We start from the raw sequence: 69,477 nt of genomic DNA, 5'->3' as shown, positions 1-69,477 counted from the left end.
TACTTATTACCGAAGGGTATAATTTAGAGAATGAATGTATTTCATATAATTCATCAGAGCCCAACATTTCCACTGACCTTGATGATAAGGAGTAATTTACTATAGAATACACGGTATTCACCAACCACTTTTAAAGTAGAAGAATTAAGCAATAATAACATTAAACCACACTAATATTTAGCATGCTGATACAATTGAATCGATAATGAACAGTTAGAGCAGCGAGAGCTCACCGTTTCTTGTGGCGCTTTGACCGGAAATGCTCCTCCCTAACATCGTCGTTCGCAAAATATCGGCTGATACACCAAAAGGAACCCATCAAAATCAAAACTTTCCAAATCAAATCACCAAATTGAATCATCCCGATTTCAAAACCCCATAAAACTCAAAAACTTTTCGAATCAAGTCGCCTCAATTTCAAATCTTACTCGCAGTGGGCGCAATAGAACTGCCCCATCCCTGGAAGGTCCTCATCATGCGGCAGCGGCTTCGGCCCTTCCCCCTCCGCCATCTTCAGTATCTCGCTATACACCGCATCATCGCGTGATCGATCACCCCCAAATCGATTCGAGTTAAAGAAGAAACAAAAAGAAGAGATCCCGATGGATCAATCAATCGAAATAAGAAGCGAGATTAGAGGAAAAAAAAAAGGATATCTTTGACGAGGAATTTGGATCGCCGAGCGCTCTTGTGGGATAACCTCCGCTTCTTCACCTTCCTGTGCGGACACTTCCCTCCCATCTCTCTCTCTCTCTCTCTCTCTCTCTCTCTCTCTCTCTCAGCCTCTCGGCGTAGCTTCGAGCGGCGGAGAACCGTAGAGGTTTCAAAATCGGGGTTTTGGAAAACCCTAGAGCAGAGTTAACGGACGAAGCTCGGCACCGGAGAGCATGTATAGACGTCTCTATGTGGGAGACTTAATCGACCGTCCGTCCTACCGACAAGAGAGATCGTCACCGTTCGTCCTTTTCTATGCGGGAGACTTAATCGACCGTCCGTTCTACCGACCAGAGATCGTGGCCGTTCGTCCGTGTATGCGGAAGCCCCAACGTGGTTTTAGGTTCGACCCAGTTTTGAGTCTTTTGACTCGAAACGACCTCTATGTATCCCTTGAAATTACGAAAAGATTGTATTAAGTCGTATGGAGATTGGAAATTTATCTCAAAATCAAAGTGTTCATTTGGTTATCACTTCGGAAGTGATTACTTATTATCGACAAATTGCTCACCCGAGGTATTTCCGTTGACCAACAATGTATTTTCTGCGCCATTTTAACAGAAAGCCGTGATCATCTTTTCTGTCTCTGCGTCTATGTCCGATACCTATTCCTCAACGTGGAGGGATTGGACACACCTGGTGATACCTCTGGCGACGTCCAAAGTCTTTGGACCGGACTAGTTGCAAATCCTGTCGAATCACTGAGAACACAAAGCTTAACCCTATTGGTTGCGATCTGATGGGTGGTCTGAAGGGATAGAAACAACTCTGTTTTTCAAACAATTCCAGCCAATGCTACCCAGTCACTAGAACGTGTTATTCTTCTACTCAGCAATTGGACCATGCTGACTTGAAACGATATTAATCTTAATCTTAATCTTTCCCTCTTCCTCTCCCTCTCCCCCCTACTTGGCTCTTTGGCCTTTTTGTTAATTTTTTTGTTTCTCCGGGAGGTCCAAGCTGCTTCCATCTTTATACGCTCAGCTCATTCCTCTTAATAAATAAAATAGGTAGCTTGCTGTCTATTTTCTAAAAAAAAAAAAAAATTGTATTAAGTACGATAAAAAATTAAAATAAAAAATTTATTTATTTTTATACGTAATATTACGTTCCGCATATCACAATCCTATCGAAAAACATAAAAACATATTTCTATATACTTGTACTACAATTTTATATTATCTAATAATGTCTGATAGACCTCAGTATCAAACTAAGTCTATAATCTCAATTGATTTGCAACTAAAATCAATGGCGACCACCAAGCCTTAGTACGCAATATGGTCAAAATAGAAGATTTTAAAAAATAAAAAAATGTACCACTTTAAACAAGCTATGCAATCACCGACCGAGCCCGCGTAACCGGATATAAACTTGGCCTAATCTGCCACATACAAAAATTATGATTTTCTGTTATACTTAAATTTAAGAACAAATAATCAGGAAAATGCTTGCGGAGAAACAAATAATACAAAAAGTATAAATGAAAACTCAGAAGAGTTTAAATGATAGCTCAGATTAAAACACTCATCCTAGCTCATCTACTTTAATTTCGTATTCTTCTCTCGTGGATAGAATTTTTACGCGAACCATTCCCCGCCGCCATTCGGAGTTCCCCACCAAGATAAGCCTGCTCGCATTGATCCGCTCCGCATGCTTAAACACCCTGATGAATAAACCGATAGTTTAGAAGAGTAAGAGATAATATGAAAATGAAAACAAAGCGCTTATTCGGCATGATTTGCATTTTCTTTTCGTAATTTTACTGCACCCACTTTTTTTTTTTGTTTCAAAATAAATGTGTTTGCTTGTTAAGCTTGAGCAACAGTAACAACAATACTTACAAAAACATAAATGAAACAGAGCATGCGCTAAGCAACTGGCTATTTCATGCAGAATGTGTAGTGTTGTTAACTAATAATTTTAAGCAATGAAAAGTGATGATCAGAGGCATACCACTTCAGTCGCTTATCTTCTACAAGGTCCACGCTCCGTCCTCTCTTTCTAAGAGAGGAAGCAATACTGGACGCGGGCCCTTCAAGCTCCTCATCTAATGGGAAAACAATGTCGTCTGCTTGGCGCGCTAGATCAGGCACAAGCCCCTTTTCCCTTAGCAACTAGCATAAGACGAGTACACCAAGATGATGTTACTCAAAATCTCATAAAATATTAAGTCTCTGAAAATAGTATGTGCATATTCTTTCCAAACAACATGCCTCTGATTCGAGTCAATTTGATAGCTAGCAAAATTTGTGTAGTGGTGAAGCTGAGATTGCTTTATTGATCGAACAAATAAACTCTACATGATTACTGCTAAAAATATCTCATGGGAAAAGCCATGTTGAGCTTTTATTCTTAACTCTTCGGGAAGAAAATAAATAGCAAGTGAAAAAAGCGACTAAATTTCTGCTTACTTCCACTATGACAGCATCCCCAAATCCAAAGCCGCAAGCAGGGATGTCATCACTACCAAAAGTGGAGAGTAATTTGTCATATCTTCCTCCACCACAAATTGCTCGCAACTTCCCTTCTCTATCAAATGCCTATGAACAGCAAAAATAGAACAGTCAGTACACTGAAGGGAAAGATTATACCAGAAGAATACATGTGTTGCTCTAGTTCACTAGAATCAATTCGTATGAAGCATCATGCGCAAGGTAGTCAGTAAAATAAGGATAATAATTAGAAATGGTAGGTAAGTATCTCAAAATATGCGTAGTATAGAATGTTGCTCCAGTAAAGTAGTTAAAGGTTAATTTTATTAGCTCTATACAACTATATAAAGGTATGAAAATGCATAATAGGTTAAGCACCTGGGTGCGAAGTACATGCAATTGTATTAGCTTGAATTGGTTGAGGTGTCGAAGAATGGTGGGTTAAGTCAGAAAGATCCGCGGCATGTGGACCAATGGCAGAGTGCTTGCACTGTATATAGGTTTGTTTTGTAATGAAAAACAAACACATAATAGTACCTTTTTTCGCTTTCTTATTTCTAACTAAGAGAACTCAAAGTCTCTTGCCTTCCATTTCTATTTTAACATCATGCAGTAGAATAGATCTTGTAAATCCATAAATTTTTTTACAAAAATGCTAAAATTGAAACCAACCTCAAAGACTATTCCAGTGTAGTAGGCCAGACCACGGACAACAGATGCATCAAAACTAATCCAGTTAGAGTAGCCATAGTGTTCAGCAAGTAAAAACAGCTTCTTTAAATCAGCAACAGCTTCATTATCAGATCCCAGCACCTCTGCATAAGCAAGATCCAAGATGTATAATGGGAAACAACTTCCACCAGTTCGATTACACCAAATAATCATGAACTGATCAGAAATACCTATTATGATTTTAATAGAAGGGAACTTATCGATACCATACTATTTTCAACTTAATCCATTGAATCAAAAAGTTTGTATCTACATCGGGAACAAACTGTCAATTGGTTCAGAGGAGGATTGAGAAGTATCATTTGCACGAAAACATACTTCTAAGATAGCTCAAAAAGTATAGAGCTTGAGTAACTTAAATGTATTCCCATGCTGAGAAAGAAACCTCTGAGTATATAAACAATTGTAGGCAAACCTTCAAGTTTAGACAATGACTTAAGGGACAGAACTTCAATTATTCCCTTCACAGCTTCAGATGATACCCCAGTGGAAATCAATTCCTTCTCCATCTCTTCCCGAGTAATTTTGCCCATCTGCATAATATTAAATCAGAAAAACAATTAAAAAAGGCGAATGTGAAAATTTTCATATTCAAAAGAACACACATAAAGCGGATAGAATGAATCCAACTACAACGTGTGGATTGTCAAAGTTGAATATAAACTTACTTTGTCAACAATGACACAAACTTCGGTAAACAAATGGTCAGGTATAGCATACATTTGCAGAACTGCCTGGAGGACCTGTAAGGAGAAACAAATCTCAGCTACACGACACACTACATAACAGCAAAGTACTACATGAAAAGACAAAAGGAAAAGGAAAAGAACAGCTGAAAGGACACCCTCCCTAAAAAGTATAGTATGAATAAATAGAGCATGATTTTCTAATAAAGAACCAAAGCTACGAGTGCACCTTTCGGCTAGACACTCTGATTCCGACATCCAATGATGAGATCCCGAGTCGTTCAAACAACATGACAATTGCTTGAATAAGTTCAGCCTCAGCCTATATACCAAATTTACAAGGTCACATCAAGAATAGGTCTGATTATATGTTAATAACATATATGGAATAGGACATGTTAACATGATATACATTGTTGAGCACTAATTTGCATTTGAAAAGGACAACAGTTAATTATGAAGCTTACATTAGACATACCCGGACTCTAGAAACCCCAATTATATCCATGTTCCACTGATAATGTTCTCGCCGCCTTCCTCTTGTCATCCGCTCATATCGCCAACACTGTCCTATAGTAAACCATTTCAATGGAAGGGAGGCAGATTTTCTACACAGGGAAAAAAAAAGAGAAAAACAAACAAAATTAAACTTTGGCAAGTGATATTAGTCCACTATCATATTAAACAGGTTCATTACTATAGCGGGCTATGGTTCTATGGCTTTTCTAAGGTAAATATGAAACAGTTAGAAAGAAAAGGTGAAATGCATAAATACCCCTGCTTTATCACAAGTCGTGCCAGCGAAGGAGTGATTTCGGGTCTAAGAACAACGCGGCGCCCCCCTTTATCCTCGAAATTATACAGCTAGAAATTGAAAGAACAGCAAAAGTCACATAACAGGTATTTGCCAATGATTTCATCAGATAAATTCTAGGTTCTCAGCTGCGTAAACAAGCTAATATGGGCAGAAGAAAGATGAGCAAAAAACTCGACTTTAGTTTTGCAATAGAATAAGATACCTCCAAACAATGTGCCACGTAAGAACTCAATCTTTATAAGCAACAAGACAAGAAGAGCAGGGCAACCACTTACTTGCTGTGTGATCTCCTCTCCAGCTTTCCGAATAAAGAGAGCCTCCGACTCGAGAACTGGGAAGTCGACCTCCTCGAACGATAGGATCCGCGCGACCTTAGCTTAGGAAAAACCAACTAGGAATAAGACGAAACACCTGATGAGCACACTAGATTCCGCAGGTTAGCCTCCACAACCACATTCCTACCTCTCTGAAGTTGTCGAAGAGCCAATTCCGAAGCCTCATCTCCTCCGGCGGGAAGTCCCTCGTGCCCCGCGGCGGGTTGACGTCGATGACCGACGACTCCCTCCCCGCCGCCGACGACGGCGCCGCCGGAGGCTCCGGCGATCCTCCGGCATCATCGGCGTATTCTGGAGAAGGGAAGAGGATGAATACGAGGTAGGAATCGGTAGGGTTAGGGGATAAAGCGGGGGAGGGGAGCTTACCTTGGGTTAGGGCGGAGGGAACGGGGTGGGAGGAGGAGGAGAAGGAGGAGGAGGAGAGGGATCGGGATGAGGCGGAGGAGGAAGACAAGGACGAGGAGATGCGGAGGGGGTGGGGGTAGGGTTTCGGGAGGCGAGGGCGGAGGAGGAGGAGGTGGCGGAGCGTCGGAAACGTGGACCACGACATTGGAGTACGTTTCGAAGAATGGGGATAAGAGGAGGGAGCGTGGTTTTGGGGTCGAAGGAGGTGCTGCGGTAGCTTCGAGCGTGTAAATGTTGAATCGTCACTAAAGGCCCATTTATGGCCTGTTAAGGGCCCGTTTAAATGTTGATGCAAATTTGTGGCCTGCTTAGAGATGGGTCGTAGTCTTGGGCCTACTTTGAGCATAACACGGAGTTATTGTGTATATATTAATATTAATAAACAAACATAACATAAACTTACTGAGTAATTCTCAAAATTAATACAAGACGAAGAATCGATTTTACGTAGTCGTATTGAAACATTACTCTTCTAGTCCCCTTCCTGCATTTGAACTGCACGTAGAAAGCAAAAGTTTGAACCCACAGCAACACAGTCGTCTCAAAAGCCTGCAATTCACGCATTTTGATTTCTTATCAGCAGGGGATTCGAAGTCGAGAATATTGTGCAACTATTGAGCGCACTTTGTTCACAATTGCGCGTCGAAAAGAGCCCCAATGCCAATGCCCATCTAATGCAAACCAAAAGAACAAAGTTGATCTGCTCCTTCTTCTTAGTAAGAGAATGGCCTGTACATAGGCCCAGATCTACTCTTTCTCTGCTTAGAATAAAGGCAAAATATACAGAACCAAAACTACCCAGGTGGCTTTTGCCTCTTATTACTGTGATAACCTACTGTCATAATAACGTACGAAAAAATCGTTTTTTAGCCAAAACAAACGAAAGTGAGAAGATGCCTTGGCTCTGATTATTATAACAATATATCATAATCATGCAGGGAATAAATCAGAGACCTTCATTGGAATAGAAAGCTGTCACATTGTTTAGCAGCACTTGACCATTCTCTGATAGAAAAAAGAAAATGACAAAGAGAACTATGAAAAATATAAATATAACCAACCGTCTCTAGAGCAGGTGCCAAAGAACTTGGTGGTTGGTATTTGAGACCCAAGTTCGAATTCTAGTTGATTCACATTTCCAGCTAAGTTTATTTCTAAATGAAATAAACGAAGCGGGTAACGTGCTACCTATCTCTCTCTCAAAAAAAGAAGAAAATCTAAATATATACATATGTTGATTCTTTAATAACAATTATCATGACTTGCGGCTAAATTAATCATCATGTGCGAAAAAAATTTCAAAAAGTTCTTGTGCATAGTTTTTTTTTTTTTTTTTGTCATTCGTTAGCTTGTATAATTCCTCTGCGTACCGAGGGCACCAAATGAGCACACCATTTTAAAAAACTAATAGAAATTCTGTTACCAATTTACATATTCCATTGAGAATTCAAATTTACGTAATTCATCACGAGAATTTTGAAAAAGCACATAATATAAATCTGTTTATGAAACCATCCTGCCTCATATTCTACATTGAGATAGATCTCAACCATCGAATATCGATGGCTAAGATCGACATGCAGCGAAATTTTCATGTACACAGAGAAATACTGTACACGAGAATATGGAAAAATCATAATAGAGTCCCATTGAGACATCCAACGCGTATAACCACCACACAACAAGACATCCTTTCTTAAATATTTTACAGTGAAATAATTCAAACTTAAATAAATATACAAACCCGTAATAATTAACACAAGGTAAAGATGAATTATCTTCATTGCAAGCGTGGTGTCGCATGATGTAATGTCACAAATACGCTTGTCACCTTACGTGGTCAATAATCAAAAGAAGCGTCTGAGCGGGGGTATTCCCGTCATTTTGTCCACCAATCAGCCACTTCAAACGTGCGGGACGGTACGTTGCTTATGATACGCCACGTGTTAAACCTCTGCTACGGCGGCCTCCCTCGACGAGGAGCTCTCCTCCCAAAATACGACTTAAAAAAAAAAAAAAAAAAAAAAAAAAAAAAAAAAANCGAAATCTCTCCGCGGCACTCCTCAAGCTTGTCCCCTGCTTCAGTCGCACGAGAAAGAGAGAGAAACGAGAGACTTAATTAGTGAAGTGCATGCACACCCTCCTTAATTAAACAGATATGCATGCAATGGGAGGGGGTGTACGTGCAAGTTGCTAAGCACATGCATGTTGATAAGCATGCATGGGCACACGTGGCTCCAAGCCACCATAATTAGTATGCAACCCACTAAAAAAAAAAAAAAAAAAAAAAAAACCTACAATGTAACACTTTGTTACGCTGTCGCCGAATGAAAATTCGACACGTGGATTGTGCCATCGGGGGCCCACTTGTCAGTGCGTAAGGAGGATTCTTACACAGCGTTATACACTGAGGAGTACGGAGTACTCGAGGCCACGTTCTTTCTTTGCCTGGCCCCACCGTACGGTGGGCCCCGCCACCACCTCTCATCCGAAGCTTCATGGCCTGATGATGGTGATGATCATTCATGGGATCCCACTTGCCCATGGATGATGGTGATGATGATGATGCCATGATACAATGACTCATGCAAAGCATCATCATCCTCCATCCACTGCTCACTCCCTGGCACTCCTATTTATCGCTCATCCCACACTAAACTCTCCCCCCTCTCTCGCCTCTCCACTTCCTCAACACACAGAGAGAGAGGGAGAGAGAGAGAGAGAGAGGAGAGAGAGAGGCGATCATGGGAAAGGTGGGTGATCGTGCTATATATCCAATGTATTATCCAATTTTTTTCCCGATCTAATGCGCATCATCGTTTGTTTCCACGCAGAAGAAGGGAAGAGGAGGAGGCGGAGGTGGAGGAGGAGGGGGAGGAGCAGAGAACGCCGCGGCGGCGGCCGTGGCTCCAGAGGTGGTGGCGGCGGGGTCGCCGGAGCCGAAGCAGGCCGACGGCGCCGCCGCCACCACGGCCGTGTTGAAGGTCGACATGCATTGCGAGGGTTGCGCGAAGAAGATCCGCAAATCCATCAAGGGTTTCGAAGGTACGTCTCCATTCGATCCGCTAGGGTTTTAGATTTCGACTTCGGTCTCGAGGGTTTAATCGATCGATGACTCGTTTTGGGGTGTTGAAGGGGTGGAGGGGGTGAAGGTGGATGTGGGGAGCGGGAGACTCACCGTGGTGGGGAGGATGGACCCGCGGAAGCTTCGGGAGCGGGTGGAGACGAAGACGAAGAAGAAGGTGGAGCTCGTTTCCCCCTCGAATCCCCCGAAGAAGGAGAACAACGAAGCCTCTTCCGCTCCCAACGCTAACAAACCCTCCATCAACAGCAACAACCGCTGCAGCCCAAAGCCCGATCCCAAAAGCGCTTCCGAAAAGCCCGGCGATAAGAACACCGCCAAGGACAAACTCGTAATTCAACCCCGCATTTTTCCATTTTTTCAATTAAAACCATAAAATTTAAATTTCAATATTTTTTTTAATTTTATTTATTTTTCCAAAGCCGGTGGTGGGGACGGTGGTGATGAAGATTCCGCTCCACTGCGACGGCTGCGTCCACCGCATCCGAAAAACCATTTTAAAAATTAAAGGTAAATTATTTTATTTTATTTTTTTTTAACGGGAATAAAGTACGGCCGTTGGAGTTTTAGCCGTTCTGTCCTGGCCGTCCGATCAGAACCAACGTGGGCCTTAGCAGTTTTTTGTAATTTATTTCCTGATTTGCCCCTGCTGTTTCGTGTTTTGGTAAAAATATTGGACCCCAAATTACATTTTCTTTTATGAACATACACCTTCTCGGCAGGTGTGGAGCAAGTGTTGATCAACAGAGAGAAAGATCATGTGACCGTGAAGGGTACGATGGACGTAAAGGCGCTGCCGGAGGCAGCGAAAGCGAAGCTGAAGCGGCCGGTGGAGGTGGTGGCACCGAAGAAGGATGAAGCAGCGGCGAGGGAGAAAAGCGAGAAAAAGGATGAGAGGAAAGAGGAAAAGGCGGCGGTCGCGACGGCGGAGGCAATCGCTGCCATGATGGCGGAGGCTAACGGAATGGATCGTTGCCGGGGGTGCGGGTATACTGTCGAGTTGGTCTACGCCCCGCAGCTATTTAGTGATGAGAATCCTAACGCGTGCTCTCTTATGTGAATTGGCGTGATCTTCTCTTTTTGCTACTTCAAAATGCCAGCACTATATATCTAGCCCTTTTTTTGTTGGCATGAATCAGATTATAGAAGATAGAAAACGGCCTACTAGAACAGAGAGAAAATAGTTAGAGAATGCATGTAAATCTTTTTATTAGTTTCATTTAGCTTCTCTTTTCTTTTTTTTTTTAATCTCAGCTTAATTAGTAAGTTGTAAATCCTACTTAATTGTTGCCGTCATGCTTTTCCATGTCTCAACGTTTAAACTGGTAGGGCGACCTTAGTTGAAACTGGACAGAAAAATCAATTTTGAATGGACACGATGTTAAGTATGAGAGGTGGTGTTCAAAATTCAATTTCATATATAGACCCAATCTACATAGTGCGATCTATGTATGCATGCAGTAACCTGCCACCTTGTGGGCTATTTATTTGTCAAGAAAGCCTGAACAAGTAGGGACTAGGGAGTGGAAGGCTTTTTACTGTTGTAACTGCAGGTTCAAGAGGAGAATTACTGCTCGGGCATGATGCGCCACATTAGCCGTACTGTCTAGCACCAATCCATCTGCTTCCTTTTGACCCATACCATCAACCTAATTATTCGAAATCAAATACACCATCTAGTATCTGCCAAAGTGTACTTATCTGTTTTAAGCGAGTGAAAGTTTAATAGCTAGAACACATTCCATCCCCAACAGATTTAACATACAAACATAGAGATTGTCCCTATTAATTTTTTGTTAAACATAGAATTAAGGTGATAAAAGCACAAAAAAAAACATACCACGGCACATAATATTATCTACTATAACTATAACAATGCGCACATAATAATAATAGTAATCATTAATTAATCTTATTAATCTGATTGTGGACGCGTGGGTGCCAAAGTATTAAGAGGAGATGATGAAGTGCAGGGTCACGAATGTTCGGACCCCAGATAACGAGTTTAATGCGTTTCAGGAGTAAAACATATTGTTGCCTCTTCATTTATTGGATGCCAGGCGCGGGACCCACAGTTTGTCCAATAGGCGCCCTGGGAAATGGAATGGGAAGCATACATGCATGAGGTCTCATGCATCGTGTTATGTACATGGAATGGATGATGATGGGCCATGGCCCAAGCGTTTGCGCCTTGATGTAGTGGGCCCGTTAATGGGCCGAACTGGGTCAAATTCGTTTTGGATGCGCAAAAATGGGTTGGTTTTAAGAGCACGATAGTGATATTCCGGCCCAAACTCACGCATTTGGGCTCACGGAGTCGCGTTCGAAGTAATTTGCACTTTAGTCCTTTTACTTTTTAAATTTTCGTTCAGTCCTCCGAGGCCTCCATGTTTTCCACGTGTTATAGAGACTTAACCATGGCGGCCACGAGGCCACCTTTGACCTGTATTATCCCACATAATAATGATCATTATACAAACTCACTCTTAATGATTCCTAAATTACTATACCTTATAGTAATTCATATGCAGATATTCGTATAGCATTATATGATTCCTAAATTACTATGCCTTATAGTAATTCATATGCAGATATTCGTATAGCATTATCTATAATAACATCACACCTGTCTGTATGTCAAATTTTAAAAAGCTCCTCATGGTATAGCTTATTTACACTTTACATTTTATTAAAATAATAATATTTTTTGCAATGACCTATGTTATACAAGATAAAAAAAAAAAAAAAATTGTATTCCAACTATATTACCCTATTTTATTTTACCCTTTAAAAAAAAACGAAAAAACTGTATTACCCTATTTAACAATAGTTATAATTCGGACGGACAATGTGCATTGGAGATGAAATTCAGACGGACGCTTTACAGTAAAGTCAACCTATTCTGGGCTGTGCGATGAGGGTACGAGGGACGCCTGTGCTAGTAATATTTGGAGGATTCGTATACCATTAAAAGTGAAAGTGTTTTGTTGGCTCGTTCTTAGGAAGAGGCACATTACTGCAAACAACCTATTTAAGAGATGATGGATTGGTAACACGTTCTGTGCGTTGTGTGGGATGGAAGAGGAAACAGTGGACCACCTATTCGCTCGGTGCGTGTTTTCCAAATTTCTTATGGTCGTAGCATTGGAGAATGTACAGGCAAGGAACTTGGGTGATGACGTGACTATCGTTTGGGATAGATGGATAAGTAGAAGGGACTCGCCATCCCCACTTTCGGGACCAACCGGTTTAATAGCTTGATGGTGGATTATCTGGGAAGTTAGGAACGGTACGATCTTCAGATCGGTCAATCCAGATCCATTGCTGTGTATGCATAAGATTAAACTGTTGACGGACCAATGGAAGTACTATCTGTCATTAAATTTGCACCACTGTAATCGCTAGGATTCTTTCTTTTTTTCTTTTTTCTTTTTTTTTTCTATTTTTTTTTTAACTCTTTCGAGGCCCGTGTTGCCTCACCTCTGTAGCTTAGTTCACTTTTTCAATGAATGAAGCAGGTAGCGAGCTACCTATTGCTTAAAAAAAAAAAAAACAATAGTTATAATTGGAGCTACAAATAACTGCATCTGTGAATATGTTATGCTGTAGGGGGTATTTTGAAGTTTTCCAATAAATAAAATAATAATTAAAAAACGGAGGAGAACTCTTGTAGTATAAATATAGACCATGCTCCTCTTTGCCAAACCCTCGAACCCTTCGATCGCAAGGGTATAGTTTTCCTCTCTCGGCGGAGAAAGGAAATTACCGTAAAATACTTATTTATTTATTTTTTTGAATTTTTGAATAAATAAAAAAAAATTCGGACAACCCTAATTCCAACAGAGAACGCCTCGAAACCCTAGCTCGCCTCCAAACCCTCGCCGCCGAATCCCTTTCGCGCATCTCGTCCCCAGTTTCGTAAGCGTTTTTCCCCCTTCTTTTGCTTAGATCTAGGGTTTACTTCTCGTCGTCTCGTTTTTTTGGGATCGATCGTGCGTTTTTTGGATCTGCTTTGAGTTTCTTTTTAAGGGTTTTTTTTTTTGTGTGTGTTGTTGTTGGGATCAGGAGAATGGTTTCGGACGCGAGCAAGAAGAAGGCCGCGGCGAAGAAGGCGGCGGCGGCGGCGAAGAGGGGGGGGAAGTCGTCGGCGGCGGCGTCGTCGTCGTCGTCGAGGGCCGCCGCGGAGGCGCAGAATGGGGCGGCGGAGAAGCTCGCCGACGGTGTCGGATCGCTCCACCTATCGGATCGGACGTGCACCGGAGTTCTCGCATCTCATCCCCTCTCCAGAGATATCCATGTATGCGCTATTTAGCTTCTGATTGCGTTTTCTTAATGCCATGGTATATCCCATGTTCTTTTTCTCGCAATTAAATGAATGATCTGAATTTTGCGGTATGAGTTGTGCTGCGATTGTATGTAAATTTTGTGGAAATTGTCAAGAAAAAGGCGCTTTTCAGAGGAAATTTGTGAGATTTGGACCTATTCTTTTGGATTAGTAAGCAATTTCTTTTGTTATTTTGGTACGAAATCACTTTCTTGTCCCTTTCCACTGCTGTTATTCATACGGCCTCTCCCTTCTCTTACAGATGCACTATTGTCTTCTGTAGATGTGATATGTGTTTTATTATTGTTATTATTATTATTTTCTTTTCGTGTAATCAATTGATCTAGGATACTTAACCTTTATTCAGAAATGCTTCTTTAATTGCGATAAAATTTTATGGAGTGAATCAAATTGCTGGTGTATTACTATCGATATTAAATTGCACAAGAATGTATGGCATTGCTTCTGTACTAGACACCAATGAAATCTGAGTTATTTCTTACTCTCGAGATTTCTCCACAAAACTGTTGTCCAAAACAGATGCTCGTCGGTTTCTTATTTTTAGGTAGTTGCAAATCCAAAACTGAGCTCTTTTGGTTAAGAGTGTACTACCGACTTTTGTAATATTGAGTAATACTTATCTTGTTTGCATGTACGCAAATAGTGAACTGCAAGAAGTGGCACTTCTATCTTTTATTTGCTTGAGGTATATGGTGCTTTGTAACAGTTTCAGTTAACCCTGCCTCGTCTGATTATGTGTTACGGCATATGATACTTGTTCTTTTGATTAAGATGCTCTGGACTAGTGTTCGACTTGCTAGATCAGATTGATACTAAAAGGAATTCATTTCCGTTAGTGCAGAACTGCAAACTTTAATGTTAAAGTATTGATTACCCCTTTTGCATGGTAAAGTTGCGTATTGAATTTGTAGGCTTTCTTTTTATTGCTTTAATTCAAGTTGATGCTCCCCCTTTTTTTTCTTTGACGATCCTTTGCATGATCTCTCAACATGTGTATACCACAATCTCTTTCATCATTGCTTCTATATTGTTAACAGTTTAAACTCACTCATGTTCTGCGTATATTGCAGATAGAGTCTTTATCATTAACTTTTCACGGGCATGACCTTATAGTAGATTCTGAACTGGAGCTCAACTATGGAAGGTACAGCAATGTTTGTTCGCACATAAACCTCCTAATGGAGTAACGGTCATAGTTTAATTGTTGATGTGATTGATGTAACTGATGAGTGCAATTTTTTGCTTTCAGACGATATGGTCTTCTTGGCTTGAATGGCTGTGGGAAGTCTACACTTCTTACAGCAATAGGATGTAGAGAGCTCCCGATCCCTGAACATATGGATATTTATCACCTCACCCGAGAGATTGAAGCTTCAGACATGACGGCTCTAGAAGCAGTCATCAATTGTGATGAAGAAAGGATGAAGCTAGAGAAAGAAGCTGAGATTTTGGCCGCTGAGGTCAGCTTAGTTTCATATTCCCTTTAAAGTTTTATTAACTTTCCTATGATTTTGCAACTATGGCCCATTTTTCTCATTTTTAGCAACCTTTTTCACCTTTGGCAACACCTTGTGATGAGTAAGCGCATTAGGATTCTAGTCAGGGGCATCTTTAGTCTGCGCAAGTAATAATTTACATAGAAATTATACTAATGGAGATGGCCAAAGTTACAAAATGCAAAAACCAGGGTGGAGTTGGAGTTTGTGTGCAAACTGAACTCCATTTTTTCCTGTATTTAGACCATGAAGCCTCTTCATTCTCTTTTTTCTGTTACAAGTGGATTAGTCATGTTCTTGTGTAATGCTAAAAGTGTAATTTTTCTCCAGGACGGTGGCGGTGGAGAAACTTTGGAACGAATTTATGAGCGGTTGGAGGCAATTGACGCAGCAACTGCTGAGAAGCGTGCAGCTGAAATCTTGTACGGATTAGGTTTTAATAAACAGATGCAAGCAAAGAAAACTCGAGACTTCTCTGGTGGTTGGCGGATGAGGATTGCTTTAGCTAGAGCTCTATTTATGAACCCTACTATCCTTTTGCTCGATGAGCCTACAAACCATCTTGGTAAAGTTTCAAGTCCTTTTATGTGAATATCTCCTAAAAAAGAAGCATATTATACTTTTCTTATATTCTTATGGTATAAAATGCATCTAATTTTTCCTGTTCATGAAGAGTATTTTTCAATGCCAAAGATCCTTTGTCTTCCTTCTGTGTCTATGTATTGGAACCAAAAAAAAGTTACAGTAGTTGGAATAACTACTCCTAGACTAAACTAATATTTATTCCTCACTGTACTGCAGATCTTGAAGCATGTGTTTGGCTGGAGGAGATGCTAAAGAAGTTTGACCGCATCCTTGTGGTAATCTCGCACTCACAGGACTTTCTCAATGGCGTGTGCACGAACATCATCCACATGCAGAACAAGAAGCTCAAGCTCTACACTGGCAACTACGACCAGTATGTCCAGACCCGATCTGAACTCGAAGAGAACCAAATGAAGCAGTACAAGTGGGAGCAGGAGCAGATATCCTCCATGAAGGAGTACATAGCCCGCTTTGGCCATGGGTCTGCCAAGCTGGCACGCCAGGCCCAGAGCAAGGAGAAGACCCTTGCCAAGATGGAGCGCGGTGGACTCACTGAAAGGGTCGTAAAAGACAAGGTATTAGTCTTCCGCTTCACTGATGTAGGGAAACTTCCCCCGCCTGTTCTCCAGTTCGTCGAAGTTACCTTTGGGTACACACCAGATAATCTCATATACAAGAACCTTGACTTCGGGGTCGATCTCGATTCAAGGATCGCATTGGTGGGCCCTAATGGGGCAGGAAAAAGCACTTTGCTAAAGCTTATGACTGGCGACCTGGTTCCCTTGGATGGTATGGTCCGACGGCATAATCACCTTAGGATCGCGCAGTTCCATCAACACTTGGCGGAGAAGCTCGATCTCGAAATGTCAGCTCTGTTGTACATGATGAGGGAATACCCTGGAAATGAAGAGGAGAGGATGCGGGCTGCGATTGGGAAGTTTGGGCTTTCAGGAAAAGCCCAAATTATGCCGATGAAGAACTTATCGGACGGGCAGAGGAGTCGGGTTATTTTTGCGTGGCTCGCGTGGAGGCAGCCGCACCTACTGCTGCTTGACGAGCCGACGAACCATCTTGATATTGAGACGATCGATTCGCTCGCGGAAGCATTGAACGAGTGGGATGGTGGTCTGGTGTTGGTGAGCCACGATTTCAGGTTGATCAATCAGGTGGCGCAGGAGATTTGGGTGTGCGAGAATCAAGCTGTGACAAGGTGGGAGGGAGATATCATGGAATTCAAGGAGCATCTGAGGAGCAAGGCTGGGTTGTCTGAATGAGTTTCTTTTAAATTTTTTTTTAACATATAGTTTTAGCCTGAATCGAAGTAGAATGGCCTTGAGTTATCTTGAGAAAGACATATTGCTACCACTGTTTATGTTGCTTTTGACAGTATTTGTTACACCTTGCTTTCTATTACCGACAGGAGAGGAGGGCTCACATTTATCAAGGCCTCCTGCGTCTTGGTTGATACTCTGTACTCTTTATTTACCTATTTATTTGAGCTTTAAACTTATTTACGTTGTTGTTGTTGTTGTTGTTGTTGTTGTTGTTGCTGTTGCTGTTGAAGTATTAGTGTGACGGCAATTTTGTATCTTTTGCAACAAACTTGCAGTATAAACCATTACATCAAATGCACCACCTACAAGGCAACGGCAATCTCGCAATCCTTACAAGTTTGTATGGTATTCAATCCTAGCCTAGACGTGTTGCTTGAGAAAAAGAAAAAGAAAAACGTCCAGTCGCCCAAAAACTGACGGGACTGCAATTAGTTTTGTTCTTTCTGCTCGACGGAAGGAGGGAGTGACGACAGCAGCAGCTACAAAACTCGCTCCCTCAATAATAACCGGCAACGCTTTAAAAGGCCACTGCCAGGGCAATTCCCCCAGTTTCTTGCTTCAACAGCTAGTTTTTCTTTCTTACATTTAATCGACTTCACCGACGGGCGCACTTCCCTTCTTATTTCCAGTACAAAGCTGGGGTGTTTCTTACGATTTCTCGAAATGCAATGAGAGGACCTGTTTGGCCTCGCGGTGCATTCCGATTTTGGGCTGAGGTCTGCAAAAGTTCCTAGCCTACTGCAACGGCGGGCTGCTTCGGACCCCAAAAAGCAGGCCAAACGGGGCAAAGCAGAGGATTGTCAAAGTCCTTAATCAGGAGGGAAATTGTTTCATTTCCTCACATAGTGTAGATGATTAGGTAGTTGAATTGCTGCAGAGGCAGAGGTCTAAACTCAGTAGGAATTCAAGGAACTGAACATAGATAGCCAGTTCCAACCCTGTAAGTGTCTTCCCCTGCACTCTCTTTATACAGTCAGATAATGTTATAACAGCCAGTTATAGAACAAAACCAAAATAATGGTCTTTGAAACAGTGTAGATTTCCGACAGTCCCCCGAGGATCTTTAGGCTTTTCGCTGAAATTCTTCACTCCACATTTTACTTCAAAACCCATGTGAAGAAATTGATATTTGAATATCTTTTCCACATGAAAACCGCCTCTATATAGAAAGTATTACAGAGTTCATTCCACTATCTGAAACGAGATTATTGAAATACTCTCTTTTCGGAAGAACCATTTATTCGAGTTTGTGAGGAATAATAGTTTCATGTGCATCGCACCCGTCTCACCCAGCGGGAAAGAGTCCTAAAAAAACGAGTCATAAATAAGAAGATCATGAAAACCGAATTTAAATACGAAAGATGGCGAACATACAGTGTTAACTTTGATGATAAAAAGTTGAGATGATTCATTTGCCCGTCATATAAACATGGATTAGCTAATCAACAACTCGGTCGCAACACAAACTCTGCTTTGCCAGATCATTTGACGTACTTTTCCATTAAAATAGCTTCTATGATTGCTTGTTTTGTCGCCGTCATGAAAGGAATTAAATTATAGACATTTCTGAACAAGTTGGAAACAATAGAGGAAATAACAAATTCTATTTCCCTGTCTCCTACTTCGCCTCGCCTTATCTTATCTCATGAATATCCCTATGCCTTATCTGCATGTTGCTGATATTAGTAGTACATAAGAGAACACAAATTGGGTCAAAATTTCAGATTAGACAAGTGGATACAGTATGGCATTCTTATCCAGCAGAGATCTAATTGAATATACCGATAAAACGGAGGATCTTCATTTTGACCAGGGCATAGCCCTTTTGATATATTACATTACCAAAATTCCATATAAATTAGAATCTTTAAATCATGTTGCTTATCATGACATCAATAAATATACATTAAGTTGACATAATTTAGAAAAAGACTACAAATTATCAAAAAAGTCATATATCGCCATTTTAATTCGATCTTCCATAATAGCATGCATAATAGTTCTATTGCAAAGTATAATTTTACAAATTCAGCGTAAGTTGTGTATTATAGCATTGTTTGAACTCCTGATGCAGCACTGGGAATGGCATTGATTAGTTTCAGTATTACGTAACATACTAATTTGAATCTGGCATTTCGTATGCCTCTAATAAAAGATTAACTAGAAATTTCGTAGTTACTAGCAAACTTTCGATTAGTTAAGTGTACATGCTGAATTAATAGCTAGCCTTAATTACCTGAGTGTCTTTTAAAAATTCACCTTTCCTAATTGATAAACCTGATGAAAAGTAGATCAATCTGGTATACAGGGTTGCTCCAACTCTGCATTATAGACTATCTAATTACTGAGATCAAAACAAACCGCAAAGAAGCTACACATTTTGTTGAAGGCTATTGTGAATGAACCAAGTTTCATACACTTACAACCTTGTTGATCTTTTTGAATCTTTTCAGTACGAAGATTGCGAAAGCTTCTTTATACTTGATTTGAGCTATGTATTTTGATTGAATCAGAAACCTATGTTTGATCGACCACTCGAAGAACATATTAACAATGTCAACGGGCGCCATGCAATTAGAACCTAATGAATGGTGATTTGACAGGATCCAAACTTTGTGGAGTTCTATTGATAAAACCACGAGCCACTCTCAATAAAAAAAGAATCTCCAGAAGAAGACTCCACCTGGGTATAATAAAACTGCAATAATTGAGTACATAATAGGGCTAATGGTCCCACAAAAACTTGGAAAAAAATTGTAGTCAACTTGTAATGGCCTGATTAGGAAGTGAGGAAGAGTATTGACTTTTATATTACACCATAAATTCTCGCATAAATATCAATCATTGAAGCCTATGACTTGTAAAATATCTGTAGCATGCATATATATGTGGCTCCATTGAGTTGATGGAACATCTGGATCAGAACCCTGTAGCTGCAGATACTGTGGCAACAGCTAATTCAAGATTCCATTACTCTTTTTTCTTTTCTTTTTTTTAGAGGAAAGATTCCATTACTTCAATATAAGCTAAAACAGGATCTCAAAGAGTTAGCTGGTTCTAATTTTTTATATGAGGTATCTTTAGATTTGTCATCACAAAGATGCAAAGAATTATGAGCATTGAAATGTGACAATCATTTACACTTTCAGTAGGTGTAAATTTTTGTGTTGTTGTCTAAAAGTTTTAGATTGCAAGTTTTTGCAAGCACTGATATTAAAAGATATTGAGAATAAAGTAACTGCATCTATTTGTAAATGATTCTGCTTTTGCTGTTGTAAAAAATACTATTTGAATAGAGTTGATCAAGGAATTAAGCTAATTATTTCGGTTAAATTCTCTTGAGGATTTCTCTTGCGACAAGAGCAGAAAATTTGAATTGCTACTTTTGGATCTCAGAGCATAATGTACTCAATTTAGCATTAGAGTTTTTAGAAAAAAACGACTCAATCAAGCTAAACTAAAAATTGGCCAGAGTTCGGCAGTTTTTACAATCGGCGTGATAAATCTATAAACGATTATAACTTTTCGCTCAGATGTCTGATTTCAGCGTACAGTCCTAATTCGGAAAACACATTTCAAGATCTAGGCGTCAAACTACGAAGCTATCCGACCGACTTTGGACCCAAATTCAATTGTTTTGTCCTCCGTTTTTACATTTTTAGGCCATTTTAAAAAAAAATTTGTATTTTTCTTATTTTGATTTGATTATTTGATTATTTGATTATTTTTGATCTGATTAAGTTTAGATATAGATTAGAATTTATGATCTTTGCTTATAGTAGGATTCGGGTATTGCCTTTGTATTAACATAGCAATTGGTTAATGTAATTAGTTTTTAGTGTTGCTTAATAATATTTTTCATCTTTACTACAAAATTGGTTCTTTTTGTATCCCTTTTTTTCCGTCCTACGGCTTCTTCACTCTCAACACGGCTTAGGCTTGAGCCAGAGAATCGTTTCAACCGCCAACAATAGTAATAAACGCTCTAGATAAATATTTTTCTTACCTCAAAAATGCCTTTTTGTGGCTTAATTCTTGACATAGGTAAGCTATTTATATGCAAATACTAATTACTTAGTTAATTAAAATATAAATCGGCCATGTTAACAAATTCAGAAGAAGTTGTTGGACAAGGGTATGAGATCAAAGTGAAAAACTGAATAATGCTAAGATACATTAATTGTCAGCGTAGAAGTGCTAATTAATTCACGTAATTTGGGATCAACTGCTGATGAAAATGGATTTTGAGAAAGTGCGAACTCCAATATATAAAATTTTGGATTATTGTACTGCGACAAAATATATTGCACGTATAACCAGTACACACAAGAGTACAGGTACATAATGTTTCATCTAGCTGATGAATACATTATTTAGCAAAATCTTTACTGCTTATACATCATTATACTCATTAATTAAGTAGCCTTTAAATGCTTTCAGAAATCAACTTCGCTCAAATACTGCCTCAGTACAGGTAGAGCAATTGCACCCATGCATCCACATCAAATACACGTAAAAACTACGCATATCATATATATGTATGTATGTGTTATAGCTAGTTTATTCTAGACGTGCTCCGGCGTGGTGTTGGGCGGCGTTGGGGCGGAGGCGACGCGGCGCCCCCTCTCCGACCGGCAATTCTCGGCGAACTTGAAGCTGGCGTGGTGCAACCCCTTGCTCTTCTCCTCCTCCGACCACTCGGCGCCGTAGTAGTGCTCCTCGGTCGACTTGGCCGCGTCGGTCGACGCCGGCAGGAACATCGACCCCCACTGCGGGAAGTGCACGAATATCACGGGCAGCGTGCACGCCATGATCATGATCCCCATGTACTCCAGCCCCGTCGCGGTCGAGTACCTGCTCGATCGGTGATCGATGATGGTCCAATCAGTATATGTAAAAACACCGTTCTCTGGCAACTTAAAAATAAAGATAAAGAAAAAATGATAATACCTTGAGCTGGTGAAGAAGAGGAGCTGGGTGAGGCCGGAGCCGAAGTTGCCGCCGGCGCCGGTCATGCCGGAGATGATGCCGAGGGAGCGTCGGGAGATGAAGGGGATGACGCCGAAGATGGCGCCGCAGGCGGCCTGGGCGCAGATGGAGAAGAGGACCATGGCGACGACGGAGACGGGGAGGGAGTTGGCGCGGCCGAGCCAGAGGCAGAAGGCGCCGCCGAGGGTCTCGAGGATCCACACGTTCCAGAGGCGGGCGCGCATGCCCCAGCCACGATGTTGGCCATGCCGAAGCACGCCGCAATCGTGCCGGCCGTCCGGAGGTTGAGGTCGAAGCGGTCGAAGAAGTACTCCGCGATCACGTTGTCCGTCGTCAGCTCCACCCCCATGCAGTACCCATACAGCAGCACGAACACCCACGTCCGGTAGTTCGTCACCGCATACCACAGCACCTATATATATATACATATATATATTATTCTTTAATTATTAAGATTGGTATTCATTAATCCACGTACGTACAATTAATTCTTTAATTAAGATTGATCAGGTATATATATATATATATAGATTGTACGTAAAAGTGATGATCATTGATCACCTTAGAGAACTTGTCCTTGGCGACGTCGCCCTTCTTCTGGAGGCTGGTGAGGTTGCCGTCGGGGAGGTCCTGGCCGAGGATGAGCACCATCAGGCCCATGATGACGTGGAGAAACCCCGGGATGAAGAAGGCGATGCGCCACGCCGTGAAAGGCGTCGCCCCGGCCTTGCGGATCACGTCGTACACCAACGGCATGATCAGCTGAGTCGCCCCGCCCCCCATGTTCCCCCACCCCGCCGCCGTCCCGTTCGCCAGCCCGATGATCTTGCTGTTGAACATCGTGCTCATCCAGTACTGGCACGACACGAACGTCGCCAGCGAGAATCCGATCAGAAACCGCATCGTTATGTACCTGCACCGTACTCACACCAGTACGTAGTACCCATAATCAATATTTATAATTAAACATCGTTCTCTACCAGCCAGTAACAGAACATAAATGGTACTAGCTAGCTAGCGTCAGTGACAGTTAAGTTGACCGGCTATATATGATTAAGCTTTTGTAGAGAAACGGTTGCAGCAGGTCTGGTTGTTTAGTATACGTACCCGCCGGCGTTGGAGACGAGGGACATGCAGAAGACGAAGGGGGCGGCGAGCATCATGAGGAAGGCGCAGCCGTATCGGGGGCCGAGCATGTCGCAGACGGCGCCCATGACGAGACGGGAGAAGATGGCCCCGGAGACGGAGGCCACCCCGGCGTTACCAATGTCCCCCTTCGTCAGGTTGAGGTTGTCGCGGATGATCGGCACCAGCGGCGCCGCCGCGAACGTCGACACGAAGCACGTGAAGAAGGAGCTCCACGACAGGTGGAACGTCTGCATGTGCGGCTTCGCCAGCGACAGCAGCTTGAACGCCGTCGCCTTGTGCTCCGAGTCCACCGGCAGGCTGAACTTGCCCCCCGCCGCATCGACCCCCGCCTCCGCTGCCGCCACCGAGAACGCGAATGCGGGCTCCCTCCCCGTCAACCCGTGCACCGAGCTCCCTGGAGCGCTCACTCCCTGCTCCATCGTAATCTCCTTTAATGAATTGTTAAACTAAGTAGATCGAAGAAGGATAAATATATAACAAGTAATGTGTGTTTTGAAAGTGTTAGGAGGGGGTTGAGAAGGGGGAGGGTATTTATACAAGTCGTGCGTTGACAAAAAGAGGTTGTAGAGGGGCCCAATTTGGTAGTTTCTCTATAAAATATGGAAATGTATTTAATGGATTATTTATTCATTTTAATAAATTTAAAATAAATAACTGTTCGCCGCATCTCGTGAATGGCTCTATGCGAGGCCCCCACCCCGTCGGATTCTCCAAGAATCACGTTGGAAACTGGGGAATTTAATCGGGTGGGCCCACTTCGCCAGATTCCTACGTGCTCATCCACCGTACGCGTGTCGTCATCAAAGGGCTCTTAGAACTGAAAATTTACTACAGTGTAACTGTAGCACAGCTTTTCGACGTTGCCGCACGTAAAAAATCTCTTTGCACCGCACGTAATTTACAACATAATTTGTATATATACAGTTTCTTATTTAATATATGTGTTCTCTTGTGTTATTGTTCAGGAGTATATCTGTGTAGAATGCAATATATATTGAAATTGATGCAATTTTTTTTTAATTAATGCGTAATGTAATGAATTGAATTTGTAATATATATATATATATATATATATTACAAAGTTCAATGAGTTTGACGCACATTATTCATAAAAAGGAGAATATTTATCAAGGTATCGAAAACTCTCTAAGTCCTTCTCTCTCTCTCTCCTCTCTAGAATTTTGTCTATTGATAAACTATATTATATATATATATATATATATATATAAATGAATATAAAACAACAATCTGACGTGGCCACCGACTATTAAGGATTCGTTTCCACACAATTTGAACTAATGTAGTATTGAATTGGAATAGTATACTCTAGCTGAAAGATTATTTTTAAAAAAATTAAGGCACTTGAAATAACTAATTTCTTTATTTTTTTTTCATTTACTATATATATATAATAGCGTATAATCCTTTGTATATATTATGAGAATACCTAATGTGTTCAGTTCATTTATTATGTAGTATAAGATTTAACACCCAAAGTCATGTTGATATTTCATAATTTTCACAAGTAGGGCATGGAGATAAGATGAGTAAGTGAGTAATAAAATCTGAAAGTCTAGGTACGTATTTGACTTTAATTAGTTTTAAGCACTCCATAATTCTCATAGGAGTAACATTATTATGTCAGTTAGTAGCATAACCTCTGCAAACTCATTTTAAAATCTTTGTTTGATTTTACTGTAAAGCGTCCGAAAAAAAATCAAACAAGTGACTTGGGTGATGACGTGCGATGGGGGTACGAGGGACCCCCGTACTAGTAAGATTTGGAGGATTCATATACCATTAAAAGTGAAAGCGTGTTGTTGACTTGTCCTTAGGAAGAGGCACCTTACTGTTGACAATCTACTTAAGAGAGAATGGATTGGTAACACGTCATGTGCGTTGTGTGGGATAGAGGAGGAAACAGTGGACCACCTATTCGCTCGGTGCGTGTTTTTCAGATTTCTTATGGTCATGGCGTTGGAGAATGTACAGACAAGTGATTTGGGTGATGACGTGACTATCATTTGGGATAGATGGATAAGTAGAAGGGACTCACCATCCCCACTTTCGGGACCAACAGGTCTAATAGCTTATTGGTGGATCATCTCGAAAGCCAGGAACGGTACGATCTTCAGATCGGTCAAACCAGACTCATTTCTGGGTATACATAAGATTAATTAAACTATTGATGGACCAATGAAAGTACTATCTGTCATTAAATTTGCACCACTGTAATTACTAGGATTTTTTTTTTTTTAACTCTTTCGAGGCCCGTGTTGCCTCATCTCTGTAGTTTAGTTTACTCTTTTAATAAATGAAGCAAGTAGCACGCTATCTATTCCTCAAAAAAAAAAGAAAAATTTTTTGTTTGATTTAGCTTAAGATAATTTTGAAGAAATTGGCAGCTTTCAGATACAAATTGTCGGCCCAGTAAACACACCGCGTGCATATCCTTACGACTACGGTGATGGTGACGCGAAATTATTATCATTATTTTTCACGAGTTATACGTGCCCTTTGTCATCTTTGCTACCGCTTCCTTATTTTTCTTAAAAAAAAAAAAAACCAAGTAGAGGAGCCTCCAACTAATATTTGAGGTGTAAATGAATAGTAGTGAGCTTTTGAGGGTGATAAGAGTAATTTGGCTCTTTGAACTGATCAGAACTCTCAAAGGTTATCCTCTTATTATAAGAGAATCATGATAAGGCCTTAGCTGCAGCTTGATCTATTACATGACCTACTCATAGGGGTTAGGAGCATATGCATTAATTAATTACATAGTTAATTGATTGTTAGAGGGCTCAGTGCTTGTTTGAAGGGGTTCTTTTTTTATTTATTTTTCTCTCTTTTTTTTTTTTGGTTATAAAAGTCAAACTAGTTTGCTTAGTTTGACATTTATTTAGGAAATGAAGGGATTAATATTTTTGGAGTTCACATTTGATAAGTGCAATTGTTTCTGGTCGACAACACGTTAGAATCTGAATTAAGAATTAATAGTTTGTGGAATTAAGCATGGTATATATATTAAAGCATTTAATTATGCAATACTTTTTTCGGTATTTTCAAAGGGATGTGGCTGGGTTTTACTTGTAGGCCGAAAAAATAAATCAAAATGATGTCGATGCCACGTAGGGCTCTCGCACGCGAAATGAAATATATATGTTTTTTTCGTTTTCTCTCTTTTATGATAGTATCAGCAAAAATGATTGCGCTCAAGGTAAGCACAAGATGAAGAGGATTGTCGGTACGGAAGTGATTAATTAAGGTATGGTGATTTGGATAGGGTAAATTCTGCAGGGATTTTTCTCGTAAACTTGCATAGCAGCAATCCAGCATTAACAGATCTAGAGAGTTAATTTTTTCTCTTTTCTTTTTCTCTTTTTGAGCTGAAAATGTGACAGGTACTAGCCAGAATAAGTTTCATACCCATCAACTGTTCAGGATGAAAAGAGAAAACTCATAAGAATTTGTATTCACAGTTTAAATTAGCTAAAAAGAATCACTCATCAAAAGTTTGAGGCTCAGAGATTAATTATTAGCTCAAATTAGTTCTTTTTAAAAAAAAAAAAAAGAAAAAAGGATGGTGCATAACAACTATAAATTTCAGGGAGTTTTTGTTATCAACATACTGGTGCAACTTATATGGTTGACATTATAGTGTTGAGTGGAGTGGCCTTTTCATATCAAAACAAATGATGCACGATTATTTACTTCCATTTGATTGATAGAAGATGTAGCAATGACAATTTTTTCATTTTTTATTTTTTCATTTTTTTTTTTTCATCCACTAGATGCAAGTTAAGGGGTGTGTTGTAATGTAAAACATCAGGGGAAGTTGACTTGGCTCTGCTTTAGTATATTAAAAGGAGATTAAAAAGGATATTTTGACTAATTGCTTAGAGGAAGTGTATTAAAAAAATAATAAGAAACCAATGGTTTTCTACTTGATTCCTTTTCATAAGTATCCTGTAATTTTGAGCTAATTATTCTTTAAGAAACATCATTAGAACTAATTCGAAAGGTCAGATGACTCCTCAACGGAAACAGGTTTATTACACCTCTTTTCGACAGCAAGCGTCGCCGTATATCGTATATTGTATGTATTTACTGCATGAGAATAGCAATTATAAAGTGTAGAATCACTTTCGAATAGTTATCAAAAGGAAAACTAAGAACTAATGTTAAGGAGATTTGTGCTACAAGTCATGTTTTGATTGGTTGTAACAAGAGGCAAAACTCCCCCCCCCCCCTGTAGAATATGAGTTTCCATACAACAGATATAAAGAAATTTCACAATCCATTGTATATCAATAGCAGTACACCATGCGACCTACCAATAGAAACAAAATAGATGTGAATGCCGCAAATAGCCGATCGCCAACGACTAAAGGTCAGATTCACCAGGGTTATAATCTCATCCAAATGAACAAATGGAAAAGAGCAATATAAATCGGGTTCATTTTCTTCTCACTGGCTTATAGATCACGACGGTAACGTACTTCGACCGGAACCGCTGAGTATTCCCGAGAGCCACCACCATTCTCGGGCCTTCCCGGTTCTCAATGTAGAGATGGTTGAGATTAGTTTTCTGGGGCAAAGGGAGAGTGCCCAACGCATCTTGGCTAGCAGGAAAGCCCAACAATGTATGCTGCAGGTGAGGAGGGACTTGCGGCGGTTCTCTGTCTTCATCTTCGACATAATTTTCCGAGTTGTTGTAGCTCGATATAGGAGATCTCGGATTTTCAAAGCCCATTACACTAACTTCGTCCTATATAATGAAATCGTCAGCTTAGAACATTATTTAGGTGCAGTCAATTGATATGTATAAGCATACAAGCACTTACTTCTTCATATCTGTTGATACCATCCATGAGCTTCAACTTGAACTAGCTGAAAGGTGCTGAATCATACACAAGTGAGATACAAGGGTGATCCTGAAAAACAGAAAATATAAATTATGCACGCATTCCTATTGGAGAGAACAATCTACTGGCGGCCTGGCGCTTAACTAATAAATGTGAAAGTAACTTAAAAAAAAAAAAAAACATCAATTGAATGGTGATACAAATTATATTTACTGGTCTCATCCTGGAGAAAAGAATCGGGAAGAAACAGAAGCTGCCTAGATCCTTCGACGATACGCAGACTCGAGTGTAGGGCCCATTTGGCACGCCCAGCTCTTGTTTGCTGTAGTGGCCTGCCGTCACAATTCTCTATGGAAATCTGCAATGAACAGAAGCAGCAGCACCTTTGGCTCACTGCGTTGTATTGCAGACCATGCAGCATGGGAGTGGGTTACACAGCCGGGCCAGACAGGCCATCAAACTCTTCCCAGGTGGTCAGGAAGAAACGTAACTTGATAGTGTAAGAAGACATTCCCGAGAAGATAACATCCGTGACCTTAAAAATGAAAAACGAATTTTCCGCCAAACAATTGTTCTAAATGATAACTCAGCCAATGGAATCACAAGCTAATGGGTCTCTTGAGAACCGGAAGCCCAAAATAATTAAGAGATGATGCTCAACCTTACTTTTCGACATTCACCTAGACAACCAGAAAGGAAAAGGTAGAACTCAACATGCCTAAATGACCCCTCTGCAAGTAAGAAGGAACCAAGTATGTCATATTTGGAGAAAAAAGTTTAGCAGTTGGGGAACCGTCAACATACTTCTAATGTCGAATCTGGATCTACTAGGACATCCTGTTCACGTAGTCAGTTTCAAGGTCATTTCTCAATTTGCTGAAAGTAAAGGAATCTCCATGCCACCAGCTAAAATAAGGATTCTGGTCCCTAAAAAGGCAAGCATAAGATAATTATCCATATAGGTAACAATGATGTGGTAGTAGTCTAGGCTCCTAAGCATTAACCTGGGTAGCTTTAGCAGATGAATTTGGGCAACCTCTAGCTGAAAGACGTGCACTACATACAGTGCTATATATGAAAGCAGACAAGAACATAAAAAGTACAAAAACAGAACTCTGAAGACTTCTGAACATCGATTCAAATAAATCTATATGACGACAAAGACATTCTGAAGGTCTCTGTTACTGTTATAAAATGCTGAGTAAGTGGTGCAGTGAGCCTTTGCTTTCTCCTTTAGTCCCTAAATCTGTTCTCGAATAAATTAGTTAAACAAGGAAGTCTCTGCTGGTTGAGCCAAAGTACTCGCTCTATATACTTCAAGGCTCAAGAATCATGTAAGTGTTAACATACCGAACTTGGATACATGAAGGGTGAATTATTAGAATAGGTAGGGCAAAGTTATCGTAGCACTTCAAGATACGATATTTCTCAGAAAAGATATTGCAGATACCTTAAGAAACAAACATGCGAAAAAAGCAAACACAAGAGAGAAGCAAAATGATGCCGTAATTGTGAAAAGCATATATGTCAGAGTAAAATGGAACTCATCGAGACTTTCTTGTAACATGTCAAGTTTATATGATTATAGTCCACGTCTTGTGCAAAATACACCAAGTCGAACAAATGTAAAAGTATTACTATGCAAAATAGTTTTCTACAGCTTATGGTAAGTGCATAAACTGTAAGAAGCACATATACACCTCTTTTCATTCTCACTAACAACAAGAAACGGAGTGTACACAAACAGAACTAAAAGGCATTTGAAGTTGGTCCCCTTTCGTAAAATTTCGTTATCGAATATTCCGTCGAGCACCATTATATTTCATTAGGTGTTAAGAACTACACAAATCAAACTTAGGTAGTAAAATCAAAATTTAAATTTTGGGCATCCATTTCAAAATGCGGAGCAATTCAGGTAAGATCTATATATCTTTTTCTAAAAAAGTACAAATTTGTTAAATTTCCACAATGCAACAAGTTGAATTTGACTCAACGAAATTTCAACCCTGTACCCTCCATTTAACAACTCAGAATACCATTACTTTTTAAGTTTTAACCTCACATAAAGTAAAACAAAACATAATATAAACACTCTAATACTTGGTTCAGAATATATCACCAATCAAGCCACAGTAACTGATAAAAAATGGCTCTCTTTTTTTTTTTTAAAAAAAAAGAGAAACAAATCAAACGAAAATACTCAACATAAATCAAAACATAAACTAGCTTATCAATAGTAAAAATTTAAACTTTAAACAATAGCACATTAAGCACCAAAATTACGCAAAAGAGATCGGAAGAGGAGATTACGCGGAGCAAGGTCGAAAATTTCGTCGATTTGCGAAAAACCCAGTTGAGTGATTTGCAGAACGAAGAAGCCCAATGTGGAAATTTTCGCCAAGACACAAAATTTCCCTTGCAAAATCGAAACTATTCGATAAATAGAAAGGGGATTAGAGAGAGAGAGAGAGATTTGGGGAGAGTTTAGAGAGAGAAAGGAACGAAGCGGAGGCGCACGAGAGAGGAGATTGGGGGAACAAATTGGGAACTCCGGTGAGTAGCGTAGCCGTGGAACCTGAAATGACGAGAATGCCCCTGATGTGTAGAGGAATGGTGAGGAGGTGTATATGGTGGGTGGGCTGTAATTTGCAGCAAAAGTGTAGGGTAGTTTTGGTATTTGGGGCGCGTGGTCAGTGGCGGTGCATACTTTAGATTTGGACGGTCCATATCCGCCCGACAATCACGAGACGGGTTGGAAGGGAAAATTTGGACGGTCCATTATTGCCGAGCATTTATACCAGTGGAGTAAATTGCAGGCAACAAAATGCACGACGAGCCCCTTACCTATAGCGTATTTTGACATCCACCCTCAACTTCATTTTTTTAATTTTTTTTTCTTTTATTAACATCCCCTAATTTTTATTTTATTATTTTTTGTAAATTCAAGTCCCAAGCCAATTATTCCGACCATAAGTAATAAAAAATTTGATGATTAATATTTAAAATCTATTTTTAGATAAATTTATTTTAAAAAAAATAAATAAACGTAGCGAAAAATATATTGTTTCCATATAGAGATATTCGCATGCGCTACGTCCGCGTACGTACCATTCACCTACCAGCACTCTACGTTATACCGTATTTTCAATTTAATCTTCTTTTTTTTTAACGACTGTTTCTAGAGTAAGTGATAAAGGATTTAGTGGTTGATATCCGAGGTTCCAAGTTTGAGTCCTAGTTGATTTATATTTCCAGCTAAGTTTATTTCTAAATAAAATAAACAAAACGGATCGCATGCTAACTATCTCTTAAAAAAAAAAAAAAATCTTTTTTTTAACTCCATAGAGAATAAAATCTTAGTGGATGATAGCATCTATATATAACACATGAATGAAGGTGTGATGGATGATATGATTCAATATATATGGATGTACAATTATCAAATATATAGATAATAATTTTTCTTTAGTATATAAAAATTGTTAAGCGAGCGTAGAAATAGGAACGAAAAATTACAAAATATACAAATTAAGTAAACAAATCACAAATAAAAAATAAAAAAATACACAGATTTACATAAAAAAAAATTTGTAGGAACAAAATTATGAGCGAAGAAGGAGAAAACTTTACTATAGAGAAAAAAGAATACAATATTCTGAGTACAAATGATCGAATGTTGCTACTCACCACGGACATCCTTTTTCTTTCAGAATTCATTTTCTCAAAATCTATTGCACCGTGAAACTGTCCACGAGTTGAAAGCTCAAAATTGAAATCGATTATAAATTTCGAGAGAAATCTAACAAGAATAACAACACGAAACAAGCTAAGTGAGTGTTCCACAAAATGGATTGGTGCCTCTTGCTTCTTGGGTATTAAAATGGTATAAATAGTAAGGAGGGAATGCCAACCATAATAATAATAATAATAAAAATGGTCATATCAGCTCTCAATAAATTGAACAAAATGGATGCAAACTCCACTTCAAAAGATCTAAACCTTTCAAAAGGATCAAACCAATCCCATCCAACAATGAGAAGCAAAGTTATACACTCAAATTATCAAATTTCACACTGTTAATCTATTAGAAGTTCAATATGAAACCTGCTAATAACAGAAGAAGAATTCAATTTTCACACACACACACACACACACACACACACACACACACATATATATATATATTGTTTGCCACCACGAACGACGCACCTCGCACGGGGAATTTTATTTTGATTTTCCACCGTGGGGTAGTATTCATGATTCAGATTAATATTTGAATATGTATGGGAATCAGGTATTGTGGATTCACGACTTCCAACAGACTCAAGAATCTGTTGTTAATTACCCCACACTTTCAGTGTTAAGGAACCCTCGATTAAGAGACCAAATATAAATGCTGATAAAAGAGACCAAGCAGGCAAATAAAATTTTATTCATATGATTTGCCGTTTACATAGCTTAAGCAGGGGCATACCCCCACTGTACATGAATTTTATAAAATGACACAGCATTCGGTTGAAGTTTTGATTTATTAAATCCTAAGTATATGTATTAGGATTTAATTAGATTTGAGATTGACTAGGTCCTAAGTATATGTGTTAAGACCTAGTCGATATTAGACTCTATGTATTAGAGTCTAATTGGCTCTAAGTATATGTTTTAGAGTCCAATTATATTCACCTTGGTTATATGTTCCAAGGTGGAGATGTGACCAAACCTCAAGTATATGTATTGAGGTGGGTCGAATTACCCGAAAGTAGAGAGTGGCTGATTCCTGAGTATATGTATCAGGATTAACCGAGTTTAATATGTTTTCACTCTAGTTATATGTGCTAGAGTGAAGATCTGACTAAGCCCTAAGTATATATATTAGGGGTAGTCGGATTTGATTCATATGAACTCTAAGTATATGTATTAGAGCTCGATCGGGTAAGGATTTCACTCTAGGTATATGTGCTAGAGCAAAAGGCTGACTAGACCCTAGGTATATGTGCTAGGGCTAGTCGGATGAACTCTAAGTATATATGTGCTAGGGCTAGTCGCATGTCCTTTGTAGTTTAGCGACGTTTCGGTCGTTTGATTTGGTGGATTAGTTTAACGACGTTTCGGTCGGTTGATTTGGTGGATTAGTTTAACGACGTTTCGGTCGATTGATTTATTTTGGTTCACAAGGTTTATGGTATTGGGTATATGGGATTATGGTTCATGAACTTAGATATGGTTCATGGGTTTATGGTTCATGAACTTATGGTTCATGGGTTTATGGTTCATGGGTTTATGGTTTATGAGTTTATGGTTTATGGACTTATGGTTCATGAGTTTATGGTTCATGAATTTGGTGTATGGTTTGTGGTTTATGATCCATGGACTTATGGTTCATGGGTTTGGTGTATGGGTTAAATGTGTATGGGTTCATGGGTAAATGTATATAGGTTTATGTATATGGGTTTATGGGTTAATGGTTTTAATGAGTTTTAGATAATGGGTTTAGGTAGTGGGCCCAAATGGGTTCCGGACTGGGGCCATTTGTAAATGGGCTCTGGACTTCATGAGGATTTGGACTTGGATGTAATATGGGCTCAATTTAGATTTGGAGCTTAATTTGGATTTGATATGGGGATTTCGATTTGGGCTCAAAATGGGCTTAATTTGGATTTGGGTTCAAAATGGGCCAAATCATTTTGAATTTAGACTCGGGCTCAATATGGGTTCATTTTGGATTTGGACTTAGGAATTGAGCTTAAAATGGGCTCAAAATGGGAATTTGAGTTTCATATGGAAATTGAGCTTAAAATGAGCTCAATTTGGATTTGATATGGAAATTTGGGTTTTATATGAGAATTGGGCTCAAAGTGGGCTCAGTCTGGATTTGATATGGTAATTGGGCTCAAAGCTGGCTCAATTTGGATTTGATATGGATAAATAGGTTCAATTTGGGTTTGATTTATTTTGGATTTGGATCCGGTATAGGATTTGGGCTCAATTCATATGTGGATTTTGGGCTCAAAATGGGCTCAGTTCATATGTGGATTTTGGGCTCATTTTGGGCTTATGAGAATTTGGATTTTGGGTTGATTTAAAGATGGGATTTGGGTTGATTTGAATATGAAATTTGGGATTTGGATTGGATATTGTTTTGAGTTTTGGATTTGAATGGTATTTGGGCATATTTTGGGTTTGAGGTTTGTACTTGGGCTTGGGCCTTGGACTGGAATTGGGCCCAATGGGATTGGGCTTTGGGCCGTGGATTTGAATTGGGCTCAATCTGGATTGGGCTTTGGGCCGTGGGTTTGATTTGGGCTCAATCTGGATTGGGCTCGGATTTATTTTGATGTGGATTTGGGTTCAATATGGGCCCGTATGAAAGGTCCAAATTCAGATTCATATANTTTCGGTCGATATCGGATTTAGGTTTAGTTTAACGACGTTTCGGTCGGTTGATTTGGTGGATTAGTTTAACGACGTTTCGGTCGATATCAAATTTAGGTTTGGGTTTGGTTCACAAGGTTTATGGTATTGGGTATATGGGATTATGGTTCATGAACTTAGATATGGTTCATGGGTTTATGGTTCATGGACTTATGGTTCATGGACTTATGGCTCATGGGTTTATGGTTCATGGACTTATGAACTTGATTTGATTCATGAACTTGATTCATAGTTTGTGGATTTGGTGTATGGTATGGTCCACAGGATTTGGTGTATGGTTTGGTCCATGGTTTTGGTTCAAAGTTCACGGACTTGGTTAAGGTTATGGGCTTGGATATGGGTTAAATGTGTATGGGTTCATGGGTAAATGTATATAGGTTTATGTATATGAGTTTATGGGTTAATGGTTTTAATGAGTTTTGGATAATGGGCTTAGATAGTGGGCCCAAATGGGTTTTGGACTGGGGCCATTTGTAAATGGGCTCTGGACTTCATGAGGATTTGGACTTGGATGTAATATGAGCTCATTTTATGGGCTCAATTTAGATTTGGATCATGGGCTCATTTTGGGCTTAATTTGGATTTGATATGGGGATTTGGATTTGGGCTCAAAATGGGTTCAATTCATATGTGGATTTTGGGCTCAAAATGGGCTCAACTCATATATGGATTTTGGGCTCAAAATGGGCTCAACTCATGGATTTTGGGCTCACTTTGGGCTTATGAGAATATGAAAATATGGGATTTGGGTTGATTTGAAGATGGGATTTGGGTTGATTTGAATATGAAATTTGGGATTTGGATTGGATACTGTTTTGAGTTTTGGATTTGAATGGTATTTGGGCATATTTTGGGTTTGAGGTTTGTACTTGGGCTTGGGCCTTGGACTGGAATTGGGCCCAATGGGATTGGGCTTTGGGCCGTGGATTTGAATTGGGCTCAATCTGGATTGGGCTTTGGGCCGTGGGTTTGATTTGGGCTCAATCTGGATTGGGCTCGGATTTATTTTGATGTGGATTTGGGTTCAATATGGGCCCGTATGAAAGGTCCAAATTCAGATTCATATATGGGTCCAAATTGAGACTGGAATTACATATGGGCTCGGGCTTAATATGGGCCTGTATGGTTTGGACTCATCACTTTCTTTAATTAAATCATGGGATTCGGTCCAGATTCGTATTTATGTTGGACTTGGGTTATGTTTAACTTGGGTTTGAAGTGAATCTGTGAAATGAATATGGGTTTGGTCCATATGAGATTCGATATCAAAATATCTGGTTCAAAATCAAATTCATCCGAAATAAATATTGATTCGATTTAATTCGACCAAATCGAAAGGTTCGATTAAAGGGTTCGATTATTTTCGAACACTATTAAAAGAACAATAAAAAGGATATTAATCGGAAATCCGACTAACTTTCTTTCATTTCTTCATTGAAGGAGAATTAAGAGAATATTTTTTTCTCTTTATCTCTTTTATAATACAACAGAGATGAATAAAAATTTTTATCTCTTTTACAGTCGTGGCTAAGGCGGGATAAAAATCCCTTCCTTGCCTCCCTAACATTAACAAAGCTCTCTCTCTCTTTCATAAGTAGAGAAATAATATCTCTCTCTTTTTCTCTTTTTTTTTTTTGTAAAGAGGAGAGCACCGCTCTCTCTCTCTCTCAGATTCGCTGTCGAATACTTGGCGGGCGGCTTCGTTTGAGAGGAGAGCACCGCTCTCACTCTCAGGTTCGTTGTCGAGCGGTTGGTGGGCGGACTCCGGGAACGTCGAGCACTTGGCGGGCGGAATTCGTTTGAGAGGAGAGCACCGCTCTCACTCTCAGGTTCGTTGTCGAGCGGTTGGTGGGCGGACTCCGGAAACGTCGAGCACTTGGCGGGCGGAATCCGTTTGAGAGGAGAGCACCGCTCTCTCTCTCAGGATCGCCGTCGAGCAGTTGGTGGGCGGACTCCGAGTACGTCGAGCACTTGACGGACGGGTGGAATCCGTTTGAGAGGAGAGCACCGCTCTCTCTCTCAGGTTCGCCGTCGAGCGGTTGGTGGGCGTTCTCCGGTTTCATTCGGCCATTTCATCGAACGGATGGATGGCGTTCGACAGAGCTCGGTGGAATTCGAAGGAGCTCGGGTCGGGACGTCCCATAGCGACGTAGGCGGCGTGGATTGGCGAGGAGTGACGCCTCGGGTTAGAGCATGGGTTGGAGCATGTCCAGGAGCAACGCCTCGGATTGGTGTTNTTGGTGGGCGGCTTCGTTTGAGAGGAGAGCATCGCTCTCTCTCTCAGGTTCGATGTCGAATACTTGGTGGGCGGCTTCGTTTGAGAGGAGAGCATCGCTCTCTCTCTCAGGTTCGATGTCGAATACTTGGTGGGCGGACTCCGGGTCGACGGTTGGTGGGCGTTCTCCGGTTTCATTCGGCCATTTCATCGAACGGATGGATGGCGTTCGACAGAGCTCGGTGGAATTCGAAGGAGCTCGGGTCGGGACATCCCATAGCGACGTAGGCGGCGTGGATTGGCGAGGAGTGACGCCTCGGGTTAGAGCATGGGTTGGAGCATGTCCAGGAGCAACGCCTCGGATTGGTGTTTCGGAGCATGTCCGGGCGGAGCGCCTCGAGTCAAGATGTCTCGGAGCAGGTCCGGGAGGTATGATTGGAGCACGCCCGGGAGCAGCGCCTCGGGTTGATGTCTCGGAGCATGTCCGGGACCACAGGCGGCTTCAGCGGCATCGAGGTCCAGCGACCTTGGGAGCACCTGGGCGGGTGGTGACATTAATGCCGAAGCAAAGGAGGCGCGGCCGAGCCCGGCGAGGGCTACAGCGGCGCAGCATCGTCGGCGTCGAGGAGGTGGAACGCGCCTGCAAGCGCAATCGTCATGGGGCGGTTGACCACGGCGGAGGTCGGTGGAGTCCGCGGCCATGCGCGCAGAGAAGTCGAGGAGCGAAGGCGACGGCGGCCCGCGGTGACGTCGGAGTCGATGCCGTCGCGGTGACCGCAGAGGAGTTTGGGGCGAAGTCCGCGGCCATTTGCGCGGAGATTGTCGAGAAGTGACGCGGGCACGGGCGGAGAGGTCGATGCAGGAGCAGAAGGTGCGACCGAGCCCTGCGAGGACCACGGCGGAGGTCGTCGAGGAGCAAACGACCTCGGAGCGGGCGGCCTCGGCGCGACGGTCTCAGCGGCGCAAGGGTCAGCAAGGAGGCGGGCGGCCTCGGGCACAGGGGTCGGCGAGGAGCGACGCGGCCTCGGGCGCAGGGGTCGGCGAGGAGCGACGCGGCCTTGGGTAGTTGGGGTCGGCGAGAAGCGACGTCCTCGGCGGCGCTGGATAGCTAAGGTCGGCGAGGAGCGGCGGCCTCGGCAGCGTAGGGGTCGGGCTGTGGTGGTGCTGATTTCACAGAGAGAGAGAGAGAGAGAGAGCGATCTTTTTCTTCTTCTCTTTTTCTTTTTTTTTTTTTTTTTTAGAGGATGGAGAGGGAGAGAGCTTTGTATGCTGCAGAGAAAGAAATTTTTTTTTACACCTTTCTCTTTTTTTTTTTTATCGACGGAATGGGGTGAATATATTTTTTTTTAGATTTCGAAGATTCAAAAAGCTCTCTCGTTTGATTTTTTCGAAGGGTATTTATGGGGGTGGTTGTAACCAACCTGAGGGAAACGTGCGAGCGAATTGCGAGACGTGGGATTGTGGGCGGTTAGGGGATCGTGGGGTGATCGTAATGGGATCGTGGGATGTGGATAGTTGAGAGGAGATTGTGGGATAGATTTTGGACGGTTGTGATGAGATTGTGAGATATTGGGTGGTTAGGATGGGATTGCGGGAATATTGCGGATTAGTTCTTTTCCTTTGATCATATTACACCTTAATAAAAATATTATATGATTAAGGTGGGGCATTTTGTAAATATATAAAAGGGAATAGACTAATATGCTATTTTATATTCCCGTATGTATTATTTTTCTTTCGCAATCCGGTGCATGAGATATTTTCAAAATTCGTGCGCCTGGTGCATGGATAATCTCATAAACCATCTCTATTTTTATTTCTTTCTCTCCCCCTTTTTTTTCTTTTTTCTCTTTTATTCCTCTCTCTCTCTTTTTTTTTTTATGCTTCAACATATATATATATATAGTAGGGCTGTTATACTCTTATGAGTATTGGGCCCTTCGTACTCGTAAGTAGTTTTCGATGATGCGGCTTCCGAATCGACGATCCACTCCGTTAAATATGATCTAGAGTATTTGAAACTTCTAAAAAATGAATTTCATAATTTTTTGAAATCATAATAAAGTCCATCAAACGGGCATAAAATGAACGGTCAAAATCGAACGACGTGCTAAAAATGGGTGATCGGATCCTTCAATTTAAGATCGGAGTTATTGATCTTTATCTAGGTAGTGAATAGAATTTTTTTATCAAAAATTCAATCTATTCCCCTTTTTTTACACCGTTAAACTAGCAAGTATCCCATACCGGCCGTTAAAAATTGCCAATTTTGTGAGCTTTTGATCGTGAGGTAAATGATGTCGAAAAATTATGAAATTTGATTTCTAAAAGTTTTAAATGCTCTAGATAATGTTTAACGGTATGGATCGTCGATTTGGAAGCTCTATCATCGAAAACAACTTATGAATACGAGTACGATCGTACTCATAAGAGTATAGTGGCCGGACTATATATATATATAGGCCATGGCTACTATACTATTATGAGTATTGGAGCCCTCGTATTTATAAATTGTTTTCGATGATGGAGCTTCCGAATCGACGATCCACTCCGTTAAATATGATTTAGAGTATCTGAATTTCACATGGCTAGCTGGAAGGTCCCATAGCCTACATGCAATTGTACTACAAACACTATTAACACAAGTTAGCCAAAAGAGAGAGAGAGAGAGAGAGTGAGTATTGGAGACTTGTATTATCATTTAAGAAGATGATAAATCAGAACTTTTTCAAAGAACTTTACTTTTCTCGTATTCACATATCTTTTTTTTGAGAAATAGGTAGCGACTCGTATTCACATATCTTAGAATGTGAAATAGTTAACATCATATATATTATTTTTTCATGACATTAGATGATGATTTGTGAATTAATATTGACAAATTAATTTGGTCCAATACGGAAAATGAAAATTGTCTTCATAATGTTACCAGCCAAAAACAACAAGTAAAATCCCTCGCAGAATAGTGATGAACAACGCCATATATATGCTGTATAAGAAATTGATACAGTACGTTAGAGGAGCTTACAATTAATTGACATAGCATCAAAAGGCAAAATATTTTGAGATTTAGAGTAACAAAGTAATAAGATGTTTCAAGATATTATGCTTATCTAGAGTTGAAAGTTAAACTTATCAATTTCTAGATATGATTAAAGCTCTCATGGAATTAAACATCAACCTAAAATTAACAAAAACAAGAATATTGTATTGTTTATTTGAATATATTTATATTGTCATCCAAAAGCACTCTTACCTTCTTGTTTAGCTATCCAAATGTAGTTAGATCAGTACATATATGTAGCCTATCACTGAAATATTCATTGACAATCCTTCTTAATTATTTTGTTTTGAGTAAACATATTTTCTAAATTTGCTCTCAAAGATTTGAGAGTCAAAGAGGGATTTGTTTTCAGCTATATGTTCCGAAGATGTTGGTTGTAAAATCCAACAATTGTATACTGTAATTATTGCGTCTTTAAAAACTGTAGAAGATGGAAATTAAGTTAAGCAACAAGGAAAGGAGAAGAGATAAATAAATAGGACATCTAGCAAACTTGATATTTCTTCCTTTAATCGCTTTCCAATATTGTTAAACTAGCTAGATATATATCTCTGAGAAACTTAAATTTCTTCAAGAAGCTGGATGCTGATAATGTTAATTATGGGAAGTCAAAATCAAGATTTCAACTTGTGATATGAAGATCTACACAACTTAATTAATTTCAAGTCATAGATGAAGTGTGAAAGTAAGTAGCTTTTCATAAATAAATTACATAGCTGGTAAATGGATGAGAATTGATCATCATGTAAAATGTGTTGATCTTTCCAGAAACGTACATTATATACTCTTTGAACGAAGTGAAGGATGATAAATCTAAATTAAGTATTTTATGGCATGCTAATTTGTCCATTTCATCTTATTTTTTCAAAACTGGAGATCTTTGAAAAGGTTAAAGACTAATTGATGAATACATATCATGAAATGTTCATTTTTAGTTTCTAATCACACAAACACATCTCTCTCAAAAAAAAAAAAAAATCACACAAACACATACACTTGAAGAATTTCTAGAGACATGTAGGTTGAAAGTTTTGATAGTTTGGAGATTGGAGATATTTCCGCTGACCAAACTCAAGCATGCTCACTTGAATGTAATAGAGACATAAAAATCATTAATACTTTAGTAAAAGAATAGATTTTTGAGTAAATAGTCACTAATAGATTGATTAACAGCCCATTTAATTACCAAGTAATCGAAAGAAAAATATATGTAACTTAGCAAATCTCTACTTATTTAAATAGTGGGCTAATTAATACAGATCATCAAAGTAAATCAAGAGGATTACTTGTTTACATGATAGAATTAAACCACTTAGAGGAGAAAAAGATTAGGAAAAGATAGCAGCAAGTATAATCAAATAAAATCCCTATATAGCTAGAATCAAACATACGGTAAAAGAAGGAAACATCATATGATTTTTCATTAAAGATTAACATCTAATTAGAAGGGGAAGTGGTAGTATGATCTTACCTTATTTAGCTCAGAAAAAAATTGAAAATTGGGGCAGTTCATCTTTCCGCAGCATGTAGTCGATTATTTGCCGATGCAGCATCATCAAGATTCTCATATCAGTGCAGAAAAAAATTCTGCCCTAGTTTATGTGAATCTTGGTGATGCTGCAGCTGCAAACACCAACTGTTTGGAATCCTCGCAGAATCATCGCACTCAGAGCGATAAGCAGAAGAGAAATATGAGGAGTTGATGTGTTTCATTATTCGAATTTGGTTGCAAAGAGCATGTAACATCAAAAGAACAAGGTGAGTGCCAGATCCATTATTAGGGCAATAGGAGCTTGAAGTAAGATTGATAGGACTAATCTTGAGATTTGGATAAAAAAGATAAGTGTAAAATAGCATCAAGAACAAGTAAATTGAGCACCAAATTAACTTCCAGATCAAAAAGGCCACCAACCAATATTTAAACCCCTTTCCCAAAAAAAAAAAAAAAAATCAAAGAATAAGAGGCATAGAAAAAGTTGTATTCCGTAAGAGAAAGAGAGAGAGGATGTGTGTGGGAATGGAGCTATCTAGTTTATGTGAGTGTATGCATATATAGCCGAATATATGGTCCACCAATAAGGTGGTGACATATCAATCCTTAAATTCTCTAATTCTTTATATATCTATTTATCTTTGGAGAAAACTGGCCACTATTTTTTTCCTTTTTTGTGTGTGATAAATTGCTCTACTAGTTCCCGGGCTTTGAGTCATCAAGTTTTGCTTTCCTTAAAACTTTTGAGTTCGATATCTTTTTTAGAGAGAACAATAGTATGTTACTTACTTTATTTTGTTTTTTACAAATAAGCTTAACTGAAAATGTGAAATAACTAGATTTCGAACTTGGGATCTCGGGTACTAAACCTGTGAGTTAGATATTTTGAACATGTTTCTTTTTGCTCCTCAATTATCTTAGAGAAAAACTATTACATGTGTCTAGTGCATGCATTAATTCATCGGTACACCATTAATCCAATGGCCCACCATAATTTTGTTTTTTTTTATCCAGCCATCTACTTTTAAGGGAAAAAGAAATGTTCATCATGTAACGGATGGTAGGAATAAAAACATAAGATTGTATCAAGGGTGCTCTCAAACATGATGCAGACGATAATTTTTTTCTGTAATGGTGTATGAGAATAAGGACTAAAGTGAAATGCTTTCAAAAATTTAATATATCAAATGTTTAATTTCAGAGTTCGAGAACCAAAAGGTGCAATTTACCCTTTTCTTTTTTTTGTTTTTCAACCTCGAGTAAAATATATAATAGTAACAGAATAAATTGAAGATGTTGCATATCGGACCATATAAGGTTATAAAAGAGCTATTGAATGATATGATCAAATAAATTAACAAATGCATGATCTCCATCCCATATTTACCTTTTTTACACACATATTTTTATTCTACATAATCAGAGATAAAAATCATTACATGGCTTTACTCTCTTTCTCTCTATATATAGATATATGTTCATTGTTAATCTCCTCTTTTTTAGAAAAAATATTTTGGATGCCCAATAAAAAATAATCCATAATATTTTTTGACTTGTTGGTGCAACTTATATGATTTACGTTGATATAATATTTTAATCTTTTCAACCATACCAAAAAAAAAAAAAACCAATTGACTAAATACAAATTTTATACGACATGTCGGTTACAAAGAACACTTTAATTAACTTGACGAGCGAAGGGCCAAAAAATCAAATCAATCAATGGAAAAAGAAGTGTTTTATGGTGCACTTCTGTTCGTTGCTTCTAGGAATACGTAAAAATCACAGAGTCTCCTCTCCTTATTGGCTTGAGCTTAGCTGTTGCATGGTGGCATTGTCCTATCACGTGCTTTTCGCAGTTACCAATTCAGATCATGTCCCCTTTTATTGCACTATATATATATAGTATATATATTATATATATATACTATATATCGCTTCCTTCCAAAAAAAAAAAAAATAGAGAAAACAGAGAGAGAGAGAGAGAGAGAGAGAGATTATACACAACGTTTCATGAGCCCGACATATACTGTGCTTTTACTGAGAAATTCCCACTAGGAAAATAGTAATGATTAATAATGGCATATTGCTATATTTGCTACGCCTGAAACTAAGAGCACATTTATATATTTTCCTCACAAGCCCACTATGAGAAGTTTTTCTCGTGCTATTCTCCTTAAAGGACCAACTTGTTCTATTTTGTGCTCATTTTAAGAATAAAGAGGGTGCTGTATAAGGCTTTTTAATTGAGGAAATGAAAATGTGTCATTGTTATGCTATTTTATTGTTAGGAAAACGATGATGTTTGGTCTATTTTTCGCGAATTAACAAGTGTTTTATCCATTGCTTAAATAAGTCATTAACATTAATTAGCTAACGAGATTTGCTTACCCATGACCATGGCTAGATGTCCCCTATAGATCGATATCAATTTTTACTTTCTTTTACGCCGACCTTATAACCTCCTCCAGTCGTTTTGTGATGTGTCACGTGCTTCACAGATCTCAAGACACTTGCACAGACTGGCAAACGAATGTGGGTAGAATCATGGTACGTACATACCTAACTTACTTTACCTTTATCAGCACTATAAAGTCTCTGTGGTAATCAAGCCTTCGAATATTGTAGAGATAGGATGATGAATATTTTCTTTCTTATGGAAAAGGCGCTCGAGCAAAAGTTTTGTTTTCATGGATGATATGATGACACTACAAAAGTCATTTTCCTATATATAGTTTATATAGGCCTAGGCAACTCAATTGATCCAAATGAAGTGGCTCAGTGGTGTAAGTACTCTTTACGCGTCACTGATAAATAGTAACGAATATTCGCACGATTATATATAGAAATAGTTTTTTTAGAGAAAAAATTCTCTCGATACTACACATTGACCAAATATAGAGAAAATTGATGCAATTTTGAAACGTACAAGTCAAAATTCAAAAAAATCCTAAAGTTATTATGAATATTTGTACATGGAAGCGAAAATTATGAAATCTTCTTCCTTCTTTCCCCCCATTGTTAACTGTACAATACGTGGGCGTAGCACAACGATATAAAATTACTCCATTTTGATCTTACATTCTCCTTAATCATTAATGTTGGAAACCATGCATATATATATAAGGCGAATCATTAATTTAATTAACAATAGATTAATAATTAGTAGTGTTTACCTAAGGCAAATACCCTCTTGCTTATTTTCATAATAGCTAGCTTAAGTGATACAAAACTTAGGATATCCCATTGACATTCAGTTTTATATATAAAACTCTTACCGACAATTCGACAAACATATAAAATTTCCTCAGCATGTTAAAATAATGCAAATAAAACCAACTTGCTCTTCAAAACTTTAGCAATTCAGTAATTAATATATCTTACTTGTAGTTTTAGAACCTCTAAATTATGTGTTTCCACTTGTTTGTAATTAAATGAGCTACAAAAATGGTGTCAAAGTTTAATGGATTTAATCACTTAGTGCGTTCCAAATTAAGAAGATATAGAAAACATTTATTTCGCCACTGTAAGTTTTGTTCATTTAGTCCATTTTGTTAGGTTAAAAAAGCAGCACAATGCACATAATTCACATGCTCGATCAACATTATTATTTATTTTCTCATCGTTATGGAAAACGATATGAAAACCCTAGTTTTCATTTTTCAAGAAAAAAAAATCAGAAAACAAAAATACTAATGTTTCAAAAACTATGGATTCTTTTAAAAAAATGTTAGCTTTTTTTTCTAAAAAAACCAAATGGGCAGAAATTTTTTTAAAAAATCCATGTATAAAAACCTTTTTTTTGATTCTTTTTTTTTTCCCAAACTTTTTTAAGGAATCAAAACAAACCAAGGACAAGAAGACCTTATGGACCACTACTCATAAGTTGAAAAATTAAATGGACTATGGAGTGTATATTAATTAATGAGTATACATTTATTAAAATTAATTAAAGTAAACCGTAAAAGTATACGATCGAGGAGAGTAGTTGAGATTCTTTCTCTACCTCAATCGACCCATAAAGAGTATCTAAACGAGGTTTTAGACAGATTCCTGTGTTTCTTTGCCCAAGTAAAAAAAAAAAAAAAGTAAAAATTAAATAAATAAAAGCAATAAAAGGCAAATGAAAATAATTACCTTTACAGCTCAACTTTAAGAATGTACTACGGTGGGTAATTAAGTAATTATTTGAGTAGCGTTATCCAAAATAATAATAATGTTATTTTTTGTTTCAATTTTTTTCTCCACAACAAAAATAAGAAGATTTCAAATGAGATCGAGCTAAGTTTACACTTTGGCCACGAAATAGTGTATAGTGTATATATATATATATATATATATATATAGAGCTCGGCTATGGTGCTTGAAAATACTTGGTGCTTGTAAATTTTTTACCGTTAGATCTAATTTCTTTGATCATTTTCATCCGTTAGATCATACTATTCAACCAACCACCCACACTCAATCCTAGGTGTCTCACATCATCCTAACCGCATCGCTTAATTTAATAGCCAAAAATCTAATGGCCAAAAATTTAGTATGCATAATTTGTATAGTTAATTACACTGTTCTTTGAGTACCTAGAGAAATAATAATAATGATGATGATGATAATAATAATAATTTTAATTATATGATTGCTAAATTTGAATTGTCTGATAGCACTTCCAATATATTAGTACTTGAGGGGACCTTAGAAGGTGCACTAAACAATGCTCTATAATTTAAGTATTGTTATTAATATTATTATTATTATCATCATCATCATCTCATGTTGTTTGTTTGTATAATTTTGGGACTGAAGTTCTCCTAATTTTACTATTTTTTGGTAGAAAATGAATATCGTAAATACTAAAGTTTCTCATCGTAAATATTTTATTCGTTTTTTCTACCTTTTTATTTTGTAATTGACTTCAGTTTAGGATATGCCAAAATTTATTACATGTTTCCAGTAGTTTGAGTTTCAACTGAATGTAAAGTTGAAATAAATCAAAAAATAGAAATAGATATTTACGATCGAAAATTATTTTATTTTATTTTATTTTCGATAAAACAAACACACTAACGGTGAATGCATCGTATAATCCACTCACATGAATTAAGGACCACCAAATGCTGGTCCCGAACTAAAGTCTTTAAATTGATTGGATGGTCTAAATTGCCCAATCATGTTAAGTTCCCTTTGAAAAGGTTAAATATTCCATCAGTGTGACAATTAAACATTACGGATTGCATGGATGGTTGTACAAGTAGAGGGCCCAAACATAATTATCTTTTGGGTGGTTATACACGCGAGTAATGTGACTGGTAGAAAGACCCACGTCATAGGATGGATGAGTTGTACGATGTATACGTCTAAAGATGTGTATATTTAGATTTAGTTAATAAAATAAATATTGATTAAGATATATGAGTTGAGCTGGAATACTATCAATAATTATTTGTCTCTTTTACTATCGATTATTTAGCCGTTAAATCTATACTTTAATCAATTCCACCCTTTAGATCATACTATTTAACAAACTACCTACTCAACCTTAGGGAAACCATTACTAAATCTTGGGGAGCCACTATCATCCTAAGTCTACATTTTTTATCCAAGTGTTAAAAACCCGATAGCAAAAAGGCTCAAATACTATTAATAATATTCCAGTCCAATTCTAAGATATATATAGGTTTATTATATTCATGTTTTTTTTAAAAGAATACCAAGAAGTATTTGACCAGCTAGCAAAGAAATATAACTCCAAAATTAATTGCACTAACTATCCTATGGACAAGTATTAAAATTAATTGCATTTTATTCACTTTTTCCTGGAAGATATATATTGTTCATTATTTGTGGTGCTCTCAACATTTCGATTGCTCTAATATGTGTCCTCCTTTTATCAACAAGACAACAATTATAAACTCATGACTTATATATATATTCCAGTTGTATATAACAAGTTCTCTACTACATGAGTTAGAAAATTAATATTATTATATATATATATATAATTCTTTAGCAAAGTATTTTTCTAGTATGTAATGGCACCGAATTAATTATTCGATGATGAGAGGTACTCATGCAAATGCGACTCATTTCACACAACATGTGATGTGCATCGAACAATGAATTAATGGAGAGAGAAATATTAATATTTATAAGACACGTTGGCTTAGCTGTTCTAGATGATTAATTTTCTGAGGGAAAAAAAGGGTTAAAGAAAAAACTAGCTATTTTATATACTTTGCTCCTTCCTTGAATTTTCTTAATTTGATTCTCGTAGGTAGAGAGAATCGATGTGTTTTTTTTTTTTGAACCATATATATCACTGCTATATATTTGTCATAAGCACAATATAACAAAATTTTCGCCACAGCAATTACTGCAAAATTAAGATAAAATGTAACAAGTACTAACTACAGTAATAAGAATTAATATATCGAGAAAAATTATTTGCCTGTGTCCAAAGATATAAATAAAATTCGTACTCGGTACATTACAACATTCGTTGATCATATTTTAGTGAATAAACTCTTGTTTTGGGCTATGACATATATGTTCATACATTATGACTCATGATATTTCAAGAAGAGTTTTCTGCATTACAGCTACTGTAGAATCATTAGTTCTTTTGCTCAGAGATATGTGCTGCATGTTAACTAAATTATAATGAACGAATATACAACAAGCAAAGGACGCTAGGTTGGAGAATTATTTATTTCTCGATCTCATGGGCCACTGGGGCTAATAAACATCCACCGCCCCTCGTGAAGTCTTTGTCGTCTCTCTAAGCATGTCTTTTCTTCACATTCATCACCGAAAGATCGTGGAAATCGAACCACAAGTGATTGTACTATTGAATTAACATAATAAAATTTTTTTGCAGCTCACATTTTTTTAAAAAAATGGCCGTTTCAATCTAATTTATCTAACATAATACAAGAGCATGAGGTTTTAAGTTAAGAATCACCATTCAACTTACAAGGTAGATCATGCGGAAAATTGTGTTATGACATTAAAAAGATAAGTCGTGCATAATCTTAAATGTAACTATTAGCTAGCAATTTCTGAAATAATTAACTTGCTACAACCAATCCACTTACGGTGTCTCCAAGTAAAACTTAATAATTAGGTAATAATTAATAATAACTAACCAAGCATATCTAATATGTATATTGTAAGGTTCTGTAACTAAATTCACCAAACTAGCTAGCTAGTTAAACAAATTAATGTCACAGATCAAAATAAATAAGAAATGATCGTGTCGATATAGTAGCGATTGGTCCACACCAAGAGCTGATAAACTTGCTCCATAGATTTTATGTAGAATCTTATGGAGGGCACCATCACCATGCACCAAAAAGTTAGATAACATGTACACATCTCGTGAAGTAACGTGTGAGCGCATTATTCTGTGTGAGGAGAAAAAGTTAAATAATAGTACTAGGTTGTAGCCCACGACAAGGGCATGTGGTGGCCCACTAATAACCTGAAAATATTCACATCACTTTATTTATATATATTATGCAATAATATATACAAATAATTTTTCTTTTATTTTAATTTCTCGTGGTGAAAATTTACAGCTTGTTTGTGTGGGGGCATCGTATTTGTTGGTTTGTTTGAGTGCCAAGCAATGTGTGATGTCACTTTGGCTGTGAGCAGATGTATATATATCTCCCAGGTAGTAGTAGTACGTACTCTCTGCTATCACAATCTTTCTAAGGAGAGAAAAAAAATGAAAATTTTGTGCAGCTCAGGGCATCGAACAGGTACTTTGAATCACGGGAACCATCATGTTAAGGGCCCCGCGCCATGATCGCGTTCCGAGTTTAGCAAAACTCCATCATATTAAGGGCCCTGCGCCATGATCGCGTTCCGAGTTTAGCAAAGCTAGCATTTCTCATTTTCTGATTCATATCACACATTCAAAAACACATAATATTGCACTGTTTTTATAGGCATATACGTAGAGGTGGATCGGACTCGAATTAGGCTACTGTAGGACTGAGCCTGACACAAAACAATCTATTCGGATTTGAGTCAACCTATAACCTGAAATTATTTTAAAGAATATAGTCCGGAAATATTATGTAAATAAGTGGAGAGAGTATATAAAAGTTAGCTATAATAGGATTTTATGCACTATAGGTAGTACGTGTGCATGAACATATGTGTACGTACGTGTACACATGCAAGCACATGCACATATATACAACTGTTGGGTCGGGTTGGGCTTGGTTTGTGTCTAAGCCTAAACAGGCCTAAGTTTCAGTTAAAGCCCAAGTTTTGAAGATCGGCCCGACACACTCCGGCCCAGTCCAGGCTATTTTGTAAAGGTTTAAACATAGCCCATTCAAAAAGCCAGGCCCAGTAGGCCTTATTCAAGCTTTTTGTGCCAAGTGAACCGAGCCCGTGATGATTAGGTTGATTATGTAACTGTTTATAAGTTTAGGTATTTTTTAGTTTGTATTCGTAAGAAAAAGAAAAATAAAAAAATCATGCACACGTGCGAAATTCTATTTGATTTACTTCCAAAAAACGGACAACAAAAATATAAACAACTAAATAAATTAAAAATGGAAGAGACCTCACGGAATCTTCGATCAGCTACCAACACCCTAATCGATCTCGACCCCGAACCCTACCCTTCTCCTCCGAGATCTCCGACGATCGCCGGAGATGGGGAAGAAGAAGGCGGGGTTCCTCTCCCTCCCCGTCCTCGCCGTGCTCGCGCTCATGGCGTTCGATTACTACGCCACGGTGTTCGTCTTCTTGGAGGAGTGGCTAGGGCTCAAAACCTCCCCCGGCTCGCTCAACGCCATCGTCTTCACCTGGTTAGCGTCCATGTGCTTCGTCTCCTTCTTCGTCGCCACGTGCACCGACCCCGGGGGCGTCCCCTCTTCGTTTGCCCCCGAAACCGAAGATCCCCAAAAGGTCGTATAGTAGGTTCGATTGGTTTCGATTGTTGCTTATGGAGTGGAATTGATTGTTCGTTAGCGTAATCGAAATGCGATTGTTGCTGAATTTTGAGTAGCTTTGATGATTTCTAAAGGTAAAAATCCTTCCTTTACTGTGTGGCTGGGTAATTAGTTGTTAGGTATAATCGAAGTGCTTAAACCATTAATTACGCCGCCAATTGAAACTGCGATTTGTGATTTGGAGCTAGGAAACTGTAAGGAGGGATCACAAGTTTGAAATGCCTGCAGATTCAGCTGCTGGATCTTATTGCTTAATGCTTAATGGCATTTCTTTATTGAGCCACTACTTTCCGAGGACTATGTGTGGACTCTAAGACTCCAACGATGTTTGACTATTTATTTTTTGGGCTTTTTATGCTCTGGTGATTTCTCAAAAATGCTAAAGTGCTTAATCTTCCGGTAAGCATGAAATGATACATTGGTGTATATCCAGAAAGAATGCTACTGAGAATTGCATATGTCTTTGACGCCAATATTTTTTGAGGCAGCAGAATTAGCCTACCATACCAGTTGCCCTCATAGTTTCTATTCCTTCTGAATAGTTGCACCCTGGGAACTTATTGTGCTTAGCGGAGCATAAAATTATATTTTGATTAGTATTTAGTAGTAGTTTAACTGCATTTTTTTTGCTGCCTGATCCATTCATCCGCCTCGTGTATAGGTTTTGCAAAGTTTGTTGTTGACCAATCTACCACCTTTCTTATTGGAACATTGGATGTTTAGTTAAAAGCAAACTAACTTATACCCTTCAAGGTTGCTATTCCGAGTTAGAATTGCTTCAACTTTGAATCTTTTAATTTCTCTAGATGTGTCTAGTCACCTATTTTTTAAATGCCTTTTTTTAAAATAAAAATGATAGTGTCATCGAGCTCTAGGCATTATTAAACTCATTTGAAATGAAAATTTATATATTCTAAAGCATGGATGGTTTTCAACAGGGTGAGAAGTCCAGATTCTGTGATAAGTGCTGTTTGTATAAGCCTCCTCGGTCACACCACTGCCGGGTCTGCAAAAGGTGTGTGCTAAAAATGGTAGGTGAAATGTTTTTACTGTAAACTCCTTTACTTTTATTAAAAATTTCATCTTCTGGATTTATGTGATAATGTTTGTGTGTTGGTGGCAGGATCATCATTGCGTGTGGATCAGTAATTGTGTGGGATATGCGAATTATAAGCCCTTCATCATTTTTGTTCTATATGCAGCCATATCATCAATATATTCTACGGTTGGTACATCACTTTATATTGCAACACCAATATCCTAATATTGAGATTGTACTCTTATGTAATTCAAGTTTTCTCCATTTCAGGTGATATTTATGTGCGACATAATTCAGAGGGATCATGATTTTTCTGGATTTTCCATGAAGCTCTTCTATGTAAGTGATTATGATTGCAGCAATCAACTAGAATGATATGGCCAAAAAAGGAATTCTGGAATTTGCATTTGAATAACTATTTCTCTCTATTCTGCTCAATGAAACAGTTGTTTCTCCTTTGCGCTACACGTGTGTGTGAAATGATCATTATTATTATTATTATTATTGTTATTATTATTATCATTAAGGGCAAACATTTCATTTCAGGTTTTGTCTGGTTGCATCATGGTTTTCCTAAGTGTGACTACCAGCTCTCTGCTTTGTTGGCACCTATACCTCTTAACCCATAACTTGACAACCATAGAGGTATGTCTATAATCCGGCTCTCTGAATATTGTGGCCTGACTATATATTTATTTCTTATTATATTTCTTTACCAACTGTCTCACACATCAGTATCGAGAGGCAGTGAGAGAAAAATGGCTTGCGAAGAAAAGTGGTCAGAATTATCGCCATAGTTTTGATCTTGGTGTATACAACAATCTCGTATTGGTAAGACCCTCTCTATCAATTGTCATTGCATTGGTTCATGTATCCAGTTTTCTTGATTGACTATTCACATATTATTGAGCTAGCGTGCACAAGCTTCAGTTCCTAGTTCTTCCTAATGAAAATCCTTCTGAACAATTATATTTGGAAGATCCATGCCATAAAAATTGATTTAGTTTATTTGATTTAGGTGGAAACTAAAAAGTCGTAATTTTTGCAGCCCTTTTTTAAGATTAAACATCACAAACTTAACTATTTTAATGGGAGAGATTAGGTGTTTGTTTGCTTAACAATTAAAAATAGTCAAGGGTAGTTAGATTTTGTCAAGAAAATATTTCCTACTGTCTACATCAATGGTAATGGGTCCAATTTTAATTGACGAGCTCTGAACCATATTGAAGAAGCTTTTTCAATTGGCACCCTTGACTTGCGCCTTCAGTTGATGAATGGAAAAGGGACGTTAGAATACTGTTAGCTTTAGTTCATAGATAGATTTTTTGTCTAAATCATGTTTAGCAGCATGGATCCTCAATAGATTTGCTGTAAACTTAATTTTAATCAAGCAATAGCATGCATCTAAATCCTTCTGATTGTATTTAAGCTTAACTCTTTGCATACATGATAGTCCATCATATCGCATAATTTCGTCAATATGAACAGATCCTGGGACCAAACATGTTGATGTGGCTTTGTCCAATAGCAGTGGGCCATTTGAGAGATGGCACTCAATTCCCGATCTCGAATGATTGATCAATAGTCCATGTTTTAATGCATTGACAAATTCATGGCTAACATCTGAAGTGCGCAAAACACACCCTTTATCTTGAATGGGAAAGAGTACATACTAACTATGCAGCAGTGTTGAAACATCACCAGGGCAACTTTGCAACGTTTGAATATGGTACCGAGTGTTGGTACCGAAGTTTCACTCGCAGTCGGTCTTTTGCGCCATTACCGTCATTCTTTTGTGTAAAGTCCGCACAACCCACTTTTCTTTTTCTTGTGCATTTTTATTCTACAGAGTGTGTTGATGATCAATTGTGGTTCTTGGTTGGAAAGTAGAAGCTTCTGAAGTGTAACATATTCTTTTGTGTTGGGGGGACTAATCACTTTCTTTCTGGGGCTACATTTACTTATATTGCACATTTAAATTATCAATACTCCTAAAGCTACTTAGAAATTGGATCTAATTTTACAGGAATACAATTAGACAGTTTGATTAATGTTTGTTAAACATCAATCTTTGTTTTTCTATTTCCTTTTTTGTCTTTTTCTGGGTATAGCCTAAGATGGATTGGTGTGAGTTGTCCTGTTAAAAATTTGATGACGAAACTAGTAGGGCATGCCACATTATGCCATACTTGGTTTTCTTATTTAATAGTAACTTGTAATTGTAATAGTTATGTTGATGTAGATTCTTAATTTAGGCCCACACGTGTATACCACAACTACGATTTGTTATTCCCGTTTCGTAACTACATCTATACTGGACTTGATTTGAGGTCTCTAGAATCTTCTATTGCACCTAATCTCTTACGCTAGCTAGATCCGGGCCGAGCCCGAACCCAAGATTCGGAGCCTGCGGGTCTAATCCCTCGATCGAATAACAAAAGTAGTAGATGTCGCAAATGGACGTGTCATATTCAGCTTTGACCGTCACCAGATTTTTCTGACCAATCGATCCATGCGGCTGATTCCGACCGAGCTCGATTCTTCATGGACCCGGTTCATAATTGCTTTTGTAAACTTATTAATAAGGTACCTATTTTTTATTTGTTATACTTATACTAGGAAAGGATTATGAACAATTGCAGTTTTTAAACGTACAGATCAATTTTATATGTGATATATCATATTTATTACCTGCTAATTCTTTTTTTCTGCTGTTGCATCAATCTATTTTAGGAGCGCGTTTGTTAACTAAAAATATATGCCACCTTCTAACAAACCAACTAAATTTTCAACTACTTATTTTTTTTAAAAAAAAAGTAGCACACTTTCCATTTCATTCGATGAAATAATGAACTATACTACAAAAGTGAGACAGCGATTAAGGCCTCGTGTTTGATTTTTTTTATTTTTTATTTTATTTTATTCCTGTTGTATAAAGTATAAACCACAGTTGATGCAATAATAATTTCTCCTGATTTTTATTTCCAAAACGTGCCAGAGTATTTAGGGGTGGCAATGCAGCTCGCTATTCACGAGCCGGCTCGTGTTCGGTCAAAATGAGCTCAAGATTGAATCGTACGTTTAGTAAACGAATACGATTTTGAATCTTATATATATATATATTCTAATATTTTAACTTGTTATTGGTGAGGCAGTTAGAATAAATCGAATACAAGCTGAATCTTTCAGCTTTATACTTTAACGTGCCAGCGCGTGATCATCTCGTTTATAAAACAAGCAGAACATGAGCCGGCACAGTTCGCTTATGTTCGGTTAAAGTTGACACCCCTAAGCGTGTTGGCCCACCAGCTACTTAACTCGAATAAATAAATATTTAATTTAGTTTAGGCGAAACCCTAGCTTTGGCCAAACTTGACCAGCCAATCAGCGAGCCCCACCAAACGGACGGCCGATCCGATCGCACCTCCTTCTAAACAAACGGTCGAGATTCCTCTTCCGGAACTATCCTCGCTCCGGATTTTATCGGACTCACGTGGCACCGCGTATAATACCCAACCGAGATACTAAGAGTCCATATTGCGTAGACCCGGTGTTCCCTTGTATGTAATAGAACACCACAATTCTTAAAACTCAATAACAAAGGGTTCAAAATTAAAATCTAATTAATTAAATACTAGTCCCTTGTTAAATTTTGATTATTAGAATTATCTAATTCTTAGATATTCAATTTATAAAATTTTTTTTTTTTCAAATATATGATCTTTGAACGTATAGATTTTTTTTTTTTTTTGAGAGAGATAGATAGCACGTTACCTGCTTCGTTTATTTTATTTAGAAATAAACTTAGCTGGAAATATGAATCAACTAGGATTCGAACTTGGGTCTGGGTACCAACCACCAAGTATTTTGCCACTTGCTCTAGGGACGGTCGGTAACGTATAGATATTATTGATCACTTAATATTAGTGGTTGTTTGGTTCTTTGCATTATATAAATATATTTAAACATATGTTTAGTTTACAAATATTTGTAAATGCAGCAATTTAACCCACGTCCAAATTGGTCGCCGTTAGAAATGCAAAACTCTCGACTATATAATATACCAATAAAAAGTTTGTAATAAATTTGCATTTTGGAGTCCCGCTTTTATACTATTATTATAAGTATCGCAACCTTCGTACTCATAGACTGTTTTCAATGATAAAGCTTTTGAATAAACAATATATATTATTAAATATAATTTACAGTATCTAAAAAGGGCCTAAAAATTAACGTTTTTAGAGACCGATTTCGTGTGCTTGCGAGTTAATGGTGTAGAAAAATTAGAATCGGCTAAATTCTTAATACAATATTTTATTTACTATATGGATCAAAATTAATAATTTCGTTCTTAGACTTAAAATTCTATCATCTATATTTAGAAGATCGTTAGATTTTAACGGTTCATTTTATACCATTTAACAAACTTTATATAAATTCAAAAAATTATAAAATTTAACTTCAAATTATAGTTAAATATAGATTATTGATTCAAAAGTTGAATTATTGAAAATAATTTATAAATTTGAAAACCTCTTTACTAATGAAAGTATAGTAGCCATACTTTGTGCTTATATTTTGATACATATCTAACTAAACATGTATCTCTACTTACATAGGTGCATAGAAGTGCAATTATACACCAGGTGTAGGCAATGGTAGGCCGATACGGAGACGGGGCGTACGTACCGCATCCGCGACGCGAGCGTAACGCCACCGAGGATCCCTGGCCGTACAAATCCCATCGGACGGATGAGAGGCGTCCCCTTTACATTACCGTGGCTCGTCGAGGGGCCGTTTCCTCCCCCTCCCCTTCTCTCTCTCTCTCTCTCTCTCTCTCTCTCTCTCTCTTCTCCGCCATCGCCTTTCTTCGTTCCCATCCCCAGCCGTTTTTCTTTTATTTTTTTTTATTTTTTTTTTGAATTTCTCCCCACCTTGTTTTGGGTCTCTCAGAAACCCTAAGTCCTGTGCTTCTGTCCTGATCGCGAGGGGAATAGGTTTCGATTTGTGAGGGTTTCTTTTTTTTTTTTTTTTTTTTTTTTTNATCGATCGATTTGATTTGATCCACGTATCAGCTCGGAATCGCCTGTATAGTCGGTTTCTGATCGGAAAGGTCTCGCCTTGTAGCTGTTGTCGCGCGATTTGAATGGGAGGAAGCCCGTAAAGGTGAGAGCTTTGTGTCTCTCTAATCCAGTTATTCGTTTTTCGTTCCCCCACCCCTTTGTTTTGGTGTTTTTTCTGATGATTTTGGGACCTTTTTTTAAAAAAATTTTGCTGCGATTTTGGTGTCTGATTTGGTAAAATTAGGGTTTTGATGGTGGTTGTGTAGGTTGGATTGGTGTAGATGGCGCCTGCGACTGTAAGGAATGCGAATTTTGAGGACTTAGAGAGGGATCTCGAAGCCCTGCTCCGGGACCAGAACCCAGGTAGGGGAGCCACCTCCACCGCCGCCGCCGCCGCCGCCGCCGCCTTTGATCTCGATCGAGATGAGCTCAATATCTACCGGAGTGGAAGCGCTCCTCCAACTGTCGAGGGATCGAGAACCGCGTTTGGGAGCTTGTTCGGGCACCCCGGATTCGCCGAAACCCAGGATTTCAGTGGCCCCGATGTTTCCGACGTGCTCTCTGAGGAGGAGATGCGATCGCACCCGGCCTACTTGTCCTATTATTACTCGAACGAGCATGTGAATCCGCGGCTGCCGCCTCCGAGGGTGTCGAAGGAGGATTGGCGTGCCGCGCAGCGGTTTCATGCCCTGGGGGGTACCGGCGATCGGAAGAAGATGATGGAGATGGGGAGCGCCGATGGGAGTAGCAGCAGCTCTCTCTTCTCGTTGCAGCCTGGGTTGCCCTTGCGCGATGGCGAGAGGGAGATGACCGAGACGGATAGAGGGGCGTTCAAGAATCTCTCTCGGCGGCAGCAGCAGCAGCAGCAGCTGCGGCAGCCAGCTGATTGGCTCGAAAAGGGCTCTGATGGGCTTGTTGGTTTGCCTGATGTTGGGCTCGGATCGAGGAGGAGAAGTTTCGCAGATGCATTGCAGGTCACTAAATATCATCTGTTTCCTCCTCTAATTTTCATTCTAATACAGCAAATGCATGAATTTGTGTCGCTGTGTTTGGTTCCAGTGATGGGCAATCAATATGTTGTTTCTCTAGTAGAAATTACATGAACTAGTTCTAGGTTGTTTATTTATTATTTTCTTTTGCACGTAAGCGGGTCTCTGTATATCATATTACAGCTAGAAGCTAATTCCTTTAACGTTTGATGTATTTGCCAATTCTTAATCCTTAATTTAACTCTTCGTATCTTCTAGCATATGATGATTAGTGAGCACTATTTAAGTCCGTATTCACTGATCTGTTAAATTGGCCTAGGTTATAAATTTACCAGTTAATTATATAACATTAGCAGATGGGCTACTCTTGTGGCTGCACTAAATGGAGGTTATTGCAGCCTTCCCATCATTTTTGTTGATGTGTATTTCTGCTAAGATGATTCTAAAAAAATGATACATTACTCAAATCTAAAGGGTGCAAAAGTGGTTAAGCTTTTTTGCTTTGAAAGCAATAGGAAAACGAGGAGGAGGTGTTAGGAGAGAGCAGTAGAACAGAACAAAGAAAGTGATTTCAGAAAAAGAGCAGTAATCAAGTATGGGGAAGAGGGAAAAGGAGAAGGAGGCCAAGGGGAGTTGTAATGTGGGCATCAAAGGGACAATTTAATTAGTTCTTGAATTGTTGGGCCGATTAATTTTCCTTTCTGATGTCAGGCAGTACACCAAGTTTAACCCAATTTTAACTGTTATCCATACATTCTTCCGCTTATTGAACTCCGCTTTCCTCCTGGTTTTCAAAATTTATGCTCTCAATATTCTTAGTTTTTTGTTTTCTTTGGAACTTTTACTTTGCTTTCTAGTTGTCAATAATGAATACTCGGGAGCTTACTTGTTCCTATATCACGTTCTCACGTGAAGTAAGTTTTCTTGCAGGAAGAACTTGGGCATTTTTCTTTATCTAGCCAGCTTTCTCGCCCTGCTAGTCGCAGTGCCTTCGAGAGTCCCAATCCTATAAGAGTTTCTGATTTGCCAATGGGACAACTCCATAGCGGTTCAGATGCCTTAAATGTCTTGCAGTCGGGGGCGAGCTCCTCTAGTCTTGCTAGAGTTAAGAGCCTTGGTTCATCAATTTCTCACTCCTATGCGTCGGCTTTAGGCTCTTCTCTTTCTAGGAGTACGACCCCGGATCCTCTATTGATCCGTAGGTCGCCGAGCCCCTGCCTTCCTCCTGTGGGGGTTAGAATTACTGATAGCGAGAAAAAGGCTCCTGTAGTGCCAAATGAGGGTGGTGGTGCTTCTTCGATTATTTCTAATTCTGCCGACATAACAGCTGCCATATCAGCTATATCTAACTTAGGCTTAGCAGAGAATAGGATCGAAGATAGAGAAAGTCAAGCGCAGAGCCAACTTCATCATGAGTTTTCTGATCAACCCGATATGATATTCAATGTGCCTAGTGATAGACAAAAAACCGTTACCTACAATGAATTTTCCAAGAATAATGGTAATTTAACTAATTTACCTAAGTTAACTTCTAATGGCAAAGTCAACTTTGCTGCACAGTCCGCGTATGTTAATGTTTATAAAGAAGGAGCTTCTATGGGCTCGGTGAATTCAGCAGGTTCTAATAGTTCTCAGGGACAAAATGCTGATAACATAAATATTGGCTTCTCCCGACGCAATTCAAAGGCTTATTCTGGTGATTATGGATCACCATTATTGAGCAATCAGCTTAATGCAGGTTCTCTCTCTCTCTCTCTCTCTCTCTCTCTCTCTCTCTCTCTCTTTCTCTCTCTCTCTATCTCTCTCTCTAATATGCTGTTATTTGAACTTGAAAGGTGGGCTAGAAGGACAATATCTTAATTTATCTGGAAACCAGATGGGATCTGGTTTTCAGGTCCCAATGGTGGACCCTCTATATGCTCAATATTTGCAAACGACTCCTGATTCTATATTAAATTCGACTGCTGCAAGCATGGATCCTTCTTTGGGGAGGAATTATATTGGCTCCTCACATATGGATCTCCCTGATTACCAAAAAGCTTATCTTGGGGCATTACTCGCACAACAGAAGTTACAGTATGGCATGCCCTTCCTGAACAAATCTGTGGGTTTAAATCATGCCTTCTATGGGAGTAACCATGCTTTAGGTGTTGGAATGGCTTATCCAACTAACCAAGCATCTAGTTCTTTTCTTCCCTCATTGGGTTCTGGGAGCCCAGTCCGGCAAGCAAGCGAGCGGCTTATGCGCGTCTCTTCCATGACCAGAGGTGCCGGTGGATCCATAGGATCGCGAAGCCCTGAAAATGGCTTTATGGAAGAAGGTTATGCATCATCTTTATTGGAAGAATTCAAGAATAATAAGACCAGATCTTTTGAACTGCAAGATATTGTTGATCATGTAGTTGAGTTTAGGTACTGTTTTTGCTCCCTCCTTATAGGGTAAAATGTATCTATCATCCTAGTCCCAGTATTGCAACTTCGCCACTGAACTTCTCACTCAACCACTTTATTTCCCGAACATTCTCTTAAGTTGCAATTTTATTTCTGGCTGCCAAAAGAATCTAACTTTTGTTTTAAGATGACCGTTGTATCCCTTTCTGGTTTTATAAAAAAAAAACATTAATTCAGATATGATTGAAAAAGGTCATTTTGTGGGTAAAGGTCACCTATTGTGTCAGATCTTTTAAACACCCAGGGGTTGGAATAGGAATATTTGGTACAGGGGCTAAGTATACATTTTACCTTTTCTTAGTGGTGTACCTACCTGCATACAAAACGTACACTGTCCTCACAATATTCAATTATACTCTACAGATGTTGAATTTATTTTACTTTTCCACTTTGTGTAGTGCGGATCAGTATGGTAGTCGCTTTATACAGCAGAAGCTTGAAACTGCAACAGTTGATGAGAAAAACAAAATCTTTCCTGAGATACTTCCAAAAGCTCGTGCTTTGATGACTGATGTTTTTGGAAATTATGTCATACAGAAGGTAGATATCTTTTTATTGCTTATCTACTAAGACCTTTATTTTTCACTTTTGGAGAAGTCTGATTTAATTCATTATTTGAACTGGGCAGTTCTTTGAGCATGGTACAGAAACTCAGAGAAAGCAATTGGCAAGTGAACTTACAGGCCATGTTATGCAGCTTAGTCTTCAGATGTATGGCTGTAGAGTGATTCAGAAGGTCTGTTAATAGTATTAACGCCAATCATGTTTTTTTTGTTATCTTAAATGGTAAAGTGAATTTTTCAAACTTCCGTTGTTTTCCTGTGCTTTTGATCTTGTGCTTGCTCATGTATTTTCATTTACAGCTGCGTGAATTGTTCTATGAACAGTTACTTTCTGTAACTGCTATTATATGATACTTCATATGGTATATTTTACATGGTTATTCAAGTCTTTTTGTCAGTATTTCCTTTTTTTGCATTTGTTGTATTGTTCATAAAGACTATTTCATGGTAATAATGTTTCAAGCCTACTATTTGGTGTAAGGTCTAAGTAGACTTCTTTTGCAGGCTTTGGAAGTTGTTGATATAGACCAGAAGACTCAAATGGTGTTAGAGCTCGATGGATCAATCATGAAATGTGTCCGTGATCAGAACGGCAATCATGTGATCCAGAAGTGCATCGAGTGTGTCCCTCAAGAAAGAATCCAGTTTATAATATCAGCATTTTATGGCCATGTTGTGGCACTTTCCACCCATCCATATGGTTGTCGAGTCATTCAGGTGCGACATTTCCTTGTTATTCTCTCCTTCCATTATGCAGGTGCTTTTCCTTTTATTATTACTGATCAATTACGTTCCTATCTTTTCACCGGTCTGAACAATTAATGCTTCCAGAGGGTTCTGGAGCACTGTGACAATCCAAAGACTCAGAGCATTATGATGGATGAGATCATGCAATCTGTTTGCACTTTGGCACAAGACCAATATGGAAATTATGTTATTCAAGTAGGTTTTCTTCATCAAATTTCTCTCTATTCCTATTATTTTCTTTTAGCCCGAGAAAATAACAAGTATCAATGAGTCAATGTATAATACAATCATTGATTCTAAACTAACGATGCAGATATGACTCGATATAGATATAATAATAATCATTTGGCGTTTCTACTACTTTTTTTTTTCCCCTTTCTCCTGTTGCCATCTGAATTAGTGATTTCAAACAACGTTTAGTTGTTTATTGACCTGATGAACTTGTCTGCTTGATATTATTAGCATGTCCTGCAACAAGGTAAGCCGGAAGAACGGTCTGCTATTATTAGCAAGCTTGCTGGACAGATAGTGAAGATGAGCCAACAGAAATTTGCTTCCAATGTTGTCGAGAAGTGCTTGACTTATGGTACTCCCGAGGAACGCCAGCTCCTAATCAATGAAATGCTTGGTTCAACTGATGAAAATGAACCATTGCAGGTATGTTATTTACTTTTCTTTGGAGTACTCTATAATTGTACTTGGTAAAAAAAGGTAACGCCACCAAGGCTACGGAACGCGGACCTCATGTTTTGGATAGACAACTCATTATGCCCCAAATCATGTTAATTTTACTCTTCTTTTCAATAGCTGTATTTATAACTCATTAAGACAAAACATAATGCAATACTCAGAATTCTACTTTGACTATGACTTGATTCCATTTGTTGGATATGATGTCTCAGATGCTGTATTTCAGTGTATGTTTTCTGATATTACAGATGTCGAATGTTCTGGCTAGTTATCCATATTCTATTTTCTTTCCTTATCAAATCCTTAATTGCGCTCCTGATCAACAAATTTGGATTATAGGTGATGATGAAAGATCAATTTGGTAACTATGTCGTCCAAAAGGTCCTTGAGACCTGTGATGACCATAATCGCGAGCTGATACTTTCACGCATCAAGGTGCACTTGAATGCCCTAAAAAGGTATACATATGGAAAACACATCGTGGCTCGTGTGGAGAAGCTCATTACTGCCGGAGGTAAGGAAAAAAACTAACTTATTTTGATTGATTGCATTTCAGAGAAGACTTGTGATTGTTTGTACCGAGTCTTATCCTTTAATTTGCAGAAAGGCGCATTGCACTCGGATCGCATTCTTCATGAGACAGCAGGGCTTCGATGAGACGATAACATTTGTACAGATAATGAGGCTAGCCGTACCAGCTCTCTAGTATTTGCTTTTAGCATAAATGGGGAAGTTTAGCTTTGCTTGGCCTTATGTAAATAAAGATAGGCCTCACTAAATAAGAATTTTGTTTGTTTCTCCTTGATGTATATTTCACCTGTATTCAAGTTATAGCCGAGGCGACATCGAAGAAAATTAGAAACAGTATTTAGGTTCTTACAAGCGCCGGAAAGCCGAGGCACTGAACATAAATATGTTTGGCTTTTGTTTTCCGTGTACAAGTTGTTGTTCATGAAATCCTGTAAAGATGGGAGATAATGGTTAAATGTCATGTTTATGTTTACAGAGTGCAGGATATTCAGTTTGTTTCGGCGGTACCTGCGTCTCTTAGAAGATTCTTTTTTTAAAACTGAGTAGGATTAGAAAATTATTCCTCTAGATGCATGCCTGATTGATCACTCTGGACGCCTGTGAGTTTGGTAAACCTGTTTTGTGTGCACTGTTGCATCTTACTTTTGTCTCCGAACAAGGGAAGAATTTATGTGCGCGAATCTGAGCCGCCGCCGCGCACGGCGAGCCGAGTTGCCCACACCTCACCACCATGGAGCACATCAAGAGAGAGAGACTCTTATTCCCAGGATCTTCTAAAATTTTGAATATGCCGAATAGATACCCCACCCAATGGCCGCAAAAACAGAACGTTTCAGTGGGACCGCACCCTCTCTTTTCTTTCCGCTGCTGCCTAATGTTACCAGCTATATTTCAAAATTTCCGACTGAAACACCGAAAGAAGAGAGAATATAGTAAGCATCCTCCTATGTGATCTCAGCCTCTTCAGAGTTAGACAAGGTATAATACAACAGCCCGGAAAAAGGGAAACAAAGGGAAAACAGAGAAACTCTTTTAAGGAGCTACTGGAAGGGCAGATACCCTGTACAACGATGCGGACTCGCCGAGACCTGGAGCACTCTGTTCATGGCCCTGGAACCGCAGGGAGTCGCTCAAAGAACGCCTTTTCATTCTGGGATCGTCGCTTCTCTCACTACAAGCTGCGTGCGCACTCATCTTCAGAAACCGGTCCAGGTTGTGTTGGTACTTGTCGGTCGAGATATCTCCACTTGTGCCCAAGAGCTTATCCTGGTCATGTGATTTTGTTAGGCTTGTTGAGTAACCGCCGTATTCATACTCGGACCAGTAACCGTTCTCTATGCAGTCTCGCACGGCCAGGTCTTCGTATTCGTCATCAGATTCGGTTGAGTTCTCGTCAACAGAGCCCCCCATCTGCAAGAATAAACCAAAACAAAGTGAAAAAAAAAAAAAAAAATCTTCTTTAGCTGTACAAGTGATATGAGATTTTTCGATAAAGATCAAAAACAAGCTTTTTGTCACCGAAAGGTCCGAAACGAATCTGCAGTTACAAGAAAACTACTTCTTACATCTTCATGGATGTCCTTGCTGCCTTCATCGCTTATATCATCATCATCATCGCTATCTGCATCAGGAACAACGTCACCTTCTTCCTCGCTGCCAGATACTGATAAATCCTCTTTAAGCTGGATGTAACAGTCAGGAATACTTCAACTCATAATTTAATGAGACTATCAGGTAGCTGAAACGGAGAACCCTCCAATAATATGTATCTTTCACCAACTTGTATTTGCTCAATCTTCTCAACAACTTAGTTGTTCAACATAGTTTAGAGCTAAAGGCTTTTAGGCAACTATTTAAATCAGTACGCAAAATGGTTTTGTCACACTGAATAGAGAAAGGTGCGAATGTGCAGTCAAACTAATTGCTCCATGAAGCTGGGTTCGTAAGCTCTTTGCTTGGTTTGTCGTGTTCCTTTTGAGTTGGCAAAGAAACAGATTCATTCTTTGTATTGAGACCACTGAGAAAATAAAGGTCCGATTTCCTCCATTCAGCTCTGTTCTGAAGCCATGGAGGAAAACAAAACAAAACCAAAAACAAAAAAAAAAAACTGAGCAATGAAAGGCATTACCTCTTTAGCAGGTCCATCGGACATCTTTGGAGAGCTGCAGCAGGAAGAAAAATGCCTACTGCCGGTATCGGTACCATCAAGCCTTGAGTCATCAAAGCTTCCAGCATGGCTAGTACCGCCTGCATCACTAGGCCATGCACTGATGCCAAAATGACCAAATTGGATATTAATTGGCTCCGCCTTCCCAATCTGTAACGGGCCATACATTGGATAGCCGACGGACTTGTCACCTCCGCTACCAGAAATAGGCCTCCCATTATTATCGACAGACTCAACAGGCCATGCCTTGGCAACCGATCCATCTGTATTAAGGAGAGCCATCAGATTCCTTGAGGACCCCTTTCGCTGGATCAGTTGAAACATGCCCTTGGAACTCAGGCAGTTAGCCGCACATTGGTGTCTGTACTCTTCATCTATTAAAGGTACAGTATTTGTAGCCAAGTCGTAGAGCTGCTCTCCTGCACCTCGCCTGCGCAGGCAGCTAAAGACTGTGGCGTGTATAGCTGCCACACTCCGGTCGACGTTTGTGTTGTTTATTTTAGGCACGAGATGTTTATCAGCTCGCTTGCAGAGGTACTCCTGGATGGCTCGGATGTTGCGGATATATTTTACGTACTTATTCTTTGCTGGGTCCAGAGTCATGTATTTCGCCCGAACTGCAAATCGCTCCATGTGTTTGCCCTCATTTGTAATGTATATCATGAAAGGAATAATCGAGGGATGCTTCTTCATTAGCCGCATCTAACAGATCCAAAAGGTTGATCAATTATTTCACAAAAGGAAAAGCAATGAGAAAAAGGAAAAAAAATTAATAGCACACGACAATTTCAAACAATTCATAAAATCGTACGAGAAATACATTTAAGTCATAAGAAGAAGAGCACCATAAAGCGACATTCTTAAATACGAGTACTCACCACGAAATTGAGGCTTAGATGAACGCCCTCAACAATAGCAGATTCTTTTCGATCTTCCCAAGCAGTAATTAGTCGATCAAGGCTGTCAATCACCATTTCGCTTTGCGCTTTAAATCCATCGATAGCCATTTGCTTTTTTCCGATCAACTCAGTTCCACTAACTAGATCTGGCGATCTGCCACAAAATTTCTCATTGGAGGCCCCATCTATCCCTTCTTTTGTAATTGACTTCAAAAAGTTAGCAAGTTTCTTTGCTTTACGTTTAGCCTTTGCTTTGGCAACTTCTACAGGATCAAGGCATTCTCCTGCATGGTATGTGGAAGCCCATAGGAGGGAACTCTGTTCCTCGTCTGCAAAGCCCCTCATCATGTGGCGTACTGAATCAGTTGAAATCACAGTTGTGATGCCTAATCTCCCACCCTGTGAAAAAAAAGGTTACAAGTAAGCAGGTATAGCCCTATGGTGGAACAGATTTTCACATGTAGATAATAGCCTAAGGATTGAATTTTATCACATTTTGTGCATGGCAGGAAATTTTCAAAACTATACCATTTGAGATCCATTTTGCAAATATGTTAGCCAGATGAAATGGAGACAACAGGAACTACACTGCTTTATTTTCACAAGTATCATTTTCGATAGTTTTTTTTTTCTTTTACTAACTATTATTAATGTCTAACAGTTGAAGAAAAGAATACCATTTTTCAACTAGATATTGCCACACATATCACATGAGATAGCTTTTCTTTGTTTGAATTACTTGCGTCATGGCACTACTTAGATCAAGAATTATTTGACAAGAACAAAATTTACAAAATTTTTAAAAGATTTTCCTATATTGGAACAGCAAAGTATTTCTGATGCATGGACAAGCTCCTTGCCAATGGATAATACATTTTAATTCTGTTGCAACAGTAGTGAAGCTTTGAATTCCTATTTATAGAGCCGACTACATAAGGCATATTTTGCTGTAAAAACAGGTTACTTACTGAAGACAGATATTCGCTTTGGGGAGGAACAACAAAATGAAATTTTCTCAGATAATCCACGGTAAATAAATGAGGAGAGGAGAATAAATACATACTAATTCCTAGAACATTCCATTAATATAAAGGAGGAGAAGATATGAATCAAGTACCAGCAAAGAAGAAAGAGTTGACTTGCCACACCCACTTGTACCGCACAGAAGAATTGTTACCGACTCCTTCCTTTCTCGAATTCTAGAGGAAAAGGAAAATAAATAAATAAATCAAGATTACAATGGAAAACAAAACTAGTAGCAGGTCAGGGCTTTACGTATGTACTACTAGTGAGAACAACATGAAAGTGTGATAGTTACATGTACAATGAGCATGTTGGAATAACTTCCTCAAAAGATATTTTAGACATTTCCCACCAAAAAAACAGAAGATACTTCAGACACTTTAGTTTTTTTTTTTCAGTAACAGAGCATCAGCTGAAATATCCTAAATGCGTGTGTTTTCATAAAAAATTGCAAATAGGCATTCATCTCAAATTTTAAGTTCAAGTGGTATGCAAACCCAGTTCCAAACAGAAGAGTGAGGGAAGCATAAAGGATTGCCTGGAATTGACATACAAATAACATACAAATAGCAGTAAGCAAATATAGTAAGATTTTCTTACTCTCACAGAAGTGCATCATCTTCCTATAATTTGTGTTTTACATAATAAAAGCACCATTTAATTTCTCAGTTAAAATAAGCATATCATTCTGTGCAACTAGTATTTATTACAATGACCAAAAGTTGTACTTGATCTTCGAGCAAGCGAACAAGGGTAACAAGAATATACTGTCCTCAGATACTATCCGAAGCATTAATAGGCTGTATTTAAAAACCCAAATTAAAGGGAGATCATCACATAGAAACAGAACAGCAATTTTAATTGCAGCTTCATTCAACGCTGCCACTCTCCAAGGAATCTAAAGTGAAGCAACTCCTGTATAGCTCTATTAGCTTTCGCGCTTGGTTTACTGTCGTTAATTAGAGGAGGTTAGGAAGAAGCAGCAGGTTTCCCTAAACGACATCAATTCAAGAACTTTCGATGCACAAATAGGAAACTTTGATCTTGAGATTGACAAGTAATTTTCCCAATTAAAATACATGAAAATCTCAGAATAAACAGATAACAAATCTAAAACATGTCTTTTTTTTAGATATACAATTCACAAAAGGTGCCTTCTAAATAAGAGTTGAAAATTTAAAAATATTAGAAGAACTAAGTAAAAGGTGACCATGATAACAAACTATTATTATTATAATATTAAAAAAGAAGAAGAAAAAACATATCATAGTGAATCAACTTTCTCTCATGACAGACATTAAATTAGACAAGCATGCTTTCAACAAACAGAAAATGGCAATACCTGCAGGACAGAAGCAAGTCAGCTCTCTGATTTGGACCAACATACTTATACAAGGACAGAGCATCACAAACGACATTTAAGAAGTTTGACCTTGTGGTAACAACAGTCGTACGTCGTTTATACAATTCAAACAGTAGCACACTACTTGCCTCTACGTTCTCTCCGATTGCGTCGTTGCTGGCTTCTCCACGACCCAAGCTACCACTCTGCTTAGAATAGTTTTCTTTACAACTTATACTGCTAAATACGTCTGATTGTGATGTATTAAGAGGCGATTCATTAGCATTGTGCTCAAATCTCATAACCTCAAACACCCTTTGGCTAATCTGGCAAAATAATAGCATAAAAAACAAACAATATTAGAGAAACAGAAGTACACAAAGATAATATTTCCTATTTTATGAACTCAACACTAAAATTAATTTTTTTTGTCAAGTTATGACACTGCAATCCTCTCAAACAACAGAGAAAGTAACGAACAACATCGAGCTACGTAGTGCTTCAATTTATGAGTCATATTAAAAATACAATACAATGCCATGAAACATTTTACCATCTCAATTTTCATCAACTAGGGGCACAGAATTCATCAAATAAAAGGAAATAAAAAAGCTCCTACAGAATCTATACCCACCTCTTTCCCTCAAAAGAAGAATTAGCGCGAAGATCATAATAAAAATTTGAGACTTTTATACAAAAACAAAAACAAAGTCAGAAGGATCGGGGAAAACGAACCTTGAAGGCGTGGCGAGGCTTGCATCCCATGAACTGGAGCGTGCTCTGGAGCACGGAGCGAGTGTATCGGAACGAAGCCCTCCTCTTTGTGTCGCCGCCACCACCACCACCACCATCTCCTCCTCCTCCTCCTCCTCCTCCTCCACCACCACAATGTACAACAGCTTCGCCGCCTCCGCCATGTCCAAACCCCACCTCCCACAATCCAACGCCACCGAGACCCTCCACCCACGACCGAGACCCTACTCCTTACCCAATAATTCGCCAAAAATTCCCCGAAAACCTACAATGCGCGAGCGAGGGATCAAAGATCGGGAGCTGGAAGCGGGGGCGACAGAGAGGGATGAGGGAGGAAAGGAACGAACCTCGGCGGATTTAGGGTTAGGGTTTACGAATGGGAGCGGCGCGGGGGCGATCTCGCCATGCGCGGAGCTCTTCGTCGCCCCTGTCACGACTCGCACGCATCGCCCTCCTCCGTCCTACACATGTCTCGTCGTCGCACACCACGCGCTCAAACACCCGCTATAAATAGATTCTCAATCCCACCCCGATCCCCCTACAATTCCCTTCGTACAACACACGCTCCGAATCAGGCTAGTTGCCCGCCACGTGTCCCGATATCCGATGTTCGCCCCTCCGTTGGGACGCGTGGCGGTTAGTTATTGGTCGCGGAGAGGGCGGTGGTTGATTTGTCATATAGTGCGGATGGGTTCCGTTCGTAAGCGGGGTGGGAGAGGGGGAAAAGGGCGGGGACTCGGAATGGCAATCTCGTAATTAAGTGGGGTCGTGAGGGTTAAGAGAAACGACTGAAACGACTGTGTTTAAGAAAGGGATTTTGTCCCCCGAGAAAAGGGCGGGGGAGTTTAATTTTAATTTCTTGTTAGAGAGAAAAAGAATATTTTGTAGTAGATAAAGAAAAAGGATTTATTATAATTATTATATTTATCTTAAAGAGAATGATTTGATTTGTTCATAAACAAAGTGCAAAGGGTAGAATGAGTTTGGGCACGGAGTGGTACTTTTTGTTGTTCATTAATAAAGTAGAGATTATTTTAATTAGTTGTAAATGATAATTGATTATATATATATATATATAGAGA

The 69,477-nt window shown here is 38.9% G+C and overlaps 8 protein-coding genes and 2 long non-coding RNA genes across 13 annotated transcripts in view; 4 read left to right on the top strand and 6 right to left on the bottom strand.

Annotated features, from left to right (window-relative positions):
• LOC109703603 (zinc finger C2H2 protein ECU02_0310) overlaps positions 1-884 on the bottom strand; it is a 1,795-nt gene extending 911 nt beyond the window's left edge. Inside the window, exons 1-3 of the mRNA XM_020224282.1 lie at positions 657-884; positions 429-543; positions 234-296 (exon numbers count right to left, since the gene is read on the bottom strand). Coding sequence (XP_020079871.1) covers positions 234-296; positions 429-543; positions 657-741 — 263 coding nt within the window. The 5' untranslated portion in view covers positions 742-884. The remainder of the gene's footprint in view (positions 1-233; positions 297-428; positions 544-656) is intronic.
• Positions 2,012-6,329, bottom strand: LOC109703601 (histidine--tRNA ligase, chloroplastic/mitochondrial). Its single transcript, XM_020224280.1, has 12 exons — positions 6,086-6,329; positions 5,847-6,010; positions 5,660-5,755; positions 5,343-5,431; positions 5,046-5,175; positions 4,797-4,889; positions 4,550-4,624; positions 4,297-4,414; positions 3,822-3,964; positions 3,129-3,257; positions 2,671-2,831; positions 2,012-2,380 (listed from the first exon to the last, which is right to left on the bottom strand). The coding sequence occupies exons 1-12, from the start codon at positions 6,267-6,269 to the stop codon at positions 2,242-2,244; spliced, it is 1,521 nt and encodes a 506-aa protein (XP_020079869.1). The 5' UTR covers positions 6,270-6,329; the 3' UTR covers positions 2,012-2,241.
• LOC109703737 (heavy metal-associated isoprenylated plant protein 3-like) lies at positions 8,869-10,490 on the top strand. The gene is made up of 5 exons (XM_020224459.1): positions 8,869-8,877; positions 8,959-9,169; positions 9,260-9,537; positions 9,629-9,716; positions 9,929-10,490. Exons 1-5 carry the CDS (start codon positions 8,869-8,871, stop codon positions 10,264-10,266), a joined length of 924 nt encoding a protein of 307 aa, XP_020080048.1. The 3' UTR covers positions 10,267-10,490.
• LOC109703600 (ABC transporter F family member 1-like) lies at positions 12,903-17,146 on the top strand. Of its 3 annotated transcripts, none has more exons than XM_020224278.1 (6): positions 12,903-13,119; positions 13,272-13,503; positions 14,622-14,695; positions 14,801-15,011; positions 15,378-15,612; positions 15,849-16,906. In XM_020224278.1, exons 2-6 carry the CDS (start codon positions 13,276-13,278, stop codon positions 16,904-16,906), a joined length of 1,806 nt encoding a protein of 601 aa, XP_020079867.1. In that variant the 5' UTR covers positions 12,903-13,119; positions 13,272-13,275. The 3 variants fall into 3 exon arrangements, with proteins under 3 accessions (XP_020079867.1, XP_020079866.1, XP_020079868.1); XM_020224277.1 differs by having other exon boundaries at positions 12,903-13,124; XM_020224279.1 differs by lacking the exon at positions 12,903-13,119 and having other exon boundaries at positions 13,276-13,503; positions 15,849-17,146.
• LOC109703602 (high-affinity nitrate transporter 2.1-like) lies at positions 21,236-23,581 on the bottom strand. Its single transcript, XM_020224281.1, is given in 5 exon segments — positions 21,236-21,820; positions 21,917-22,190; positions 22,193-22,367; positions 22,517-22,868; positions 23,063-23,581. Coding segments are annotated over 5 exon segments (1,551 nt in total). The 5' UTR covers positions 23,524-23,581; the 3' UTR covers positions 21,236-21,531.
• On the bottom strand, positions 27,383-30,712 carry LOC109728917. The gene is made up of 3 exons (XR_002221166.1): positions 30,280-30,712; positions 27,949-28,038; positions 27,383-27,872 (listed from the first exon to the last, which is right to left on the bottom strand). It is a non-coding gene; the product is annotated as an uncharacterized LOC109728917 (long non-coding RNA).
• Positions 39,327-41,687, bottom strand: LOC109728955. Its single transcript, XR_002221172.1, has 2 exons — positions 41,149-41,687; positions 39,327-39,602 (listed from the first exon to the last, which is right to left on the bottom strand). It is a non-coding gene; the product is annotated as an uncharacterized LOC109728955 (long non-coding RNA).
• On the top strand, positions 49,686-53,239 carry LOC109703683 (probable protein S-acyltransferase 15). Its single transcript, XM_020224397.1, has 7 exons — positions 49,686-50,094; positions 51,077-51,169; positions 51,262-51,363; positions 51,448-51,516; positions 51,724-51,822; positions 51,913-52,008; positions 52,666-53,239. The coding sequence occupies exons 1-7, from the start codon at positions 49,840-49,842 to the stop codon at positions 52,753-52,755; spliced, it is 804 nt and encodes a 267-aa protein (XP_020079986.1). The 5' UTR covers positions 49,686-49,839; the 3' UTR covers positions 52,756-53,239.
• On the top strand, positions 56,003-62,695 carry LOC109729009 (pumilio homolog 1-like). Of its 2 annotated transcripts, none has more exons than XM_020259612.1 (11): positions 56,003-56,343; positions 56,507-57,214; positions 58,160-58,967; positions 59,065-59,641; positions 60,079-60,220; positions 60,309-60,416; positions 60,748-60,960; positions 61,075-61,185; positions 61,453-61,647; positions 62,020-62,194; positions 62,284-62,695. In XM_020259612.1, exons 2-11 carry the CDS (start codon positions 56,522-56,524, stop codon positions 62,316-62,318), a joined length of 3,057 nt encoding a protein of 1,018 aa, XP_020115201.1. In that variant the 5' UTR covers positions 56,003-56,343; positions 56,507-56,521; the 3' UTR covers positions 62,319-62,695. The 2 variants fall into 2 exon arrangements, with proteins under 2 accessions (XP_020115201.1, XP_020115202.1); XM_020259613.1 differs by having other exon boundaries at positions 56,485-57,214.
• LOC109729010 (P-loop NTPase domain-containing protein LPA1-like) lies at positions 62,744-68,471 on the bottom strand. The gene is made up of 8 exons (XM_020259614.1): positions 68,378-68,471; positions 67,643-67,968; positions 66,395-66,476; positions 65,257-65,676; positions 64,340-65,080; positions 63,777-63,893; positions 63,271-63,621; positions 62,744-63,115 (listed from the first exon to the last, which is right to left on the bottom strand). Exons 1-8 carry the CDS (start codon positions 68,405-68,407, stop codon positions 63,089-63,091), a joined length of 2,094 nt encoding a protein of 697 aa, XP_020115203.1. The 5' UTR covers positions 68,408-68,471; the 3' UTR covers positions 62,744-63,088.

Source organism: Ananas comosus, linkage group 25 (genome assembly GCF_001540865.1).
Source record: "Ananas comosus cultivar F153 linkage group 25, ASM154086v1, whole genome shotgun sequence".
Taxonomy (NCBI): domain Eukaryota; kingdom Viridiplantae; phylum Streptophyta; class Magnoliopsida; order Poales; family Bromeliaceae; genus Ananas; species Ananas comosus.
This window is presented reverse-complemented; position numbering and strand designations above follow the sequence as displayed.

What these genes read in the sequence shown, in the direction of transcription:
- LOC109729009 (XM_020259612.1), top strand. Translation starts at nt 56,522, where the DNA reads ATGGCGCCTGCGACTGTAAGGAATGCGAATTTTGAGGACTTAGAGAGG. An exon ending in GAGCAATCAGCTTAATGCAG is followed by an intron (nt 58,968 to 59,064) that starts GTTCTCTCTCTC and finishes TGAACTTGAAAG; the next exon opens with GTGGGCTAGAAGGACAATAT. An exon ending in GATCATGTAGTTGAGTTTAG is followed by an intron (nt 59,642 to 60,078) that starts GTACTGTTTTTG and finishes CACTTTGTGTAG; the next exon opens with TGCGGATCAGTATGGTAGTC.
- LOC109703737 (XM_020224459.1), top strand. An exon ending in ATCCATCAAGGGTTTCGAAG is followed by an intron (nt 9,170 to 9,259) that starts GTACGTCTCCAT and finishes GGGGTGTTGAAG; the next exon opens with GGGTGGAGGGGGTGAAGGTG. An exon ending in ACACCGCCAAGGACAAACTC is followed by an intron (nt 9,538 to 9,628) that starts GTAATTCAACCC and finishes ATTTTTCCAAAG; the next exon opens with CCGGTGGTGGGGACGGTGGT.
- LOC109703683 (XM_020224397.1), top strand. Translation starts at nt 49,840, where the DNA reads ATGGGGAAGAAGAAGGCGGGGTTCCTCTCCCTCCCCGTCCTCGCCGTG. An exon ending in AAAGGTGTGTGCTAAAAATG is followed by an intron (nt 51,170 to 51,261) that starts GTAGGTGAAATG and finishes TGTTGGTGGCAG; the next exon opens with GATCATCATTGCGTGTGGAT. An exon ending in ATAACTTGACAACCATAGAG is followed by an intron (nt 51,823 to 51,912) that starts GTATGTCTATAA and finishes CTCACACATCAG; the next exon opens with TATCGAGAGGCAGTGAGAGA.
- LOC109729010 (XM_020259614.1), bottom strand. Translation starts at nt 68,407, where the DNA reads ATGGGATGCAAGCCTCGCCACGCCTTCAAG. An exon ending in GACTTGCTTCTGTCCTGCAG is followed by an intron (nt 66,477 to 67,642) that starts GTATTGCCATTT and finishes CTTTTCCTCTAG; the next exon opens with AATTCGAGAAAGGAAGGAGT. An exon ending in CCGATGGACCTGCTAAAGAG is followed by an intron (nt 63,894 to 64,339) that starts GTAATGCCTTTC and finishes TGTTACATCCAG; the next exon opens with CTTAAAGAGGATTTATCAGT.
- LOC109703600 (XM_020224279.1), top strand. Translation starts at nt 13,276, where the DNA reads ATGGTTTCGGACGCGAGCAAGAAGAAGGCCGCGGCGAAGAAGGCGGCG. An exon ending in CCCTCTCCAGAGATATCCAT is followed by an intron (nt 13,504 to 14,621) that starts GTATGCGCTATT and finishes CGTATATTGCAG; the next exon opens with ATAGAGTCTTTATCATTAAC. An exon ending in TGAGCCTACAAACCATCTTG is followed by an intron (nt 15,613 to 15,848) that starts GTAAAGTTTCAA and finishes ACTGTACTGCAG; the next exon opens with ATCTTGAAGCATGTGTTTGG.
- LOC109703601 (XM_020224280.1), bottom strand. Translation starts at nt 6,269, where the DNA reads ATGTCGTGGTCCACGTTTCCGACGCTCCGCCACCTCCTCCTCCTCCGC. An exon ending in TTTGTGTCATTGTTGACAAA is followed by an intron (nt 4,415 to 4,549) that starts GTAAGTTTATAT and finishes AATATTATGCAG; the next exon opens with ATGGGCAAAATTACTCGGGA. An exon ending in GAAGATAAGCGACTGAAGTG is followed by an intron (nt 2,381 to 2,670) that starts GTATGCCTCTGA and finishes TTTATTCATCAG; the next exon opens with GGTGTTTAAGCATGCGGAGC.